At 57.5% G+C, this 69,566-nt stretch overlaps 1 protein-coding gene across 1 annotated transcript; it reads left to right on the forward strand.

Moving 5' to 3' along the window:
* The first annotated feature begins 12,157 nt into the window (after positions 1–12,157).
* On the forward strand, positions 12,158–52,452 carry LOC150020504 (interleukin-10 receptor subunit beta-like). The gene is made up of 11 exons (XM_090271423.1): positions 12,158–12,236; positions 13,698–13,812; positions 15,321–15,493; positions 17,224–17,384; positions 22,185–22,353; positions 34,390–34,513; positions 37,602–37,759; positions 42,190–42,353; positions 45,674–45,821; positions 49,191–49,351; positions 51,845–52,452. The coding sequence occupies exons 1-11, from the start codon at positions 12,209–12,211 to the stop codon at positions 52,019–52,021; spliced, it is 1,578 nt and encodes a 525-aa protein (XP_090127549.1). The 5' UTR covers positions 12,158–12,208; the 3' UTR covers positions 52,022–52,452.
* Positions 52,453–69,566: the final 17,114 nt, after the last annotated feature.

Consider the following 69,566-nt stretch of genomic DNA (forward strand, 5'->3'; position numbering starts at 1 on the left):
GACGCTCAAGCAGCCCGGGGACGTTGGCAGCGGAGCTGAGACTAGACCTGGTTCTCATCCCGTGCCTGGACCCTTCCGAAGAGTCATCTGCAGAGGCGTGGGGGTCCTGAGGGAGGGGTCAAACCTGCCACTGTGGACCACCTGCCGTGGCGGCGGAGCCCAGGACACGGGAGCACTCCCCACCGGGATCGTGCCTTCCCCACGCGCCTCCCTCCCGGCCTTCCTGCCCACGTCACGCTCGGCGGGGACGCTGCCACATGCCTCCTGCACAGGCTGTCGGGCACACATGCACCTCCCGCCGCCAGACCCCACGCTTTCCCTGCCTTCCTCTCCCCGTCACAGAGAACAGAAGGGCCCTGCCCTGACCCGGGACCAGCCCCTCCACGGTCCCGGGTCCCTCTCCGTCCCCAGCACCTTTGCTCCTGCCTGTATGTCCTCTCCGCCCCATCACCAACTCGTCACTCCCCAGTGGCTCATGCTCTACAGACCGTGAATGCGCAGATAACCTGCCATCTAAAAACACTCCCCCTTGGAAGCAGCGAGGAGATGCCCCCACCCATCTAGTCCAGCGGCTAAAATCTGACCCACAGCCAACCCTAAGCGCTGACGAGGACGTGGGGCAGCGAAGCTCCCGGTCACCGCTGGTGGGCACGTGAAGTGGCGCAGCCACCACGGAAGACAGTGGGGCAGCTTCTTACAAAACTAAAACGCACTAATGGAATGTATTGGGGTGACATTGGTCAATAAAACAATATAAGTTTCCGGGGTATAATTCTATAACACGTCATCTGTGTACTGTATTGTGTGTTCCCCACCCCACGTCGCGTCTCCTTCCACCATTATTCATCCCCCCTTTACCCTCTGCTGCCTCCCCCACCCCCTTTCCTTCTGGAAAGCACCATGCTGTTGTCTGTGTCTACGAGGCTTTTTGTTTTTTATTTTGCTTAACCCCTTGGCCTTTTCCACCCAGCCCCCCGAGGCCCCTCCTCTCTGACAGCGTCAGTGTGTTCTCTGTCTCTACAAGTGTGTTTCTATTTTAGTTGTTAGTTTATTTTGTTCACTAAATTCCACATGTAAGTGAAGCCATATGGTCCTGGTCTTTCTCTGACTGGCTTATGTCACTCAGCATAATGCTCTCCAGGTCCATCCGTGCTGTCGCAAAGGGTAAGAGGTCCTTCTTTTTCATGGCTGAGTAGTTTTCCATTGTGTGAATGTCCCACAGCTTTTTCATCCACCCATCCACTGATGGGCACTTGGGCTGCTTCCAAATCTGGGCGATTCTAAGTAGAGCTGCTATGAACATAGGGGTGCATGTATTCTTTTGCATTAATGTTTAAAATTTCCTTGGATATATTCCCAGGAGTGGAATCTCTGGGTCATAGACAGCTCCATTTTTAATTTTTGAGGGAACTCCATACTGTTTTCCACAGTGGCGGCACCAGTCTGCGTTCCCACCAGCAGTGCACTAGGGTCCCCTTTTCTCCACATCCTCGCCAGCACTTGTCATTTGTTGATTTATTGATGGTGGCCATTCTGACAGGTGGGGGGGGGGTGGTATCTCATTGTGGTTTTTATTTGCATCTCTGCTGGCTAGTGATGTTGGGCATGCTTTCATATACCTGTGGACCCTCTGTATGTCCTCTTTGGAGAAGTGTCTGTTCAGGTCCTTTGCCCATTTTTAAATTGGATTGGTTTTTGTTGTTTTTTTATCGTTGTTTTGGTGTTAAATTGTATGAATTCATTATGTCTTTTGGGTTCACTGAGAAAACCAGACTGCGCATCTACCAAGCCTGCGTACTCAGCACTCTCCTCTATGGCAGCGAGACGTGGACCACCTACGCAAGGCACGAAAGGAAACTCAACAGCTTCCACATGAGGTGCCTGCGACGCGTCCTGCATGTCGCCTGGCAGGATAAGGTCCCCAACACCGAGGTGCTGAAGCGAGCCAATATGAGCAGTTTGCATGCAGTTCTTAGCGAGAGACGCCTCAGGTGGCTCGGCCATGTCAAAAGAATGGATGCAGGCCGTATCCCCAAAGACCTCCTCTACGGCGAGCTAGCAGAAGGCAAGAGGATGACAGGGCGCCCAAAACTGCGGTTCAAAGACATCTGCAAAAAGGACATGACACAATGCTCCATCAATCTCAACACATGGGAAGTTCAAGCAGACGACCGCCTAGCCTGGAGGCTCGCGGTCAGGCAAGGTACGTCACGCGCGGAGGCTGCGCGCAACGAGGAGGCGGTCCAGAAAAGATCGAGGCGGAAGCAGCGTCAGCAGCAGCAACAACAGCCATCTGCCTTCACCTGTACCAAGTGCGGCAGGGATTGTCACTCCCGAGTCGGACTGCACAGCCATTCTCGGCGGTGCAGATAGACTCTCAAGAAGCTACGCCATCGTCTCTCGAGACGGACGGCTGCCGACGACGACGATTATGTCTTTTGGGTATTAACCCCTTATCAGATGTAACATTGGTGAACATCGTCTATTCAATAGGCTGTTTTATTGTTTTATCAATGGTTTCCTTTGCTGTGAAAAAAGCTTTTTCGTCTGACATAGTCCTATTCATTTATTTTTTTCTTCAGTTTCCCTTGCCCAAGAAGTCATATCCAAAAAAAAATTCTAAGAATAATGTCAAAGAGATTACTGCCTATGTTTTCTTCTACGAGTGTTATGGTTTTATGGTCTTACATTTAAGTCTAATTCGTTTTTAGTTTATTCTTGTGTATGGTGTAAAAAAGCAGCCCTTTAATTGTTTGTATGTATCTGTCTAGTTTTTCCAACACCATTAATTGAAGAGACTGTTTTTACCCCACTGTGTGTTTCTGTCTCCTTGGTCACATCGGCATCTGTTTATTCTGGGCTCTCAACACTGTTCCATTTATCTATGTACACGAGGGGACCCCAAAATACAAAATTACCTTCTGGAAGGCAGGCCCCTTGCAGGACAGGCTTCCCCCGCGAAGGTGAGTGTTCTTGGAACCCAACTGTTTCACTCTGCCACCTGGCGTTGTTCTGAGAGGCTGAATTTTTTTTTTGAAGATTTTCAGCACATTTGCCCATTGCATGATGGGTGATTTTCGAGTGCACCTGCCTACATCACACTGAGTGTTCAGCACTTTTTGACCAAAAATGGCAGGGCCCCCCTCCACCATGCCCCACCCTCCCTATTTACCTGATCTTGCTCCAAGGAACTTTTTGATTCCCCAGATGAAAAAAAAGCCCTCAAAGGGGAAGGCTTTGCCGACATGGAAGAGGTGAAACAAAAATTGACAGAAGCTCTAAGGGGCATGCATCCAAATCGGCGAGTTCAAAACCGTTCTGAGCTGTGGGAAAACCATCTCGGTCGGTGAACGGAGAATATTTTGAAGGTGACTGAAGTGTAAACGTGTAAGAATAAATACACGTTTTTAATAAATAAATTTTGGGTTTTGGGGGTCCCCCCTCATATCTATTTTTATGCCAGTACCATGCTGTTCTAATTACTATGGACTTGTAGTACATAGTTTGATATCAGGTAGCATGATACCTCCAACTTTGTTCTTCTATTCATCTTTCTCAAGATTGCTATGGCTATTAGGGGTCTTTTGAGGTTCCATATAAATATCTAGTTTTGTGAACAATGTCACTGGTGTTTTGACAGGGATTTCACTGAAGCCACTGATTGCCTTGGGTAGTATAGACTTTCTAACCAATGTTGATTCTTCCCATCCATTCATTGAACACACTTTTATTGAATGAATTAAATGTACCAGGCATTGTTCTAAGTGCCAGGCACTATTCTGGCCCCCGAGGGCACTGCAGAAAATGAAACAGCCAAAGTCCCTGTGGAGAGCAGGGCCAATAAAATGAAAAGAAACTGGGTTTCTTTCCAGGTGCAGCATAAAGCAAATAAAACAAGATGGAGTCACTCACGTCAACCAAGAGGGCTGTCAGTATGACACTTTGGTTCAAGAGGGAAACTACCTAAGTCACTCTAGACACACCTGGCAAGGAGACTCAAGACATCTGCCCACGTGGTCAGAGCAGACACGTCTGCAGAGCGGGACCACCGATAGATAGGCTCCAGGGGAAATTCTATGCTTGCCAGCAGGGGTATCAAGCAGAACAGCCATGTCTCACCCATAGGTGCTTGGACAAATTCCCCACTTGCCATCAGGGGCACCAAGACATTTATCAAGAGACCCAGAAGGGTGGAGTACCCCACTTTCCAGGTACAACTGAGGCAGGCTCCAGGCCACCGCTGAGGCAGCTGCGCTCCACACGCCAGAGCGCTGCCCCACGCCACGCTGACCGCCCTTGGCCTTGGCCTTGGCTGCCGGGGGCCCTGCCCTGCTGGACAGAGGACCTCGTCTGTCCTGCTGCCCACATGGCTCCAGGGATCCTTCCTGGCAAGACGCTGACGACTCCCCTGCCCAGCGTGTGTCTCCCGGCCCTGCAGACTGAGACTCTGGGACCCGCATTCATTATGATTGCTCTGTGTGTGTGTGTGTGTGTGTGTGTGTGACAATTCTCTTAGACTGTCAGAGTGTGAGCAGGACACGCTGATGCTCTGCTCTGAGTGGACCTGCATCAGTAACCGCTGAGCGAAGAGCACAGTCACTGGGTGTGACTCTGGTCAGTTCCTCGGTGCCCGGCGCTCAGCAGGCAGCGAGCCTGGCAGCTGCCCGGTGACTTACAGGAAAGGCCAGGTCACGAACATGCGCTCCTGGCAGACAGCCCGATCCCTCCCCTATGGAGGGTGTAGGGCGGAGGGGGCGCGGATGGGTGGCCAGGGGACGGCTCAGTAAATGGCAGTAAATTCCGGAACCCGTGACCCCGCCTCCCGACCCCGAAAGAGGCGGTCGCTCGGCGCGCGCACGGCGCGGGGCCCGTCCCTGCGTCTCCGGAAGGCGGCCTGAGCGTGGTGCCGGTACCCCGGCCACTGTGAGGGCTCCAGGCCACCGCGAGCCGCTCCGCCGCCTCCGCCTGCGCCCACGGGAGGAGTCGCCGGCCGCACGGCCGCCCCGGCGCGTGTCCAGCCCAGAGCGCGGAACTGCGCGCGGAAAGGCGCCCGCGGAGCCCGGCTGCGGGGCGTGGGGACGCGAGCAGCGACAGACCGCCAAGGTAACGCGTGGCCCACGGGACGGCGGGGAGGGGGCCAGGGCGGCGATCGTCCGGCAGACGCGCGGCCCCGCAGCCACTTCCCGGAATCCCGCCCCCGGAACGCCTTCCGCTCCCGCAGCCCCCGCCCGCGCGGCCCGGCGGGGCGTCCCAGGCGACTGTCCCCGCGGCGCGCGCTTGCCCTGCGCCCTCCCGCAGCGGGGATCCCGGGCACCGCGCACTGGCCGCTGCGGGGCGCGAGCCGCGCGGAGAGGGGCGCAGCGGGGCGGCCGGGGCCCGGTGTCCGCGTCCTGCCACACCCGCCGCTGGGAAGCTGGAGGGGCCGAGCAGAGGAACGGACCCCTCCGGGCCGGGCGGGGAGGAGGAACCGGGTGCGAACGGGCGCCTGCGTGTCGCCCCCGAGCTCGTCAGCCAGTTAAGCCCAGTTAAGCCCAGTTACGAGTCCGGCAAACAGCTCACGCGTGTAGCAGCGGCTTTCCGGAAAAACTCTAGCTGTCCCGCCTCCTTTTGTTTGACTATTTCTTCGATTTCTTCTCCCACCCCATCCTCCCCCTCCCCCCCGGCAAGGGGCCTTGGAAAGCAATACGAGGACCCCGAGGGTCAGCTCTGAGCGGGGAGGTGGGAGGGGTAGTCCTGGACTGGCCTGCGCGCCTCTGGGTCCCGCTCCACCGACCACGTGGCTTGTTTCTAAGTGCCCTCCCCACACACACCCAGCTGCTGTCCGGATTTAGGGAGGAAGGGGACAGGTGCGATGCCTAACCAAAATCCAAAAACAAACACCTGGGAGACGTCCCCAGCAACAGCGGTCTGCGTGGTGCCATCTGACCTGTGCTGTTCCGGGAAATGACTTGAACTTCTGAGTTCTGCAGTTCACCCGTGGTTTCTCAGTTTCAGGGCGTCGGAAACCTGCCTGGCCCCTTTATTCTCACCTGTTTCCTCTGAAGAGGCTCATGTGTTTATTTGAAAGTTAAAGAAAATCTGCCTGAATTTAGTTCCTATGATTTGACAAATAGCATTATCATTTGTCTTGAAAACAGTTAGAAGAGCCACGGCCCCAGAGATACTGTCTTAGAAACTTTAGTTAAATTCTAGATTCCATTCCTCCCGGTTGCACCCACAAAGCCGATTGGACTCATGTTCCTGTTGTGTTTATAAACCTTCAAACTCTTGACGAGCCCACGGCACGTGTACTCTCTGCCTCCGTCATTAGAGTTTCCTGAGTCTAAAACGCTGCTGAGCGGCAAGATGCACTTTCATTTCATGGGACCACGTCTGTCTGTCATGCTCCGTCATGCCCGGGGAGGAGCAGTGTGGTTTCCGAGGTGCCCAAATAGGAGGAGGACCTGGGCCTTTTACAACGTGGGAAATCCAGTGTGAGCGAGAGCAGAGCTTGACCGCCCCTGTTCCTGAGGACGCGCATCGCTTCAAGGAATGATGCCGGCTGTGGCGATTCCGGAAGAACGGGGGTGGGCGAGCAGGTTGGCTGAGGGCGGAGAAAGCAGGGAGCCAGGGAAGGATCCGGATGGGGAGCAGCTCTGAGCCTCTGCGAACGGTCTCCGCAGCCAGCGGGAAGATGCCTGCACTTAGCTTCCCCGCAGACGAGGAGCTTCCAGGCTGGACGTGGGGGAGGTATTCTTAAGCGTCGCCCTTGCTGTTGTTTTAATTCCGAGGATTTTTTAAATATTTAAAATTTGCACACACCTGACCACCAGAAACTATATTGGTGAGTCGACAGAAATCTTGCAAATGCTCCCTAGCGAGTAGGAAGGAAGGAAGTGAGCCTTAGCGCATCCAGCTTTTTCCTTTCCTGACGCTGGGGGTCAGCGGGGCTGGCTGGGTGGGAAAGGCCAGGAGCAGCATCAGGAGGGACCACCCGCAGGCCAGCGCGGCCTCTGCTCCCTCCCTGCACCCAGCTGGGACCTGCGCGCAGAGAACCCGCTGGGCCCAGGTGTTCTGACAGGTGCGCACGCCCGCGCTCCCCGGTCTCAGCCCCAGACCTTTGAACAGACTGGAACCAGGCACCCCTGTAAGAAGAGGCCAAGCTTTCACTCCGCTGTATCACAGTGACGGGTGACAACGCTGTCCGGGTACGAGCGGGCGAACAGAAAAGGTGCGGGAGAAAACGGGAATGAAAGGAAGACGTGCTTGCGAGGCGTCCTCCTGAAAAGACAGTGGACTCTTGGAAGGGAAGGCAGCTCCACACAGTGGCCTCCGGTCCCACACCGACCCGATAAAAATAAGAATTCAGCCTCGTGAGCTCAAGGATGCGAACATCTGAACACTGCGAAGGGAAGGGGATCGCAGCCTCGGGGAGTCCATGAAGGCCGTGGAAACGCAGCGACGCAGGAAATAAGAGGAAGGGGCAGAAAAGAGACTGCAGCAAATAAGTATGTTTTGACAGAGGAAAGGCTGGACCAAGGACCAGGACACCGATGGAAAGACCAAGACTGGACCAGGTAGAAAGATGCGGATGGAGAGGACCGAGACGCCGCCGCCAGGCAGCAGGACAGTGGGGCTCCCTGATGCAGAGAAGCCAGCAAAGGGCACGGGAAATGCCAGTGAAAACAGGAAAAAGAAATGTAATGGAAATGAAACAAAAACAGTCCAGCGGCCAAAAGAAAATGCCCTTTCCCAGGAAAAAGGATCCCAAAAGGAACAGAGCTTTTTAAAACTCTTCTTCCGCAGTCTCTGGGTCTCCACGTGTCATTTTTAAATTTGCTGTTGAATGTCAGTCCAAGTTAAAAGTAAAGTTTAAGTGATGGCCTGAGTTTAGCCGTCAGCTTTACATGGAGCAGAGCCAGGTCTCACTGCAGATCTGGGAGCGTTGAATTCGGGGGGGTCCTCGGATGCCACCGTGGGCAGTCACAGCACAGCCAGCCGGAGGAGGTGGGCTGAAGCCAGACGCAGGAAGAGAGGGTCCCTGGGCACACAGCCAGCCCAGGGGCACGCACTTGTGCAGACACACCCAGGCCCGTGCAGCTCCCGCAGGTCCCCGGGGCCCTCGCACTGGCGACTCCAGCCCCCATGCACCTGGATCTGGGGGAGTCCGGATGCCCCTCTGTGAGCTGCCCCACACCCCAGCCTGGAGCGGGCTCTGGGGAAGTCAAGGCTCCCTCCCCAAGGACCTGCCGTCCCAGGCCGCAGCTTACTGCCACTGTCCACATGCCTTTAAACCTCTGCTCGGGATCATGGCTCACCTGGATGTCACCCCCCCCCCCCCAGACTAGCCATCCCCGGGGGGAAGCAGGGAGGGGGCAGCTCCCACCCTCCCTGCACTCACACCGGAAGGCAAGGCTCAGCAGCCTGGGACTCTCCAACAACAGATCCCTGCAGGGGAGGAGCCAGACCAAGTGAGCAAGGCTCCAAGCCCAGGGCTCCGGGTTCCACTGCCCCACCAGACTGGACTAACCAAAGACCAGTTCCGAGATAAAGTTATTCACAATTTCACATCGCCCACCGCCGGGGGGCAGCGGGACCCTTCTGCATGCAGGGCCTGGGGGCTAGAGCTGGCCTGGCTGCAGAGATGGCGGTGACGTGAGCCCGCTCTAGGAAGACTGGTCTCTTTGTAGTCAGGGAGGGATTTAAGGGGCTTCACGAACAATTTCAGGCAGGATGCCAAGAGGAGAAATTTGATTTTCCAAGCGAGCAAGAATCTAGTTCCCAGACATCTGCTTGCCATTGAAGAGAGACTGTGAGTCACTGGGAGCAGAGGGGGAGCGGGGGAGGGGAGGACGTCAAGTTGTGTAGTTGTGTGTGTGTGTGTGTGTGTGTGTGTCTTGGCTGCCGGAGACACCGAGTTCTGCGGAGGCAGAGCAAAGGCGGAGAGGTGCTGCCGTCAGAAAGGAAAACGGGGCAGAGACCCTGGGGCGGATGTTCAGGTAGAGGGGAGTCACCCCCAGTGTGGCCCAGGCTCTGAGGGATGTCCGTGACCACTCATGTCCTCGCCAAGGCGTGGCATGGGCAATAGCTTCCCAGGGATGCTCTGGGTGGGTACGTGGGTGGAGGTGCGCGGACGCTCCAGGGTGTGTGACTCCTGCAGCGCCGGGAGGCAGTTTTGACCTGGGACCTCCTGAATGTCTAGAATACTGGGGGGCTCTTCTATCACTGCTCCCGCGACAGGCGAGAGGACTGGTCCATTTGCTTGTAGCTTGAACTCGCGTGCTCTTTTGCGGTCATTTCTTCGTTGTGATCTGGGGCTGGCTGCTGCCCCAGCGTCGGGGGCAGAAGGGCCCCAGCATCGCGGAGCCCCGGCGTTCGGGTGGCGGCAGAAGCGGTGAGGGAGGAAGAGCTCCTGTCTCGCCTCGGAGCGAGGAAGACTTTCAGACACAAAATGCAGATGCTGAGGACGAAAATCCCTGTGAACATGAAAACGTAAGACTCAGCACCTTCTGCGTGGGAAAAAGCAAAGACGGAATAGACTCCAGCCTGAGCACATCCAAGGGCACGTCCAAGGGCAGGGGGCAAGGACAGGGCGGCGACGGTGACCGGCAGAGCAGCCACTCGACAGGAAAACAGGCAGATAGCTGATGCTCAGACACCGCAGCGCTCGCTGACCGCCCCCAGGGAGAGGCCGCGGGAGGCGGAGTCCCCACGCGCTGCGGCAGCCCCCAGCCCCCAGGCGGGGCTGTGGCCTTTCCCGTCAGAATCACGGAGGCTCGGCCCTCTGCTGCCCTGTCTCTTCTGTCTGCCCTTCCAGGCCCGCCCCGCCCCCGACTTTGCTGCGGGACCCTGTCTTCGGCGGGTACCGCCGCCAGCATCCTTGTCCTCTGACTTCTGCGTGGGTGCCACCCCGTGGAGCCCCACGGGAAGGGAGGAGGACCATGCTGGGCCCCCCGCTGGCCCCTGGGCCCGTCCCTGCCCAGCCGCCTTGGGCTGGCTGAGTGGCTGAGGCCACAGCTCCTCACCCAGGATTCTCTTCTCCCCAAGTCCCGCGTGGGCACCCGCCCTCTGCCCCTCAAGCCCAGGCTGGTGACAGCCCGCACTGTCGGTGACATCACGGGCCACGCTCTCACGGTTTGCCTGCATCCTGGTCGCACGTTGGATTCCAGACCGGCTCAAAAGGCACTCCTGGCTGCTGGGCCTCTTGACTCACGCGCCTCTGGGCAGCCACCGTGCATCCGGGAAGCTTCCCCTCCCTGGGACCGCCCCGGTGCAGAGGGACGTGCGGCCGAGAGAGCTCAGGGCAGGGACGGTGAGACGCAGCCCGCACAGCCGCCCTAGGGACCGGTGGCGGAAGCAGCGCACGTCCGTCAGACAGACGGCCCGGCCGTGGCAAACAGCAGGAGCTGGGACGTTCTGTGCGGTGCCCCCGGGAGGCCTCCCAGGTGTGTGAGCGGCGGGACAGGGACAGTCTGTGCCGCCCCTCGTGCAGAGGGACGGCAGGTATAACACAGCCTCGCTTTTGCCTCCGCATAAACACACTCTGAACGACTCGCCCAAAATAATAATAATAATAATAATAATAAAAGTAGTTTCTAAAGGGAGCAAGTCTTCACTATTTACTTTTTCGTGTGTTTAAAGTTTTGGAACCAAATGCTTGTGTGACCATTCAAGGGTTAAATGTAAACCCCCTTCCTGACAAGGTCGGGGTGCTCGCGAGATCGGAGTGCTCATGAGGTCAGAGTTCTTGTGAGGTCGGGGTGCTCACGAGGTCGGGGTGCTCACGAGGTCGGGGTGCTTGCGAGGTCAGGGTGCTCGTGAGGTCGGGGTGCTCGTGAGGTCAGGGTGCTCGTGAGGTTGGGGTGCTCACGAGGTCAGAGCTCTTGTGAGGTCAGGGTGCTCGTGAGGTCGGGGTGCTCACGAGGTCGGGGTGCTCACGATGTCGGGGTGCTCATGAGGTCGGGGTGCTCAGTGCATGGGGGTAAATGTCCAGCTCCCAGGACGGGCTGGGAGTCTGGAACCGGGGCCCCCCCGCAGCCGCTCACTGCCTTGCCCGCGCCCCTTTTAACTAGACGCTTCAGTCTAGATCGGCCGATACTGGTTTCCTTTCAGATGTGAGGGGAAGCACGGACTCGGGGAGTAACCAAGATGCTTCGGAGCCACAGCGCCCGTGCGGTGAGCCTCCTTCGCTGCTCCCTCCTGGGTAAGTGCTCCTTTCTACTGCAGTGCCGTGACGGCATCATCTCTGGGAGCCCCGGGGGGAGGGCAGGGGGCAGCGAGCTGAGGCCCCCAAGCCGCCGGCCCACGTCAGGAGCCCGGTGGGACGTGGAGAGGAAGTCTGCGCTGATGGTCTGGAGTCCGTGTGGGTTTCTGACCTACTGTTAATTTTAGGGGGAAAACAAACCAAATCAACAAGAATGACTTCAGGTTCAATAATGAGGGGGCACCCCCTTCTCTATGGTTTGAAGAGTCATTTCTCTTCACACCCTCACTCGGATCCAGGATGGAATTGATTCCCTGCTCTTATTTGGCAAGAGGGCCAGCCCCTTATCTCCTGCGGACGTCACTGGACTGAAACGTCCCTCCCGGACTTTGGTTTAACACTTCCCTTGTTATTTCTTTTTTCCTTTGGTCGTATTTCTGCCTCTCCTCCCCCTTCCTGCTGCTTCCAGTCTGGTCTATCTGTGTCATCTGTTCCGTGGTTATGAGTGGGGCCTCTCCCAGGCAGGGCCAGCCAGGCACCGCAGGGTGCAATAACCCCGGGGCCCCCACCCATGACTAGGGCAGCAGACCTTCCCCAGCTCAGGGCGACATCCGCAGCCAGGCAGAAGGCCACTCCCACCACCAACACCTTTATCCCCCGCCACCCTCGGGGATCACTTTTCCTTTAAAGTTTATTAACGAGCAATGTGCCTCTTCACGTTCAGGGAACTTTTCTGGACAGATAACTGCTCCCTGGGACACGCCCGCAACCAGCCAGCCCTTGTCGGTAGGGTCAGCGCCCACATGGATCTCCTTTGGGGTCCCCTCAGGACGAAATCCAAGGACCAGCTGCTGCAAATACCCGTGACTTAGGCATGTGTGGGGTTTCTCAACACAAGGAAGACTTAATTCAAAAATTAACACGTGTGTGTCCTAGAATACCGGACTCCAGGCGGCAGTTATGAACTGAATCCAGAGAAAACATGTGTCTAACGTGCTTTTCTTCTTCCCAGTGTCCGCCGGCCTCATGTTTGGTGTTTTACAAGCTTTGCCTGGTAAGAGATGTGTCTGGGCCTGACTAGTGTTGTGTGCGGGTCAGAGGGCTGGGTGACCGTTCTGAAGTCCACAGCGTGGGAAATGGGATACTTCCGGTCCCAGATCTGTTGCCCATTTTGTTTGAATCCTTTTTCTCAAATACCTGCTCTGTAGAAGGAGACAGAATTTGCCAATTCTGATTTTCACATTTATAGCTGTTATAAGAAATGAACACTAGAGATCATCCTAAAACCCCGTAAAAGTGATCCCTTTAAGGCAGTGGTTCTCAACCTTCCTAGTGCCACAACCCTCTGATGCAGCTCCTCATGTTGTGGGGACCCCCAACCACAAAATTATTATCGTTGCTACTTCATAACTGTCATTTTGCTACTGTTATGAATCGTACTGTAAATATCTGATATGTAGGATGTATTTTCATTGTTATAAATTGAACATGATTAAAGCACAGTGATTAATCACACAAACAATACGTAATTATATGTGTGTTTTCCGATGGCCTTGGGCGACCCCTGTGAAAGGGTCGTTCGACCCCAAAGGGGCCACGACCCACGGGTTGAGAACCGCTGCTCCAGCCCTGTCATAGCAGAATGGGAGGACGCAGGCTGGGCCCAGCAACGATGGCCCCGAAACCTTTCCCGTTTAACGTGCGTTCTTCTGCCCGTCGTTCACTCCCCGGTGCCAGAGGAAGGAAGAGAACCTTTTAAACCGAACTTCTTGCCTCCATGTGTAAATCTGTGCACAAAACCTCACCCCGTGTTCCCTACGTGCCGGTCCTGTGATAGGTGATAGGCACCAGGGAACGCAGCACTGGTGGGGGGAAGCCACGGCCCACATCCTGACCACAAGAAGTGCAGCGGATCTTAAAAACGGACAGGCAGAGCCTCGGGGGCGGCCCAGCTGCCAGCGCTGGGTGCCTCCACGTCCCAGGCCGTAGAATGGGCCTGTGGCACCTCCCCCGGCATGGCATCGCTGTGACCGGGGCCCCCTCGGCACACCTTCCCTCCTGTGCCCTGGGACGGGGAATGAGTGCAGTGGGGGACTCAGAGGAGGAAAGGCTTGTGGCGGCTGCGCTGCAGAGGGGGGCCTGGGCTGGCCCCCGAGGGGCTGGGAGGCGAACTGAGAGAAGGGACGGTCGTGGGTGTTATGGGCCCCGGAGCCCCTGCCTGTCAGGCAGCGACTGGGAGAACCCCGGCTCTGCCTCCATGGTGCCAAGTGCCCCCCACGCTCGCCGGCCCGGGACGCTGTATTTGCCCATTAGTTAACTGTATCAGCCCAGTTCCCAGGTCCAGGAGAACCGCCTCCTGCCTGTGTTTCCAAGAACGCTGGGCTCGGGGGCGGGCCTCTTGGCCGGGCGGGTGGGCTCCAGACACCCGGGGCCGTGGGAGGGGGGCCCAGAGCACCCTGGGTTCCAAATCTCAGTGTCTGTTTATTTTCCCCCCTGTTCCCTCCAACATTTTCAGATGATGCTTGCATTTTTCACCTGGTGTTGAGAAATTTCCGGCCAATTTTATCGTGGGAGTTAAAAAACCGTTCCGTTGAACCAACTCTCTACAAACTATGGTACACGTACATGAGGTTAGTCGGCCATTTCGTTTTTCTCTTGCTAAATGTATCCTCTTTCTACTGTGTAGGAGTGGGGGGAGGGGCTCTTACATGTGACAGAGCTCCCCCCCACCATGGATATTGTATTCAGAGCTTTAAAAGTCCAAAGACAAAAGTCAAACCCTTTTATAATTAAATTGAATACTTTAACCATTCAGGAGTATCTTTGACAAAGCTCATGTTTATAACCAAAGCCAGCCTCTACAGCTCAAAGCCTAAGAAACAAAATACTTATTGGGAATGGCTTTCACAACTATTTCTCTTAACTCAGGGAGTCCGAAGGTTTAAAAGGGTGCCGTTTTCTGAGAACAGGAGTCCAGACGTCCAGCGACCAGCCTGGCGGGCCATGTCCCATCCCTTGGCTCAGGGAGGCAGGTGCACCTGGAAAAGCTCCTGGCCCAGAGCAGGAGAGGCCCAGGTCCCTGGCCTGGCCGGGCCGTGGCAGTGACCCTGGGCACACAGCGGGCACACAGCTTGGTCTCTGTGCTAACGCTGCCACTGGGGGGGGGCGATGCTGGGGTCAAGGACAGAGCACACAGCGCCCTCTTTGGCTCCCGTCTTCCCACATGGAACAAGCACGCTCATCAGTCTTAGGGACCAGGAGCTCCTCGGGGGTCCTTTGCTTCGGGGTTGACTTCAGTTAGAGCTGTTACTCCTCCTGACCAGCACAGAGGCCTTTTGGTCTCTCCTTGGTGCCTGCTAATGTCTTTTCTTTTCAAGTCCCCACCCAAGGACATTTTTCTCACTGCTTTCAGAGAGAGAGAAAGAGAGGAAAAAAAAAAAAACATCTATCGATTGCCTTGCACCCGGACTGGGGGTTGAACCCACAACCTTTAGGTCATGGGACGATGCTTCAACCAACTGAGCCACGTCAGCCAGGGCGGTGCTGGCTAAAATCTCGTTTCTCTCTGCGCTGGGCGGTCACTTGGGTCACCCGTGTGCCTTTCTGAAGCTGAAGAGACCAGCTGTCTGGGTTGTCCCGTGTAGCCCAGGCTGACTTAGGACTGGCCCTGGGGCCCTCAGCCGGAGAGACAGGGTCTCAGTGTTGGGGGGGGGGGGTCGCCCATGGTTGTCCTGAGGGGGCCAGGAGATCCGGGGTCTCCACAATGAGCACCAAGGTTTGCTCACTCAGTCTCCCAGCACATGTTCACTGGGCACCTGCCACACGCCAGGGGACAGCCAGGAACCAGAGTCCCCACCCTGCTGGTGCAGACATTCTGCAAGGAGGTGCAGGTGCCGGTAAACAAATCAAGATAAAATGTGGCAGGTGGTGGCAAATGGCCCGAATAGAGCTATGCAGGTAGGGGGTGGGGGGGCAGTGCACGGGGTTTCGTTGGAGAAATGAGGGGCTCGGGCCCGGCGGCATGGCACAGGGACCCCTGACCAGAGCCACAAAAGAAGGAGGATGCAGGCTACGCACGAATGGCCTCTCCTCCCCTGAGTGCCAACGTTTTCCTTCCGCTGTTTCTTTCCCACCCAAGCCCAGGGAAGAACATGACGCCCGTGGAGCATTGCTACAACATCACGCAGCCTCAGTGTGACCTCACGCACCTGTGGGTGAACATGTCCGAGATGTACATCGTGAGGCTCACCGGGTCCCGGGGCAACGCCACGCTGGTCAGCTGCTCGGACTCCATCTTCCCGGACATGGACAGTAAGTTGGGCTCCGTCGGCCGTCTTCCGGCGGCCATCAAAGTCACCATCATTTCTCCGCCGTGAAGTAGAGGGGTCTGCAGAGGAGCTTTTGCCTCGGGGCTGGGTTCACGCCCTGGCTCTGCCCCCGTGGCCCGGGCACTCTGCCTCGCTGAGCCTCTGCTTTCCGATCCAGAAAGCGGGACAGTCCCCTCTGTTTTGCAGTGACAGCTCGGGGCCCCGGGAAGGCAGACATGCAGGCACCAGGACCTGCTATGGGCGGCTTGTTTTCCAGCCTGACAGGAAGTGGGGAGCTGGGCCTCTCAGCCTGGTGTCTGAGCTCCCACAGCCCCTCGGGCCAGTGTTCTCCTTCATGCTGCAGCCACGCCCCCCCGGTCGCACCCCAACAGCCGTCTGCGTGTGGGTGTGCACCCCGGGGCCCAGGCTCCGAGAAGACTCCAGCCCAGGAGTGGCCTCCCGCATGCCCTTCCCAGGGGCCGGGGTCAGTGGCCCCCAGCCAGGTCCCTGCCCTTTTTCGGTGTTCTGATTTGCCGCCTGTGTCCCAGAGAAGGGTTTGGCTTTAGCGCCCTGGTAAAGGCTGCAGGGCGTGCTGGCGGGCGGGCGGGACGGCGGGCCTGCTTCCGTGTGTGCGGAGAGCCGCAGCTGTGGGTCCGCACGGAGAAGAAAGAGAAGCATGAGTCGCAGGTCACGGTATTCAGGCCATTAAAGAGAGGATAGTGGTGCTTTAATGAGATACCATTTTTCAAGACTCCAAATGCAAGTATTAAAAATGTGTAAATACCCAGCATATTGACACCGTGTTTCTGAAGATATTTGCAGCATGTAATAAAAACCTTAACAGATACCTCTTTTAATCCAGAATTCCTCTTCAGCCATTTGTCCTGAAGAGGGCACAGGCCAAAGCAGAGATTCAGCTCCAAGAGCACTCACTGATACACAGACTCTTTTCAGAAAAGTCGGAGTCAAAGCCGGGAATCTGTTAAATCACAGCATAACCGCTCACCGGAATAGAATTAGCCAACTTCTCTGTTAGGAGCCAGAGAAAAGCCACTTCAGACTTTGTGGGCCGCATGTGGTCTCCGTGACATAGTCCTCGTTTGGTTACAACCTTTTCAAAAGTTAAAACCATTCTCAACTGTGCAGAAGTTCAACCCACAGGCCAGTTTGCCAGCCCTTGTAGATAAATACGCGTCAGTTGTATTCATGAAATCAGTGAAAACATCCACCATGTAACAGGGTCCGGGTAACAAGGGCTGAATTGCAGCGCGGGGTATGTGTGTGTGTGTGTGTGTGTGTGTGTGTACTAGTTCAGTTTATACTTGTGTGTTTACACACATAGAGCAGAGATAAAGGGGTTGACCACATTCAGGAACAGTTATCTGCAGTGTCTGATATTTCTCCCTTTGTCATGTATTATGATTGTAATGTGGAAAGAAGTCATCTTTAGCTCTGTGTTTAGAATGGAGCCTGAAAACTGGGAACACGCTGGCTTCCCTCCCAAAATCTGTGCTCCATTTCCCGGGGTAATATTAGGCAATCCACCTCTGTTGGACCCAGTTTTTCACCAGCTGAAAAAATAAGAAATGAAATAATGCTTCTGAAAAAATAAAAAGTAAACAAAGCCCATGGCTCGGGGAGGACCGCGGGCGGCTGGGCGGCCGGACGGGGGTGAGGCCACCGCAGGAGAGCAGGCGCAGCGGCTGATGGGCCCGGGCTCTGTCTCCTCAACAGTGGATCTGGAGCCTCCGAAGTTTGAGATTGTTGGCTTCACGGACCACATCGACGTGATCCTGGAGTTCCCGGCCACCCTGTCCGAGGCGCCAGACGGGGGGGACCTGTGGCTTCACTCACCGCTGATCATCGAAGCACAGTCAGAGGGGCTCGTGAAGATCGTAAGTGGCCAGAACACGAGTGGGCACATCTGACGCTCTTCTTTTTCTTTTCTTTTTTTTTTTTTTTTAAAAACAAAGGTATTTATAATGACTTGAATAATTAGATCTAAAGGGTCTGGGTCAGGATGGTCTGATTTCGGGAAAACATTCTCCAGAGTTTATCATGGAAACCCATGGACTTAGCCCAGCAGCGCGGTCTTCTTTCAGAGAAATGGCCACGTGCAAGGGACTCACAGGAGAGAGGCATGGGGGGTTGGGGGAGACCAGGGCCTCTCAGCGTGCCAGGGCGGGCTCTTCTTTGACACGGACACGTGGGGCGCCGCCCACAGGACCCTCTGTCTCTCCTACTCCTGCCCTTGGCCCTTGAAACGAAGGGGCTCTCTCCAGCAATTCTCTCCTCTCTTGATTCCCCCGAAGGTGTTGGCTAAATGTCAGTAACCCAGGCGTTTCTGGCAGAGGGTGCAGGAAGTCGGGGGTCCTGAGGCTGGGGGGCTGAGAAACGGCAGGGAGCTGGGATGCAGTGACGGAGCCGGGAGTAGAAGGGGTAAGGTCAGGGAGGTCATGGGCCCGGATCTGGAGCGAGACGGAGGCCCCTGGAGGCCCCGAGGCTTCTGCAGGGCATCCTGGCTAGGGTGCTAAGAAGAGACCACAGGCTGATGGAGCAGGAAGAGGAGGTACCCAAAGCTAAACCTGGTGCACCCAGAAGAGAACACAAAAGTGTAGTGCCCACTGGGCACGTAGGTGCCAGCCAGCCGACCACTGGAGGGCCAGTGATGCCCCTGATCGGCGTGGGTGGCACCTAGGCGAGATGAAAGGGACGCTAAAGAAAAAACCCCGAGAGGCTTGGTGCTCGTCTCCAGCCTCTGACACGGAGCGGCGGTAAGACGGAGCGGCCATGCCTGTGGTGGAGAGCAGAGCGTCCGTCTCACGGCCCTGGAAGCCCCTGGCCGCCACAGCTGTGTCCCCGACAGGACTGGTGGGGCTTTGCAAGCTGATCTGGCTGCCCTGGTAACCTCTGCCAGGAGGCGGGCAGCTGAGAGAGCCTGCGACGTTGGCAAAGACAGCCGTGTGGAGTAGCAGCTCGTGCTTACGAATGAGACGGAGGAGCCGACGGAGGGTTGGAGCCCCAAGGGACACGGAGCATGGGACGGGGAACTAGTGCCGTTCTGAAGAGTCGGCTTCCCCCCCAGAAGGACAGTCACCTGATGCCCCGCTCGGGACCAACTGGCGCAGGCCTCAGAGAGAATCCGGATTCTGCGCGCGGTGCATTGGATTTCCGTTTATTCCGCATCTGTATGATGGACCCGTTGGCCTGCAGGCTGTGGATAAACACAGAGACGCGGGCGCTGTGGTCCCGGGGGCGCCGGAACGGTGCTGAGCACCAAACCCCCTCGGGGAGGCCCTTCGAGTCCTCTCTGATGGCGTAGAAACGGGTCCCGTGGCTCCAGGTGAGAACCTCAGAATCAGACTGAAAGGAACCAGAGAACAGGGGTTCTTCCGGGACCCACACGTGTGATCCTGATCATCTTTGTCATCTGGACGCACATTTGATGCCCGGGCCCTGGTGATAGGGCACACGCCCACCACCTGCCCGGGCGACAGCGCGGGGCTGCGCGGTCATACCTGTGTGGATGAGGTTTAAGTCACAGCCTAAACGTGCCTGGCGCACAGAAGCTCAGGAGGAAAGAGGAAGCTGGGCCTCGCTCAGCCTCGTTGCGCGGTCGCATCTGCCTTGAGGCCTTTGGAGGTAACCTGCAGATGGGTCTGGTGGCCCGGAGGGATGAGGGCGTGACCGTTGTGGTGGGGAGAGTTCTGGCATGGGTTCCAGGGAAAGACAAAGCCTTTTCTCAGGACCCTGCGCCCGCCCGGCTGCCAGGAAAACAGACTGCAAAGCCAACTCCGCCTGCCCCCACCCCCCATTTTCTGCCCTTCGACAGACCTCTCCGCGTATCTTGCAAAGACAAAATTCACAGCCAAAGGGCACCTTGTGCCAGCTTCCTCGTCCTGAGCACTCCGCTGGGCCACTGTGGAGCCCCCGACCCAGTCGTTTGTTTCTCTCCAGACAGCCCTTTGGACACCCTCGACAGCAGCTGTGGGAGTGACGGGGATGGAACTGCCTGCAAGAACTGAAGACCTACAGAAGCTTTCTACTTTCTCATTTTTCCCGTGGTCGTACGTAGCCTGCCCGGCGCTGGGTGATCATTCTGTGCACGCACATGTTACAAAGACAACCACCATGTTAATAAAATATTCCCTCTGGAACCCTGAGGAAGGAAAAAGGAGCCCGTAGGGGTAACGGCAGAGGTGCTGAGACCGGCAGAGAGGCTATCGGGATGGTAACTACTTAATATAGGACAGAGCAAATTGCAAAGTTATTACAGCTTTTTCTTTAATATCCACCTGGATTATAATCGACCCCCTAAGCCTTTGATTAGGAGAAGGAGTCACCAGCAGTGGAGGCAGAGTAAGCTGCTGTCCCTCAGGGCTGAGCCGAGTCTCAGTAAAGATCACGTCCCAGTCACACCTAGCTTACATACACCCTGGGAGCTACCACCTCTCTGTTTTCTGACTCTTTCTAAAATAAGAGACTTACCAGGCTGTTGACAAAGCTGTAAGAGGGAAGCTGCAGTTAATAAGCACCTTCTTTAATGAAAACCTGTCTTTAAATTAAATTAGGTCAAGCCCTGGCTGGTGTGGCTCAGTGGACTGAGTGCCGGCCTGCAAACCAGAGGGTCGCCGGTTCGATTCCCAGTCAGGGCACAGGCCTGGGTTGCACATCAGGTCCCCAGTTGGGGTCGTGCGAGAGGCAACCGCACATTGAACGTTTCTCTCCCTCTCTTTCTCCCTCCCTTCCCCTCTCTCTAAAAATAAGTGGAATATTTTTTAAAAATTAAATTAGGTCGAGAAAAGAAAGGAGGCTGCGGGGTTTCCAGGAGACAGACGCGTGGGCCGGGCCACTGGGCAGCAGTCAGAGGCGCTCACGCTGCTGATCATACATTGACACGTGGCGCCAGCAGCATTTTTGGACGGACTGGTGCAATGTGGTGGAAAGAGAGAAATTAGGACTTCGGCACTTCCGGCCCGAGCACCTGGGTACATGGCGATGCCATTATTTACAACGGGGACGGTTGTGGACCGAGCGGCGGGCGGCTCGCCGGCCATCGGCAGCTGGGCCGGGGACACGTTGAATCTGAGCTGCCTGAAGGTATCCAGGACGAGAGGCTGAGCAGGAGCTGAACACCCTGTGTCTGCAGTTCAGGTCCAGCCGCCAGCCAGAGAGATGCCCTGGGGCGCTGCTGGCCTCTGAGAGCTGGGAATGTCCTCAGACCGGGGAGGTCACCTGGGATGGCCCTGCAGAGGGGTGGGAGGAGTCTGAGACAGCCCTGGGGGACTCCTAAATGCGGGGATTAGCAGGTGAGGAGGAAGAGCAAAGGAGGCTGAGAATGAGTGATGTCCTCAGCCGGGAGAAGGAAGTTCCAGAAGGAGAGCGGTCTAGCGAGCCAAATGCCGTAACTGGGGCTTGGCATGGACTATATCGGCTTTAGGAACATGGGGCTCAGGGCGACCTTGATGTGGGGGTTTGGGGGGTCCTGGGTGCAAGAAAGGGAGAGGTCGGAAGCAGCTGAGGGGAGCAAACGTGTCTGGGAGGCCGTTCTCGAAAAGAAGGCGGGGGTGTCATGGCAGCTGGAGTGGGAGGCGGGGTCAGGGGAGGGGCTTCTGAAGAAGGGGAGGAGTCACAGCGTGTTCGTGTGCGGGTGGAGTGCTCCCGTGGGGGTGGCTGGAGCAACATCCCAGGGAGATGAGAGTGGGTGGTGTTCCGTGAGCACCAGAAGCCTGGCCTTGGCTGGGACCCGGGGCTGGGGGTCAGGCAGAGGCTGAGGCTCCAGGCGAACAGGTGGGGCTGGCATCTCGGACAGTTGGCTCACCGGTGTTGCTTGGTGACCCTTAAACACGGGCCCACTGCAAGGTGCCACCCCCCACCCCCACCCCGCGGCTCTTGCTGGCTTCTGTCCCTTCTTTCTTCCTTATTGTTTATTTGCCATGCATGAGCTTTTAGTCTGCTGGTTTGTCTTTCAATAATTCTCCCTCCTTTCGGATAGAAACTTGCAGAAAAATGCTATTGTAGAAGGCTGGTCTATGAGCTGCCAGAAATCCTAATTTATAAAGCTAGTGAGAATGTACTTTGAAAACTCTTAAGTCATTACACAAAAGAACCTTCGTAACCTCTTTCTGTTCCCAACATGGAACAGAACTACCCAGGGAAGGAGAGGCAAGGGGTCTTAAGGGAGAAGACAGGAACCAGACATCAGCCTCAGGTCTGCCACAGACACGCTGTGTGGCCTTGGGGAAGTTCCTTAACCACTCTGAGCCAGAGTTTGCTCATCTGGAGAATGGGAACAGTGTCTACTTTGCAGACTGTTTGGATAGACCCGTGAGTTCATATCAATAAAAGCGTGTTCTGAAACGTTAAGTAGATCCATACTTCTGATAAAACAAGGTGATCTTATTGCAAGGTGGGGCAAGTTTGCAAAGGTGACTTCTTGGAGCCCTTCACTCCTCCTTGGGCCTTTTTCGCCTCATTTGTAAGACGAGGTGTCATGGTTTAAAATGCGATGTGTGCAGTACTTTTGTGATAAACTGCTTGCCCCAAGTGACTAACAAATACTTCTTGCTGAGCCTCTGATCTTTCTCTTTTTAAGATTTGAAGACAAATCCCTAAAGATGGTATTAGTGCCTGCCTCTAAACAAAAATCTCCTCCAAGGTCTACTGATTTTGTGTTTGTTTGTTTATTTTTACAGTATATACTCAAAATAAATGGAAGCACCACTGGGAATTTCACGTATGTCCTGGACAAGTTAATTCCAAACACAACCTACTGTGTGTCTGTTTACTTTGACCCCAGGGGTCTGGACAGAATAAGAAGGTCTCCCTTGAAGTGTACCCGCCTTCAACCTGAACGGGAATCAGGTAGGACAGTTTTCAAACATGCATGTTTTGCTTTTACTCCGAGGAAAACGCTACGTAAAGAAAAGACTCGGCACGTCGGGGGGCACTGTCACTTCCCGGTGGGCGGTCTCCGCGCAGTGGCCGGTCACTTCTGTGTTGCCACGCCACGGGGACATCCAGGTACCTCCTGCAGGGGAATGGCTTTTCCTCCAGGGAGGCGGGGCCCAGTTCAGTTCGCTGCGCCCTTAGCCAGGGCATTGCCCAAGCCCAGTGCCAGGGGCGGCGGGGATGTCGTGGGCAGGTGCAGCCTCGGCGCAGCTTGGGGACCTGGCCTGACTCTCGGCAAGGCTGCCTGTAGCTCGGATGGCAGGGGCCCCGCCTGGGTGGCCGAGGTCGCCACTGATGATGCCGAAAGCCCCTGTTTAAACGGCGTCGGAACAGTAAACAGTGTGACCCCGCACCTCCCTCCCAATGGAGAACTTGGCCGTGAGAACACACAGGCTTAGGAATAGGGACTGTCACTGTTTTCTCAGAGAGTCACTCGGTCTCCAGCTGTGTGGCCTAAAGGGAAGAGTTGTGACCGTCTGCCCCAGAGAAGCCTTTCGGAATTTCCCAACCCCAGGGACAGTTTCTCTAAAGGCGTGGTTTCCCAGAGTGAAAGTGGGGTACGGTGAGGTGCGTGAGGAGGGCCCGTGCGGGACATGGCTTCCGTGCGGCTGGGTGAGCTGCTGGGCGTGACTTGGTTCCCTAGCACCCCTCGGAGTCAAGGGGCGCCCAGACCAATGTTGAAAGGTCATCTCAAACCTTCGGCGTCAGTTACCTTCACAACGTCCCTTAGATGTGGGCACCCCCAAAACTGGGCACAGATTCTTCATGCCAGTAGCTCTTCCAAAAACAAACCCTGAACGAATTTCCACGTGGATGTCCTAACAGCAGGCCTCTGGCGCCCGCCCGGGGGGGTTCCAGGAGTTGGGCAGACCCCCCAGGATAAGGGCTCAGTCCCACGAGGCTGCCCCCACGACAGCGGCCAGTCCCAAGGCCTCGGTCCCCAGGCTGCCCACCCTTCTGTCCAGCCCCGCTGCCGAGGCCCAGGCCCCAGACCGCCCTCCAGGTGCCGGAAGTCCCTGCAGCGCCCGGGGAGCTCAGGGAGGCGCTGCGCTCGGGGTTCCCAGTTCATAGAAGGGGCACAGAGGCCCGGCCAGAGGAAGAGGCTCAGGGTCTGGAAGGGCCCCAAGTGCTGGAGTCTGTTCTCTCAGAGTCGGGGTGCACTGAGATGGGTTTGGGGACCCGGAAACCTGCAGGCCTTGTTGTCCGGCATTTTGTTGGGTTCCGTATGTGTGCGCGACTGATGAACACATTGGCCATCGGTGAGGGACTCATCTCTCATCCCTCCCCCCTCCCTAGGGGTCAGTTGCCACCCCCTAGTCACACCTGGGTTTCTCTGGGACCAGCCCCCATCCCTTCAGCCGCCTCCGCAGCATAAACTCAGATGTGGCCCCAGAGGCACTTCTGCGGCTCGTTACTCAGGACATTCCAAGGACTGGAAGTTCCGTGCCGAGAACCGGGAACAGAGGCCACATGCTGGATGATGATGATGATGACGTCGTGATCTCGCAAATAAAGTTGGATAACCAACCGAATGAAGAAACTATTTTTCTACTCAAGAACACTTCCATTCTTCAAATATTTGGGTCCACCTGCGCCCCCAGGCCGCACCACCCCATTTTCCGCAGCAGCTCAGTGTCCCACGATATAAGTCAATTCCGACACAGTCCGTTGGGTTGGCCAAAAGGTTCATTTCGTTCTTTCCATAGGATGGCTCTAGTAGTGTTTAGCTGACTTTAGCTTCATTTGAAACAATGTTGTTAGGTTGTATTGTTACAGCTGTCACAGCAGCATGCATTTAAACAAAAATTTTTCAAAATGGGTGAATTTTTGTGCAGCCATTTTAATATTGAAGATGGAAGAAAATACGCAACACTTTTGGTGTATTCTTTATTATTTCAAGAAAAGCAACAATGAAACGGACACGCAAAAGGAAAGATCTGTGCCGTGTGCGGAGAAGGCGCTGTGACTCATTGAATGGGTCAGAAATGGTTTGTGAAGTGTCTTGTACTACCTACTGACATTTTGGCCAAACAATTCTTTGCTGTGAGACTGTCTTGTGCACTGGAAGGTGTTTAGCAGCAGCCCCGGCCTCTGCCCACTGGAGCCCATAGCGGGAGATCGCTGACATACTCAGTACATCCAAATCAATACAGTTGTTGGTGAAAATGAAAAATTTTCAGGTGGGCTTTTTGGCCAACCTGATACCTGGAGACGGAGACAGGCCCGCAGGTGAAAGGCTCCGTCCCACGAGACTGCCCTGCCCCCACCCTTCAAACGCCAGGCACAAGTCCACGAGTCTCCTGGGCTGCAGACCGACCGGACCGCTGAGGAATCGCAGGTTCCCAGAAGCCTCCTCGGGTTTGATAATTTGCCTGAACGGCTGACGAAACTCAGGAAACCGGTTCACTCACTAGATTTCTGGTTTCTTATAAAAAGGCACAGCTCAGGAGCAGCCAGACGGGGGAGCCGTGGGGCCGGGTGTGGGGGAAGGGCTGGGAGCTCCCAGGCCCGCTCTGCTCGGGGCCAGGCACCTGCCCGGAGTTTTGATGTGCTCAAACCTCTGAACCCAGTCATTGAGGATTTTTATGGAGGCTTCGCCATGTGGGCGTGACTGAGCCCATCCTTGGCCATGGGTGATGACTTCTCCCTCAGCACCTCCCGAGAGGTGGGACTGAAAGTTCCAGCCCTCTAGGCACAGGGCTGGGTCCCCTGGCAAGCAGCCCCCCTCCTTGGAGCTTGGCAAAGCCATTCATTTTTATCAGCTCAGGCCTGGCCAGAGGGACTTGTTGTGAGCTGTGAAAGACAGCCTTTCACCTTCTCGGCCCCATCACGGGGGACAGCCCACAGACCTCTAGGCCCGGAATTGGGCCAAAGCCCACATATATATTTCTACTAAAAAGCACAATATCACACTAACAGAACCTCAGCCGGGGGACGGTAAAGAACAAAACCCTGCCGGGCCAATGCCAAGACCTGCCTGGCTTCCCGACGCAGCTCAGGGATGGACAGCCGCCCGCCCCGCAACTAGAAGGGAGCGCCGATGACCTGTGCCAAGTGGGACATTGTCAGGGCCCAAGGGCAGGGCCCCCACAATGGAAGAGCAGGTGACTGTGGAGGCTGAGGCCCCCTGCCCCACCCCGGGGGGGTCTTCTCAGGCAGACTCCGCCTCCCTAGCCAGGGACTCTCAGACTCTCAGACTGAGGGGCTTTAAACTCGCCTCCTGGGAAGGCTGCAAGGCTGCAGTTCGGTTACTCGGTTCGGGTTTGGTGACCGTGACTTAGGAAAGGTGACTCCATTCTGGCTGTTTCTGACCATCTTCACAATCCCCGTAGACGGCAGAGGTTGGCCCTGTTTCCCAGGTGACTCAGCGGAAGAGAAGCCGAGGGGACAGCCCGTGACAGGTGCTGCTGGGCCAGAGCCCCCGGCCCCCAGGCGGCTGGAGTGCTGGCCACTGTCCTCGCTGCCCTTGCCATTCCTGCTCAGAGGTCAGCCCCCGTGGCCCGTAGGGGGCCCACGTTCCTCTTCCCTCTCCTGTATCTGTCTCGCCTGAGGCTGTGATTACATTAATATCAGGGAAGGTCTTTCTGGAGACTTAAGATTTAGTCACATTAAACGAAAACCTGGAGAGGCAAGCGAGGGTTTGTGGAGCCACATGCTGGCTGGTAAAGGACCGGCGCTGGGACATGCCGTCCAAGCCGCCAGCAGCCGGGCGAGGCGGAGGAGACGGCGTGCCTGCCACCCCGGGGCTGGCGGGCTTTCATACGGTGAGTCTGGGGAAGGCAGATGTAAGCTGTTTTGAAAGCACTTGCAGTGGCTGCAGATAAGGGAGCAGGGGGCAGGTGCGCAGTCCCCAAGGAAGAGCGCGCCCCTTCCTGGCTGCTGGTGGGCAGCCCCGTGCATGAGTGAGCAGGAGCTGGAGGTGGGCTGCTGAGCCGGCCTCTGTGCGCGGCCTCGCTGTTGCCCACGGCTGTCGGCCGGACACTGCAGTTTTCTCGTCGTCCCCCTTTCCGGCCCGTGGTCATTTCATGGAGGACAGCTCAGACTTTCTCTCTGGGCGTTATTGTCACGTAACTGCTGACTTCTTCTCAGTCCGGCTGGACTTAGGGAGTCAAGTTATTATCAGTCAGAATGTGGAAATTTTCCAGAAGGAATTTGGACAAGACTGTAAGGGGCAGCTCATACCAGGACGAAGACAGTTGGGCAGAGCCTGGATCTGGGGTCCTGGCGTGACCAGGGTCCACCTTGGGGTGACCCAGGCGTTGATTCAGGCAGACCCCCATTACCCCCTTCTTCCCGCCTGCAGTGCACACCCACATGTGGCAGCCGAGCGTTTGACACGTGGCCGGTGTTGTCACAGGGGAGAACCGGGACCCACCCCCCTGCCTCTGACACTGTTTCTGCACGTGCTGACGTGGACCGATGCTTAGCTTGGAGACGAACAGCGTGTTCATACAAGAATCCCAGGAACTCACTTCTAGAGACACACACCCTGACCTTCAGGCGTCCCAGGTCCGGGAGATTCGCTGACTTTCAGCCGTGGGTTTAGGGTGACGTGGAGCCAGGGTGACTAAACCAGGATGACGCACCTGGGCCATCACCTGCTGGATGGACGGTGCTCGCCTGCACGTGGAGGACTTTGCATCCCCCTCCCCTGGTCTCTGTCCTGTGCCCCTCCCCCTCCTCATACAACCTCTGCCTCCGCTGAGCGGGGGGAAGGGCTTTGAGATGTGAGTCCCCACCCTCCAGGTGGCCGGCACTTGGAAATAAACCCCTCTCCTTTGCACCAGCACCCGCCTCTCCAGTCCTGGCTTCCGCAGCGCTGGGCAGCCCAACCTGCGTTTCGGTCACCGTGGGACTCAGAAGCGGAGGGGTGTTTTCAGTTTTGACCAATTGAATTTAAGCAGTCACGTATGGCCGGGGGCTACTGTATTGGACAGTGCTGTCAGAGGACGTAATTATAAAAACTAAACCTCTCGGGTTTTTTTTTAAGAATTTTTTTTTTGTTTATTTATTTGAGAGAGAGGGGAAAGGAGAAAGAGGGGGAGAGAAACATCACCGTGTGGTTGCCTCTCACTCACGCCCCCAACCGGGGACCTGACGTGCAACCTAGTCATGTGCCCTGACTGGGAATCGAACCAGCGACACTTGGCTCACAGGCTGACTAAACCTCTCATTTTTATCATTTTTTCATAAATGGATACTTGGATGACTTTCTGTTTTTATTTTTGTATCCAGCAGTTTATCCAGCCACTGCTCCTTTTACGTCTCCTTCACCACCAGAGCCACGGGCCTGTATTCCCGCCTGCGATCGTCTGTCGGATTTATGTTGACATAAAGCCACCTAATTTTTCATCCACAGAGTCATCAGAATCTGCCCAAATCGGAGGACTGGTAACTGTGCTCCTGATAGCAGCCGTCTTCGGAACCACCCTGGTGACGCTGAGGCGGGTCGGGTACATCTGCTTACGAAACGTGCTGCCCAAGGTGTTGGTACGTCGTCTCTCTTTAATTTCTGTCTTTAGTTTTTGTTTTCACTTAAGAGTTTTTATTCTCTACTTGAATATTCGCCCAGCCGAAAACCCCATTTCCTAAAAACGCCAAGGTGTTTCAGCACCCCGGCTTCTTCTCCGTCCTGTGAACAGGTGTCCCGCACCTTCTAGCTGCTTCTCTACTTGATCTGCGTGTTATTTTCAGTGCTCCCTGCGTGTCCCGTGGGCGTGCGTGTGTCCTCTCCCCCTTCACCAGCTCCCCGCTGTGCAGTGTTGGGGTTGATTTCTTTCTCTTTATTTCCTTTCTTTTCTTTTTTCTTTTCTTTTTCTTTTTTCTATTTTTTTTTGGCCGTTAAGAATCACGCAGTGGACGTTTTCATACAGCTCCCCTTTCCATTTCGGATGACCTCAGTGGAACACATCCACAAGGTGGATTTCTCTGCCAAAAAGACAAGTCACTTATGGCAGCAGAGGTGACAGGTCATGGGGAGGGCACATCGCTCCAGAGCTCGGGTGACACCGAGTCATCACTTCCACTGCTGCTTTCTGTCCAGTTGGCGTGGGTGTCTCAGTCACCAGCACTCGCTCTCCTCTGTGTGACGTTCGCTGCCCGTGAGTCTCGTGTCTGCTCCATGCTGCCCGAGGCTCAGCGATCCTCTTCGGCCTGAGCGCGCCCCGTGCTTCTGACACCGCCTTGAGTCTTGTCCCTCGTCTGTCATTGTCCCCACCCCACTGCTGGCTTTCTGTAGTTGTTGTGCCATTTTTCATTCAGAAATATCTTATTTTTTTAACAGCCGCCTATTTAAATATTCCTCCACAGTTGATAAAACTGGACTTTTTTTCTTTTTTCCCTTATCGTTTTTGCTGGTTGGGGGTGGGTTGGAGGACCGTTTGTCGGGTTGGTGTGTGTGCTTTTCAAGGTTTTATCTACCACGGGCATTGGAACTTGGCCCGTGGCTGTGCCTTACATCGCAGGGGCCAGGTTCCACCCGCCCTGTAATGTGAAAGGCGAGGCCACTAATGTCTCAGAAGGCAGCATGGGAGATCCTTTGTGGCTTTGGGATACGGAAGGTTCTCAGACACAAAGAGCAAAAACCATAAAGGAGGAACGTGGATACATTTTCGTACCTTCAAACGAAGAATTTCCTTTTTTCAAATGTAAATGGTAAAACCACAGACTGGAGGAAAATATATGTAACAAATAATGGACACATGATTAGCATTCAGATTGCATAAGAGCTCCTATGAATCAAGAAGAAAGAGGAACACCCCAATAGAAGACTCCCCCAGTCCCGGGCCGGGTCTGGATAGAGCAGGGAGGAGCCAGTTTGCGGGGTGCAGCGACCCAGGCAGGCTGTAGGCGGGCAGAGGCCCGGAGGATGCTGACCGCAGTTCCGGGCCTGGGCAGGGAATCTCCTGACCACCCTCCATGTGGCCGGCCCCGCCAGCACCGCCTGGAGACCGGGTGAGACTCAGCCTCTCCTCGGGCTCCTGAGCTCGCCCACCTGTGTGCCCGGGAGACTTTTCTTCCAAGGGCTGGGAGAGAGTGCGCCCCAGCCTCCGTTGTCCCGGACCCTTTGGGGGTCCACCCAGGAGGCTTTGACCCCCGTGCCGGTGGTTCCCCACAGTCTCTCCTCACCCGCAGTTCTCAGCGCCCTCCAGAAGGTCTTGGCCATCCGGAATGGCAGTCCGTCCAGCCTGCACACACGGAGCAGGAAGGGCGGAGCCGCGGGCCACCTGCCTGGTTTGAAAGCCAGGTTCCTGGGTTGTTTGTGAGCCTTGGGCCGGCTTCTTAGCCTGCTGCCTCTTCTCTTGCCTGCGGAGCGGAGCCGAGATGAGGAAGCTGCTTCCTAGAGCGGCCGCTCGTGAGGGTGACATGAGCGTGTGACCGGCAGCAGACACCCTGGAGCTGCTAGCTGTGCTCATGGCCACGCCCGCCCTTGGCACTGCGCGGGCCGTCCCGTTGCGTGTTGTGATGCCGGGAGATGAAGGGCAGACGCTCACCACTGACCGACTCTCTCTCTCCCCTCCTCCCTCCCTGTCTCTGAAAGCACTTCCAGAGCCGCACAGCCTGGGCGTTTCCTGAGCCGCCGCCCGTGGAAGCCGTGGCCCCGGTGGAGGTCATTCATGTCCACAGGAAGAAGAAAGTGTGGAATTACACCTACGGCGACGAAAGCGACAGTGACGGCGAGGCGGTGCCCTGGGCCCCCCCGGCGGGTTACACCATGCACGGGCTGGTCGGCGGGCCTCTGTGTCCGGAGTCCAGCCCCTCGGCCGCCCTGCAGGACGACAGCGACCCCGACGCCCGGGATGACGCGCTGCCGGAGCCCGAGGCCGAGTGCGCCCGTGTGACGGCGCCGGAGCCCCGGCCCCGGCCCCCCGAATACCCCAGCAGGGCCCCCGAGGGGCAGGGGGCTCCGCTGGCGGACCCCTTGCTCCAGGACGACGACAGCTCCAAGGGCCCTGCGGACAGGATTTTCTTCAACGTGAACTTGAACTCCGTGTCCGTGAGGGCCCTGGACGACAGCGACACGGAGGACCCCCCGGAGGCCTCTATTCAAGAAGAGACTGTTGACCCGGAAGAGCCTGACGAAACGGGGACAAGCCTTCTGGTGGCCAGTGGACAAGGCGCCCAGCTGTCCCTCCCCGGCCCCCCTGGGTGGGGCATGGGGCCTGAAGACACTCCTTCTGACAGAAGTGACACTTCCGAGTCGGACGCGGATGTTGGCGTTGGGGATGGTTATTTAATGAGATGAACCCCCAAACACTGAAGCAACCGACAGCTACCTCTCTCTCCCGTGCCCTGGACCCTCTCGCTGCTCCTGCAGTTGGCAGGTGTTCTCTGGGGGCACAGTGACGTCACCGTGCAATTCTCAGGATGGCGGAAGGGGCGGCGGGAAATCTAATGTCCTAGTGTCATTGTGTGCATTTTTTACATGTTCAAAGTGACAGGCTTTTGAAGGGAAAATGCTCGCCCAGTGGTCGTGCGTTGATAACACTTGTGCCTCCATTTCCCAAAGGAGCAAGGTTCCCTGGGGCTTTCAGGGGTGGCTGGCCCCGGGCCCGGGAAGCCATTAAACGGGCCGATGGTGGGCGTGGGAGCAGAGAGGAAGGCAGCAGTGTTCACAGCGGGGCTGGCGCTCGGTTGTGTCTCCCCAAGCTCTGGGCCAGGTGGAGAAAGAGGCGGGAGGGCAGGCCACCGGAGGGGACTCCCAGAAAGCAGAACATGTTCCCAGGTGCCGTGAGGATGGTCCAGCCAGTGTGACAGTGGGAGACTGTGATGATGGGGAACTGGGACCCTCCCCCACCCCCACCCGTGCCTCTGACACTGTTTCTGCACGTGCTGACATTGACTAATGCGTAGCTTGGAGACGAACAGCGTGTTTGTACAGGAATCCCAGGAACTCACTTCTAGAGACACACACCCTGACCTTCAGGCGTCCCCGGTCCGGGAGATTCGCTGACCTTCAGCCGTGGGTTTAGGGTGACATGGAGCCAGGGCGACGCACCTGGGCCATCACCTGCTGGATGGACGGTGCTCGCCTGCACGTGGAGGACTTTGCATCCCCCTCCCCTGGTCTCTGTCCTGTGCCCCTCCCCCTCCTCATACAACCTCTGCCTCCGCTGAGCAGGGGGAAGGGCTTTGAGATGTGAGTCCCCATCCTCCAGGTGGCCGGCACCTGGAAATAAACCCCTCTCCTTTACACCAGCACCTGCCTCTCGATCACTGGCTTTGGTGGTGGCGGGGCAGCCGGACCTGCCCCGAGATGTGGGCTCCTCCCAGAGGACATGTCCTGTCACCTACGCTCTGGGATCAGACACAGCCCTCCTTAGTCTGCAGGAGGAAGACAGACTCACACAGCATCAGCCAGGGGACAGAGGAAGCAAACATTTGCATGCAGGAGGGGATCTCCATGCCCTATTAAGATTTTTTAAAAAGCAAGTGAAATGACAAATGTAGACGTGCTTCCAGGTCCTCAGGAGAAGTAGGCCTCACGTTCCTAGAGGTCGTCTTGAAGAATTTAAAGGCGCTGTGTGTGCTGACCCCCAATCCCCTGCATGTGTGTCGGCCGGGGGGGGGGGGGGGGGTGTTCCAGAATATCGATAGCAAAAGCGCAGGCCTGGGCCCCTTCCTCCGAGTCCCTGCCACTGTGTGGCCGGCCCTGCGCCCTCGGCTTAGCGCCTCGGAGCCTGTTTCTTCACTCAGGAGAGGAGCAGGCTGGACGGAGGAGTCTCCAAGACGCTCTGGTGCTGGGAGAAATGTGGGCAATACATGGGACTAAAGACCCCAGGGAAGGCCCTGTGGCGAGGCCCCCAGGGTGAAGGAAGGGTACAGGACCCTCGCTGGGGCCCCTCGTCCCAGGAGCAGGGCGCTCATACCTTTTTCTGGATCCATTCAAAGGAGGGGAAACAAAAAGTACATGAGTCCCCGTTCAAGGATTTTGAGTCGGTCGTTTTCATAATCTCTCTAAGGTGACTCAGAGGGGAGGTCCGTGAGAGGGGAAGTGTTCGCATGATGAAATTCTGTAGGAAAGGGGCTCACCGTACACGTAGTCCACTTCTCTGCCCCCCAAATGCACGGCATTCCTTGAAAGATTGCCAGAGCGACCTCTGACGGCAGCGTGGGCGCGTGCGTGTTTTCACACGCCGGCTAAGGGCTGGAGGCTCGGGGCGGACTGCAGGGACACTTGCTGGTACAAGCGCGGGTGTTTGGGGAGCTGCTTCTGTGGAGAGCGGGGATCGGGGCGCGGATCGGGCAGCCCTCCTGGCTGCGCGGGACTGCGGGCCAGGCGCGCACGTGGAGTGTCCCAGCGCCGCGCACGGGCGTCCCCCGCCCCTGCTTCTCCCTCGGGGGTGGAGGGGGCCCAGCCGCCCCGCTGCGCAACTTAAAAAGGGGACATTCTCGGCAGTCCTGTGACAGACACGAAACATTGCCGCGTAAATGACTCGGGTCTTTGTCGTCTGTCCCTGGAACGGAAGGGGGTAAACTGGATTTGCTAATGGGGTGCTTTGAAGTCAGCTGATGTGCGGGGAGGGGACCCCGGGGACCTGCCGGTTCCCCGGAGGAAACGGGGAACCCAGCGCTGGCTGGTGCCGGCGACGACTCCGCCGCCACCGGCCAGGGGCCCCCCGGGTGCGCCCCCCGTGTGAGCTCGAGGGCTCCTTTCCCCGCCTGCGCTGCGGGACACTCACTGTCCGCGGTCGCCACTCACTCGGAGGCCGGAGCGACGTCCCCTTTCACCTGCGCGCGCCCGGCCCCGCCCGGGACGCAGGCCTCCAGCGCGGGGACGCGCGGGGGACGGAACGGGGCGGGGGCGAAGGTGGGGCGCCCGGGGCCCCGCCCCGCCGGTTCCCGGAAGCAGCCGTGGCGCTGGGCCAGTGGAGATGTCCCGGCACGAAGGGGACACCGGGGCGTGTGCCCGCTGCCCCCAGCGCCCTCGGGGCTCCTGCGCGGCCGTGGCGCGCAGCCTCCAGAGCTGGCTGGGCGGCTGCCTCCTGATGTCAGGTGAGGCCCTGCGATGAGAGGTCCGGGCCGCGCGGTCCTCGGGGCGCGGGCTCGACCTCCCCAGGCCTGGCCACCCGCGCGCCAGGGAGCCCGGGTCGGGGGGCGGCGGCGACGGGCAGCGATGGCCCCGAAGGCCATCCCTGAGCGGACCCGTGGGCACCCCGGAAGGAGCCTGTGTCCCACAGGCCGCCAGGGCCTCCCGCTCAGTGCTCGGCGCCGCAGCCTCTGAATTCTGACGCCCCAACTCCTGTTGTGTGCCCAGGGGAGCCTTTCCTGCCGCTGTGACAGGACAGGAAGCCTGTCCACCCCGGGACACTAGAACTGCAGGGGAGAATACCGTCTATTTTATCATGAATGGTGCCACCCGGGAGCACAGAAGCTCATGCTCAGAAGCCCCAGCTCCCCCGATGGCGAGTGAATGGCAGACCCCAGAGGATAAAGTCACAAGACACTGGGGGTTAGGGGTTCAGAGTCTGCGGGGAGCTGGCTGTTGGAGGTGAGGCGAGGGTGACAAGTCATCTTTTCAGGTCTTGGGACAGCTCTGCGGCCTGTCCTCTAGCCCACATCTGTCTACAGTGCCTCAGACCCCTTCATCCCGCTGCCCATGTCACCATTCACTGTCACCTCCGATGCCCCAGAGCTAAGGCGGCTAAAATGGGACTGCCCCCCGCTCTCCCATCCCGCCTCCGGTCAGCATCAGGTGCCCCAGCCAGGAATGCGGGTCAGGTTCTACTTCTCCACAGCAAAGGTGTGCGAGAGCCCAGAGGCGCACCTCTGGGGATGTGTCTGCATGCCGTCTGCCCACCCCGCACACCCTGGACACCTTCCCGCCCACCCACATGCCCACGTGAGGCCGCGGAGCCGTGGGGGAACCCGAGTCTTGGATGCGGTCGTTTTCTTGGGTGAAGCTCTTTGAGGAAAAAAGTTGCCAACTTTCTCCCTTTATTTTTGTAGCATTAGGAATGGTACCTCCTCCTGGAAACGTCAGAATGAACTCAGTGAATTTCAAGAACATTCTAGAATGGGAGTCTCCTGCTTTCCCCCAAGGGAATCTGACTTTCACAGCTCAGTACTTGAGGTGAGTCTGGGGTGTCCTTGGCAGGAAGGGGCCCGAGGATGCTGGCCTGGGCTGGGCCAGAGGCTGGGCCACAGGAGAAAATGTGACTGCTGTTGCCCTTGTGACCGGGACAGCCCACGGCGGCCTCCCTGCTGGCCTTCTTCTCCTTTCTGTCTGAGCAGCGCTTGTGAAACCTCCGTTCTCTGAAAGCAGATGAGTAAATGTCTTGTTACTTTGCCTTATGATGGCTCGTGGTTGGAAGGCCGCAGGGACAGTGGGAGAGAGAGACATTTTCCTGTACGGACGTGGCTGTCATCAGAGGCAGTGGCAGCCTCCTACAAAGCAGACAGTCGGTTTGTCGCCTGGGTGTTTTTTAAGAGAAACTTGTCACTGACACCATAGCAGGTACCAGAGGAGCGTTGCTGGAAGCCAGCCACACGCAGGTGGAGACCAACCAAGAAAACGGGGGGCCGAGTCCGAAGGGCCTCGCTACCACCCACCCTCCCACCGCGCGGAAGGCGGGCCCCCGCCGTGGGTGCAGGGAGTTTGCGCAGGGGTGCTCAGCACTTCCTGCCTGCGTCCTGAAGAGGAACCTAAGACGGCTTCTGCCCAGCAGAAGCTCTGTTCTCTGAACACATCAGAGACTGATGAAGGGAGGAAAGATGAATGTCAAAGGCACCTATCGCCGTGGTGCTCGGGCCTCCCGGCCCCTGCCCTGCCTCGGGGCGTCCCTCTGCTCCCGCCCTCCCTGAGCAGCCTGCCGCGGGCGCTGTGGGCCGGGCTGTAGGTGACACACCTCGGCCAGGTGCAGACAGCAGCAGGCCACCTGCTTCCAGTGTGACTGCCACACGAAGACACAGTTCCTTCAGTAGAGCAGGAAGAAATGTGGGTCCCAGAGCCCCTGAACCCCGCCCGCTCCTCACAGCGGGCCCAGGCCTGCTCAGTCCGAGGAGAAGTGGGGAGATGGGGGAGATGGTCCTCGCTTCAGTCCGAGCTCATGTCAGGCTAACAGAACCTCTCACAATGTCAAGTACAGGACCAAGCGCTTGCGCGCAGCCTGCATCCAGACTCACCCATTTGGGGCTGAACACATCCCCCTCCCACATCACGCCCTCGGCCCCTTACTAGTCCTCTGGTGTTTCCTAAGAGCAGGGACAGCCTTCTGCGGCCCCACAGCTATCCGTCCTCATCGCGGCCTCTCGGCCACTCTCCAGTCCCCACACCCCTTCCGGCCGCCTGCCCACGGGCCGAAGCGGCCTCGCTCCGGGGCTGGTTTTTCTGCAGCCGTGCGTTTCCCGCACCGGTTGCTTTTTATGATGTCCCCTCTGTCCTCTGCCCTCCGTTCCCGTGGCTCCAGAGACTTCGCCGTGGAAAGCTGACATCCTACCCCCAGTCCCTCCCCCGGGCTGTATCCTGGGTGTTCTGTTCCCTGCCCTTGTAGCCAAGTGTTGGTGTGGAGCCGAGATTTTCACAGGCTTTGCGGGAACCGAGAGGCAGGGCCACTACCAAAACACGTGCCGAGTGCGTCCTTGGGGAAGACATTGTTCCAGAAAACTCTGGTTAGTCTCCCGTGGCTCGGCCAAAGCTTTCTTTAGAATTTGGCCTGAGTGGTTGCCCGGCCCCGGCTCTCTTAGGTGTATGCCCGAGGAGGGGCACCTCCTCTTCCGTGTATATATTTATTTGTTTACCTATTTATTTATTTTAATCCTCACCCGAGGACATGCGTATTGATTTTAGAGGGGAAGGGAGGGAGAGAGAGAGGGAGAGAACCATTGATGTGAGAGAGAAACATTGACTGGTTGCCTCTCGTACACACCCCGACTGGGGAGCAAACCCTCAACCCAGGCCTGTGCCCTGACCGGGAATCGAACCTGCGACCTTTCGGTTTACAGGACGGCGCTCAGACCCACCGAGCCACCCTGGCCAGGGCTGTATTTGTGAATTTAATATGGAAACACCTAAAAAACATTAGATGTAAATATGGGGAATGGTCATCTTACCACCTTAATGGGGAGGAAAAAGCTTTGAAGGTGATGACGGACCCAGGAAAGGGCAGGCGGGCAGAGCAGCCTCGGAGATGCTCCGCGTCCCGCCCGGCGGATGCGTCGGTTCAGGTGACAGAGGCGGCTCCCTGGGAGAAAGCCCTGAGTGAGCCAGCCAGCCCCCCCCCCGCCCCCACGTCTCTCAGGAGCTTGTTCCAGGTGTCACTCCGGACGGGGCCAGGCGTGCGGGTGCCCGGACCACGGGCTCTCAGTCGGGCCAACCTGAGTGTGGTCGGACAGGCGTCTTAAGTCGTCACGCCTGTGCACACCTGTCACGTCGGTGAGACGGCATCGATGACACACACAGCGCCACGCCTGGCACCGAGCGCCCGACAAGTGTTTCTATCAGCGCCTCCTTGTCATTGCGGACACAGCCACACGGGTCGGGGCTCTGCGACAGGCAGCTGTGCAGAGGAGCCAGTCAGACAGGGTCCCCGCTCTTGGCAAGATCAGAGCCTGGCTCACCACACCTCTTGAGGCTGGGGGGCGGTCAAGTCACGCGCACCTGCTGGGTGTCCCCGACACCCCTTCCCTTCTGCCACTCCGCCCCCCTGCCACCTCCCTTCAGCAGCTGGTGTCAGGGCTGGGGACCTGAGGTCAACGAGTGCTCCCCGTTTTTCCAGAGTGACTGCAACAATAGTCACGTATGGGACGTTATTTGAAGTCCTTGAAGCCGACTTACGCCGGCTAAACTGGGTGTGTCAGCATCGCACAAACCGAGTGCCCCGGCCTCAGAAAGCCATGGAGCACGCTGTCTTCGTCCCGGCTGTTGTCCGCCTGCCCCCTTCCGAGGACAGGAAAGGCTGAGAATTTAGGTTGTGAGGACGGACACCTCTTCACATTTGCCCCAAGTTGTCTAGCCCTGGAATGGACTCTTTGCGAGCTATCTCAGGGATTAGAAGGTCCCGTGGAGCAGTTTGTAAAATGCTGGTAAGGGACGCGTTCTAGTCACGAAACGGGTGAGGAAGACTTTGCTTGGTTTTCCCCGGCCGCCCCCGGGGCAGCCGGGGCCGAGGTGCCAGAGCCAGGAGTGGCCCCTCTCATGGGCTCCTCGGCCCGTTTTGTAGTTACAGGGGATTCCAGGACGTGTGCCCCAGCACCGCCCTGACGGAGTGCGACTTCTCCAGCCTGTCCAAGTACGGCGACCACACGCTGCGAGTCCGGGCGGAGAGCGCAGACCAGCACTCGGACTGGGTGACCCTCACCTTCTCTCCCGTGGACGACAGTAAGTCGCTTTGTCTTCTGTGTCCTGGGGCGGTCACCCCCGTGCCCCAGGCTTTTCCCCGCTGGCTGGCCCATCAGCGAGAACTCCCTGAGTGCCCACGGAGGGGAGGCCGGGCTTGTCCCGGGGGCGGGTGCAGAGAATACGTCACCAACAGGGCTGTGGCCTTGAAGAAGGCCATGGGGGAGACAGGAAGGACAGGCACCCAGTCAATAAGGTGACTGAATGTAAACATGTGGCTTCCGTGCCTGGGGGCGGTGGGGAGCGTGAGTGGGGCCAGGGCTGCATGAGGAGATCTGGAACGATCCACGCACCGTCCTGGCCACTTACTTGCGGGGAGGCCTTCTGGGAAACGCGTTCTTCGGTGACTTCGTGGTGCAGACATCACAGATGCACTTCCGCAAACCTGGACGCGGGGCCTGCTGCACGCCCGGGCTGTGTGGTCCAGCCCGTGGCTCCCGGGCTGCCAGCCCGCGCCGTGTGGGACTCCCAGATACGGCAGGCGTTTGTAACACGCAGCGTTTGTAACACAGTAGCATTTGTAACACATAGCATTTATAACACGGCAGGTGTTTGTAACACGTAGTGTCTGTAACACGTAGCGTCTGTAACACGTAGAGTTTGTAACACATAGCGTTTGTCACACATAGCGTTTGTCACACGTAGCATTTGTAACACGCAGCGTTTGTAACACATAGCGTTTGTAACACGCAGCGTCTAACACGTAACGTCTGTAACACGGTAGCATCTGTAACACGGTGGCGTCTGTCACACGGTAGCGTCTGTAACACGTAGTGTCTGTAACACGGTAGCGTCTGTAACACACAGCATCCGTAACACGATAGCGTCTGTCACACGGTAGCATCTGTAACACGCAGCGTCTGTAACACAGAGCATCTGTAACACGGTAGTGTCTGTAACACGCAGCATCTATAACACGTAGCTTCTGTAACACGGTAGCGTCTGTAACACGGTGGCGTCTGTCACACGGTAGCATCTGTAACATGTAGCGTCTGTCACACGGTAGCGTCTGTAACATGTAGTGTCTGTAACACGGTAGCGTCTGTAACACGTAGCGTCTGTAACACGGTAGCGTCTGTAACACAGTAGCATCTGTAACATGCAGCATCTGTAACACGGTAGCGTCTGTAACACGCAGCGTCCGTAACACGGTAGCGTCTGTCACACGGTAGCATCTGTAACACGCAGCGTCTGTAAAACAGAGCATCTGTAACACGGTAGTGTCTGTAACATACAGCATCTATAACACGTAGCTTCTGTAACACGGTAGCGTCTGTAACACGGTGGCGTCTGTCACACGGCAGCGTCTGTAACACGTAGCGTCTGTAACACGGTAGCGTCTGTCACACGGTAGCATCTGTAACATGCAGCGTCTGTAACACGGTAGCGTCTGTCACACAGTAGCGTCTGTAACATGCAGCATCTATAACACGTAGCTTCTGTAACACGGTAGCGTCTGTAACACGGTGGCGTCTGTCACACGGTAGCATCTGTAACACGTAGCGTCTGTAACACGCAGCGTCTGTAACACGGTAGTGTCCGTCACACGGCAGCGTCTGTAGCACGCAGCGTCTGTAACACGGTAGCGTCTGTAACACGGTGGCGTCTCACATGGTAGCGTCTGTAACACGGTAGCGTCTGTAACACGCAGCGTCTGTAACACGGTAGCGTCTGTCACACGGTAGCGTCTGTAACACGCAGCGTCTGTAACGGTAGCGTCTGTCACACAGTAGCATCTGTAACACGCAGCGTTTGTGGATCTAAGCGTAGAGAGCGTACAGGAAAAAGCTCAGCACGAAAGACGCCGATGGCGCCCTTCCTGAGAGTTGCTGTGGGCGAGGAGAGGGGAAGGCCTGGAGCCTCACACACACGCCACACGGGGGCTACACTGGGACGTAAAGCCTGAGGTTAAATCCAGCCCAAGAGGAAAGGATGCCAGAGGCGGCAAGGTGTGTGAGCTGCCTCTGGCGTGGCGTGGTGTGGCGTGGCATGGCGTGGCATGGCGTGGCTACGGTTTCACCACAAACACGTTCTCTTTATAAGGAGGAAGAGTACACTCTAAAACAATGACAAAAGGTACAGCGTAATACATACATAATCCAGGAACACGATAGTTTATTATCGTCACCAAATGTTAGGCGCCCTGCCCAGGCCAGTGTGGCTCCGTTGGGTGGAGCAGGGCACATGCCTAGGCTGCAGGCTCAGACCCCAGTCAGGCATGTTGGAGAGGCGATGGATGTGGCTCTCTCTCTTCGATGTTTCCCTCCCTCTAGGCTCTCTCCCTCCCCTCCCCTTTCTAAAATCAGTAAATATGTTCTCCGTTGAGGATAAATAATAATAATGATAAAAACATTAGGTATTGTACACAGTGATGTGCCATGGGCTTTATGTTTATTCTACTGGAAGCGTGGGGCTTTTGTCACCCGGCATGACCACGGCCCGTCAGTAATGTGCCGCTCTGTGGCATTGCCATTCCGAGGGCCTCACCAGAAGGTGGGAGCGTTCAGCTGCATTATAATCTTAGGGGACCACCATTGCACACACGGTCTGTCCCTGACCCACACGCCATTACGCAGTACATGACTGTCGTACATTTTCTGGGAGGACGTCGGTTTGGAATTACGACTTAGAGAACTGTGGCACAGCCAGAGAACGAAGGTGTCCCAGGCAGGTGTGGAGACACAAGGGCCACGGCCAGCTTTTGCCCAGAGTGGAGGAGGAGGGGTGGACACAGCCCGCGGCAGGGGTGTCGGGTCAGGCTGGCTGGCTGGCCAGCATCAAAAAGAAATGTTCCTGAGTTAGATCTGGAGGGTCAGGGGGACCCACCTGGGGTCATGAGATGAGCATAACTAGGGCATCAGGCGTTGAAGAGGAATTAAACCACTAGGTAGCCGTGGCGAGAGGTTACAGGAACCTCATGAACAAAACACGGGCGCGGCCGTCCGAGGAGTCGGGAGAACCATCAGGAGCGCTGTCTCCGTGCGGCTCCCCGACTCCGGGCCCGGGGCGCCCACAGCTTCCCCCGCTCTCGGGCAGGAAGCAGCAAGGCTGTCCTTCTGCCCTTTCCCAGCTCCGGCCCAGGCTTGGGCAAAAAACTCTCACTTCTGGAGTCAGAAATGACCCAAGTTACATTATCTTTTCTAAAGGTACCTTGATTAAAACTAAGAAACAAAGTACCCAACGGTCACATCTCCAACACATGGGACAGGTTTCTCTGCTCCTGTAACTGACTTACCAGGCCCTGACTGGTTACAGATCCTCGTTTAGAGAATCTGGTTTCGGAAATACCCTTTAAAAACTGGTACTGAATAGATCAGCGCTTGCCCAGGGTCCCACGGGTCCGGGGTGACGGAGCAAGGATGCAGACGCAGGCTCCCGCAGCCCAGCTCCGAGCGGCACGTACCCTGTGCTGGACGTTTGCCTCTTGGGGTTCCTATGGTAGGAAATGCCGCAAGACGGCCTGGGGAGCCTCCTGAGAACACGTGCTGTGGGGAAATAGCTACCGGGTTTTTTACCTGGATTTTGGCTGCCGGCGGGTTGGAAGGGGGGTAGAAGGCTAGAAACAGGCCCGTTAACAGCCGCCTGAGAGGAACACAGAGGGTAACTGCAGCGGCCCGGCGGCCCAGCGCCATGCATGATGCATTCCGCAGTTAGTGCTGCACACCTACTGTGTGCCAGGCGCATTGTTAGTGCCGAAGCCACAGCAGAGAGCGAGACAAATTCCCTGCCCTGGTGGAGCTTACATTCTACTGGGGAAGACAGGTAGCAAACAGATAGGTGTGCCTTTTATGATAGGTCGTGACTGTGGCCCTCACGAGAATAAAGCAGGCGCCCGGGGAAGAAGTGACGGGAGCGGCTGTTTCCACTGGGTGGTCAGAGACAACCTCTCTGAGCAGGTGGCATCTGAGCGGAGACCCGAGCGAGGTCAAGGGCCAGCCACGTGAATATTTGGTAGAAGAACATTTGGGAGGGAACAGCTTCAGACTTTACTGGAAAAGGTATATGGTTCACGACGTATGTTAAACACTAAAAATAATGGAAATGCTCTCTGTAGCTTTGAACCCAGCAAAGGAACTGAAGAAAGTTCAACCTAATACAAAGAAAGAAGAGGGATAAGCAAAAAACAAAGAAACAAACACAAAAAACAGTCTTTACAGAAAACACAAAATAATGTACTAGGAATACTTTTAAATATATCAGAAATCGCAATCAACAGAGGGACCAAAATGACTACTAAAAGCAAAGGTTCTCAGGTTATTTTTTAAAGAAGCGAAGTCTGTCCTCCTTAACCCCGTCCACCAATGGCAGAGCAGCAGAGTTCTTCAGGGGACCAACTGCTCTGCAGTTACGAAAACTAGATGGGGGCTTTTTAAGGTGTGGCCTTTGACCGTCCCTTCTGCTCCCACCCCCAGCTGTGATCGGCCCCCCCGAACTGCAGGTGGAGGCCCTTGCGGATTCTCTGCACGTGCGCTTCGCGGCCCCCAGGGTGGAGAAGGAGCACGAGACCTGGACCATGAGGAGCTTGTACAAGTGGGTGTATGACGTGCGCTACTGGAAGAACGGCTCGGATGAGCGGGTGAGCACAGCGCGGCGCCCGCGTTTCAGACGGAGGCCCCCCGTTCTCCGCTCGGGGCCGGTCCGCGGCTGTGACAGTGGAGGGAGGAGGCTGGGAGGCCGCGGAGTCAGGGTCCTGCAAGGTGGTGGCACCTGAAGGCCCAGGGGACCTAGGGCCTGGTGCTCCCGCCAGAAGTTCCCAGCCTGAAGGTCGATCAGGGCGCCTGACTTGCGCTTCCCAGGCCCCGCGGGGCTGCGTACAGCAGACTTCCGGGCACTGGTTGCGCCAGAGCAGGTCTGCCGTTCCCCGAAGGGAAGCTGCGTGGTCGGGCAGCGCTGACTCGGCGCGTGGCTGGGTGAGCTGGGAGCCGGCGGGTGCTGAGGGGAACGGCCACACCTCCCGGGCAGCAGCCCTGGGCCCCACACACGCCCCAGGAGGGCCAGGTCCATGGCCAGGCAGCCCCGCCCCAGGTGCTGGATGGGCAGTGCCCCATCTTACCTGTGGGAGTCGCTTTCCCCCACTGCCGTCCTCCTTTTCAGGGGACAGCTCCTTTAAACACACGGGCTGGGAGTGGACAGACCTGCCAGCGTGTTGCCCCGGCCCCAGGGCCACGTACTTGACCTCAGCTGCCTCCTGTCCGCAACGTGGGCTGATGGCCCTCTTCACTAGTGAAGTGGGCGGGCAGCCTGCTCCATAGGCTTGCTGGGAAATGCGATGACTTAGTGAAAAACAAAACGTGCCCCATTGCCTAATGTGTACAGTCAGAGGGCGAAGTCCCCTCTCCTTCCTCATGCGAACGTGTGACGGCTGTTTCCATTCATCCTGGGACAAGTTTTATTCTTCTCCTTAGCGCCTCTGAGCTGAATGTCATCTGTGGCCCTGAGCTCACTTACGTCTCTGTTATCTCCTCTACATTCATGTTGATTTTATCACTTAATTCTCCAGCATTTGGGAGCCAAGGGTCACCCACATGTATTGTCTTAGGAACGACGTAGTTAAATCTCTATGGACATACTGCACAGCCCCCACAAAAACCTCAGGTTCCCGTAGTCCCCCAGAAAATGCCCCATTACGTGATGCGAGTATCTGCCTCCTTCACAGGATAGACGGCGTGGCCCGTAGTTCAGACCCAGGAAAGGTGGGTCTAGGGCACAGTACAGAATAACACGTTTTACGGCCCCACATCAACACGTGCGGGTGTCTCTGCTGAGCTCCCACGTGCGGGGTGTGCCCTGCGGTGCGCTCCGAGTAAGGACTGCAGTCCCCAGTCCCCGTGCTGAGGGCCCCCAGGGTGTCTTCAGCTTCTCTTCTTCCACACACCCCCAGGACAGGCACCTGGATACACGTCGGTCCTGTCACTGAGCCTTTGGGGTGCTGTGCTCTGTGCCGGAAGGCCGCCTGCCCCCCGGTCCCTCCCTCAGGGTGCCTGCAACGTCACCATGACCGGTTTCTATGGGCTGTCGACGGAAGATGTGGGTCCCGCATCCCAGATTCCTGTGTTGGAACACAGTCCCCGATAGGATGGTCCTAGGAGGTGGGCCTTTGGCAAGGGCTGGGGGTGGGGGGCGGTCAGGTCATGAAGGCAGAGCCCCCTGCTTGGGGTTCCTCCCTTTATAAAAGAGACCCCAGAGCGCGCCTCACAGAGGGCCCAGCAAGGAAGTGCAGCTGTGAGGCAGGAGGCAGAACCCGGAGGAGTGCTTGCTGCTCGCAGGCCGCCCAGGCCGTGGGCTCTGCTGTGGCCGCCGGCGGGGACGAGGACGGTGTGGCTCTCCCTGAGGATGAATGTCCCCGCTTCCCGGGGCTGCCTGCCAGAGGAGGTCCTTAAACTAACGGCGGAAGCGGCTCCCGGAGACGCTGTTGCTTCCCGATGGGAGAAAGCGAGGAGCTCAGGCCAGGAGCTGCCCGGGAGGGAAGGCAGGACGGAAAGGGCCGTGAAGGCACCCACGCGGCCTCTGCCCTGCCGGCACCTCCGGGCACCTCTGCAGCTGGTCTGGGAAAAGAGGGCGCTGGGAGGCGTGAGCCGTTTGGATTTCTAGACGTGAAAGCCAGGAGTTTGGGGAGTTCTTTTTGTTTTTAGTTATTAGAAGTCACACCACACCCTTCATGTACCCGGTTGGTATAATGCAGTTCTTGCCCTCGGTGACTGTCGCTTCTCCTGCAATAAAGGGGTATCGATAACAGGTCGACAGACCCAGTCCCACAGAAAAAGAACCAATTGCTAAAGTAAGAAAAAGTCTGTGTTCACTTTCTGTGGAACTTCCTATTCCTACAACAGATTTTACATAGGACTCTTCCACAAGGAAATTACAACCATGTGGAAATACAAGGGGTATGTACTCCTAATTCCCTTTATTTTGCTGGAAACGTTTGGATTCTCAAATTCAGGACTATATCATCAATCATGATATCTTATATTCAGATTAACCAGGAAGATCAGGGATGCCCCTCCCCCACCTCCCATCCCCCGCCCCCAGCAGGTGTGGTGTGTGCCTGCCCTCCAGGTGAGCTGGGCGGCTGAGGAGGGCTGCCAGGCGCCCAGATGGAGAAGAGAGTCAGAGGAGACCCCAGCAGCCTGGGTCAGAAACAGCCCTTGGCTTAGAAAGAAAACCACACCAAGTGTTACTGTAGGTGGCAGGTGTGTGAGTCAGCCTGGGCCTTTGGAACAAAATGTCACAAATTGCGCAACTGAAAGACAGAATGTCGCCTCAAGGTTCTGGAGGCCGGGCCACCGAGATCAGCGTGTGGGCAGGGCTGGGCCCTGAGGCGGGGAGGGAGCCTCTGTCCGGGGCCTCCTGCCGGGCCCCGGGCTGCTGGCGACCTTTGGCTCCTTGGCCTGTGGGAGCATCGCCCTGACCTCTGCCCTCTGCCCTCGTCTTCACCTGGTGTCTCCCTGTGTGAGCGTCTGCATCCAAGTTCTTTTTCTAAGGACACAGTCACGTTGGCTTAGGTGCCCACCCTAAAGATGTCATTTTAACCTGACTATCTCTGTAACGACCCTCTCTCTGTTCAATAGGTCACGCTCTAAGGTACAAGGGGTTAGGACCTGAACTTGCGGGGTGGGGGAGGGTGGGATTCTGCAAAGTGGTTTCTCTTTATAAAAGGAAGTGGATGGTCTGCATGTCCTTCAGGTTAGAGAGTGGGAGGCGGGAGCTGTTTGTGAGGGCCACAGCCAGTCCCCGCCCGCCCCTTAGGCTGGGGCCCCTGAAACAGCCTGGGAGGTGGGGTGGGCCCTTCGCCTCCCTATTCTGGGCCTGAAGTAAAGGGTATAACTGGGAAGTGTGCGGAGGAACTGATGATGTCCCTTCACAGCGGAGGCACTTTCTGATTTTTGTCTTTGCTAGTACCCACTTACTTCCCAGTATGACTTTGAGGTTCTCCGAAATCTGGAGCCGTGGACGACGTACTGTGTTCAGGTCCGAGGGTTTCTTCCCGATCGGAACAAAACCGGGGAATGGAGCAGACCCGTCTGCAAGAAAACGCTCGGTGCCGGTGAGTCCCGAGCTGCGCGGTCTGCAGCTCCCCTCTGAGAACTTTAAACAGCTCCACGGGCCCTGCCGCCTGCGAGGGTTGGAAGGCTCCCCCTGTCCAGCTGAGACCCCCCAGTCCCTGGCTGATGGGCCTCATGCTGGGCAGGAGACACCCCGCTGAGAGGCAGCACATTCCCTCTTAGACAGAAGGGATGGATCGACAGACGCCTTCCGCCGGAGCGCTGAGGTCGGCCTCCGTGTGCCCACCTGCTCTCTGCTCAGGCTCCCTGAACCAGGCTCATCTGCCCCTCAAGCCCCCCAGCACAGGCTGCCGCTCCCCAATTCCTACAAACACATGACGGGAAGGGGAGCGTTCCAAAACCCTGTTCTGAGCAGGCCATGGTGCTTGGAAGATGTTTGTTTGTTGGAGGCCATGGTAAAATGTGGTGCCGGGACCCCAGCACCGTGAGCAGCAGGGTGCCACACCCACTCTGCCCTAAGAAAAGCGGGGGGTCAGGGGAGCCGATGACCTGGCCGCTGAGCTTATTTACATGCAGACCCAGGACGGCTGCAGCTAAGGTCGGGTGTCTGCCCACAAACAGGCCTTTACTGTGTAAAGACCTTGCCGGAGGCTCAGCTGGCTGAGGCCGCTGGAGAATGAAGGGGCAGGTCCCCTCCTGGCCGTTCTCCTTTGCTGAGGCCCTTCCTCCGGGGAGCGACGCCCTGAGCTGGGGCGATAGGAGCACCAGGAAAGCAACAGACAGTCCCCTCCAGAGAGGGACCCTGCGCCTCCCCTTTTCGTCGCCCCGGCCACGGTGCAGAGCGGAGAAAACGGTGATGCTGGGTGCACCCCGATTCATCCTCTCGGCTTATGGAGCCCTTCCCGAACGCTGGTCTCTGTCACCGAGCTTACTTCTCACCCGCCTCCTGATTGGCTGGGGGCTCTTTGACTGGCGCTTGCTGCTCACGCCCCTCTGAGCCGGCTGGGCTGCTCCATCAGCTGCTCCATTGGATTGTCCCCAGTGTCATTATGAAAGGCTTTGGCAAGTATCAGCCGAGATCGACACCCTGTGTCACGGGCAGTTTGCCCACCTGGGTTCTGTGTTTTGAGATATTTCTCAAGAGCCCCTTGGTCAGGCGCGCTGGGCCAGGATGGTATTTGCTCCTGAGATAAGCTGCCCCGCAGAGCAGAATTGTTAGCATAGTCGATCCTTTCAACACCTTTTTGGAGGATTAGCAAAACCAGCCCATAATATGCAAACAAGAAGAGGAAGCCACTTGGAGCAAATTCTTTTTATTTTTTTTTTAAGTGTGTTTTGCTGTTGTCATTGTTTAAGGTTTTATTTATTTATCTTTAGAGAGAGGGGAAGGGAGGGAAAAAAGAGAGGGAGAGAAACATCCATGTGTGGTTGCCTCTCACACGCCCCCAACTGGGGACCTGACGTGCAACCTAATCACGTGCCCTGACTGGGAATCGAACCGGTGACCTTTCAGTTCACAGGCCGGCGCTCAGTCCACTGAGCCACAGGAGCCAGGGCTTGGCCCTCGTTTCTTTTTGGTGCCCTGATGTTATTATTTTCAATTATCATCCTTATCTCCTTTAAGGGTATGTAAGTGACCACTTAATTATCCCTTCTGGAATGTTTGTATTTTTTTCTAGAGATCAGCTTATGGGCCTGTAGGTCCCTGAATCTTTTTGTTTGTTTGTTTGTTTGTTTGTTTCCTCTTCTTTTGCGAGCACACAAACGATTTGCCTGAACCCAGGAATCTTGCACCTGGTGACCCACAGCGTGGTCAGAGCGCCCTGCTGTCACCGGAGCCGGTTTCTAGGGACTACAAAGCCTCATGGGAAGGGAAAAGTCTTGCTGTCCCTCTAGGGTGGGGGAGTGAGGCAGAGGTGCCGCACTCACCCTGGGCTCGGTGGGAAGTCGCTCCGCCCAGCAGAGGCTTCGTGGCCACGGCGGAACAAACTTACCCAGGACATTTTATTATGTCCGATGAAATAACTTTTACCCAGGACATTTCATTATGTCTGAGGGAAGGAAGGTGGCTGCCTCTCTAGTGGAGAACAGCGATTAGACCTTCTCCCCTCACGCCTTTTATTGAGGAGGATACACATGAGAGATACAAGGTCAAGACTCACGAGTCATCAGTAGTTCGGAGGCGTTAGGGTTACAGCTGACAGGAACAGATCACATGTACGAGTACAGGGGCCAAAGTGACCCGTCTGTGTCAGTCAGGGTCTGTCAAACCTCTTGGCGCCACATGGCATTAGGTGAAGGTTTCGTACGTTCCTAAGACTGTCCGTGTTATACTACAGATAGAGAAAGCAGAGCAAGATCTAAAGCGTAATAAGCATTCTTTAAATCCGTTCCCATGGAAACCCTTAAAGACAGGCGCGACCAGAATGCTGGCGTGCTCAGGCCGGGGCTACAGTTCCCTAAACCACGAGGAGCGGTTCCCCACGGAGGAGCCTCTGGTCGCCTTCCTTTGTCCCGCGGCAGAACCAGGGGAGCCAGCACCTCGGTGACCGGGCGGCCCCTGGACAGATACTGTCAGAGGCAAGGCCGGACGTTCATTAAAGCGGTAGAAACGGATCTGTCCAGTGAGCCTTTCGGGCGGGGCATCGCTGACGGGCATCTGGAAGGAAGAAGGAGGGAGCGGGAGGGACGGATCGTAACAGGCGGTGGTGACAGGGCAGTTCGGTGTCAGAGCAGGGAGGCCATCTGTAACGCTGACACGTTCATCCTGTCAGGCTGCTGCCCTCCCACGGGGACAGGGGTGGGGACAGGCCCTGGGATGATGACACTGTCAAGGGCTGGCTCTCGGTCCCCAAGCAAGACACTCCTGGGTGTGGGAGGCACCCACCCTCGAAAGGGGCAGAGGACGGAGTCCCAGCTTTTTATAGTAAACGCGTCCAGAAAGGAAGACCAGGTGTTGGCAGGACAAATGGGGCGTGCCTTCAGCGGCCTTGACTTTGCCCAGATGGGCACTGCAGGGGTGCTGGACGGCCCCACAGGGCGGCCTCCAGCCACCGGAAGCCAGCAGGGGTGTGGGTGGCGGCCCTGGCCAGGGCGCTCGGAGTGGCAGACACGGCGCTGCGCTGCGGGTGCGGGGAGACGCTGTGGCCCAGGGGAAGTGGCATGTCCCAGCGGGGGCCGTGGTCAGAGCTCCTGCTTACTCTCCCCGGTGTGTGTCAGGCATCGAGCCAGAACCCAGGCCGGGAAGGAGATTGGAAGGGGGAGGCTTGTCCAAAATGCTGGGTCCTCCCACGCCTGTCGGGGTGAGCGGTGGGCCCTTTTCTCAGGGGCTGCCATGCCCGGGGTGGGGAGAACAGTGCTGAGGTCGCCACCTGGTCGCCAGGGAGGTGACACGCGTGTCCTCCCTGCAGAGACAGCCCCCTCCTGGGTCGTGGTGGCCGCTGTGCTGGTGGCGGCGGTGTGCGCAGCCTGCCTGCTGCTCCTGGGCTTCTCCGCCCTGCTGTGGTACCTCTACAAGCAGGCAAAGTACACCTTCGCCCCCGGGAACATGCTCCCACAGCACCTGAAGGAGGTAGGTACCCGGGAGCCAGGCGTGGGGGGCAGCCGCGACCGCGTGGCGTTGTCCCTCCCAGTGAGGGCTGCCTCGGTCAGGCCAGCGTGTTCTGGAGAAAGACGCGCGTCTGCATCTGCGTGCCGGGCCGCTCCCCGGGGCTGTGCTCGCCGGCCCGAGGGGAGGGGCAGAGGTGCGTCCCCCCAGCCTGACCCCGTGCCCTTTCCCTCTCCCCCACCTCAAGCTCCAGGTCGTGAGGAGCTGGGGTGACAGTGGCTCTGGGACAGGAAGACAGCGCCCAGAGAGGGGAACGTGAGACAGACCGCAGGGCGCAGGTGAGAGCAGGGACAGGTGTGTTTTCAGCTCAGGGACACCTGAGAGGGACAGAAATGGCGGGACGTGTCTCCCGGGCATCAGGACAGCTGTTCTCAGAGGTTTAGGAAGAAGAGAGGGTGTGTCTGGGCAGAGACTGGACGACTTCAAGGCCCTGAGAAGTGATGTTCCGGACAAACGCGGGCAGTTCAGGGCGACCGCAGGCCAGGCCCAGCCCATGAGGCCCACCTTCGCTCTCGTACCCCAGGACACAGCGCAGACGGACATGTGCATTCGGGGGGCTTAGTGGGGACCACCCTGAGAATAGCACCTCTACGGGTGGAGGAGAGCGGGGTGGTGGGGGCAGCGGTGAGCTGGAGAGCAGTCCCAGCAGAGGCCCCGCCAGTGCCGGGGCTTTGGAGCTGGGGTGGCTCTTTGGAGGCGTACCAAGCTGAGGCCGGAGGCCCTGGGGGCCACACTCCGCGGGGGCTGGGTGCAGGCCTCGCCCACCCAGGAAGGGCTACAAGCAAGGGGACCTCTGGGCGAGGCACCAGCTCCCAGCACCTGGGCGGGGGGTGAGTGCCTCCCTCCTGAGGGAGGTCGGGGCACCTCTCTGTCCACCAGAGGGTCCCTGGTACCACAAGGTCCCTGGCGCAGCCCCCCAGCTTCAGCCTTTTCCCGGGAGGTTACAGGGGGGAGGCCAGCAGTTCAAGCTCACGCCACGGCCACCGGTCCCAGGAGCCCGGGTCACACCCCTGGTCTCGCGGGGCCGCTGTCCCCTTCCACAGACCCCTTGCCCAAACCCAGACGCCACCCTGCCGGTTCTTCCTTCTCAGCCGTGGTCCTTCGCCGTGGAGAGGAAGACTGGCAGGGCCTGCTCCACGGGACGCCTAACGCTCCACTGCGTGGCCAGTCCCCGCCCTCTGAAGTGTGTGCGTCCCACCAGGGCCTTGTCACTTCCTGCTTCTCTGTCCTGTTACGTTGGGACATGAGGCTGGTGTCAGGCCCTGTCCCCACGCTGGCAGGGCAGCCGCCACCGGCCGCCGGGGAGGACTCGCACCCCAGCCGAGATGCTGCTGCCCAGGGCGGGCGGGCCCTGGAGCCGACGGCGCTGGGAGCCCCTCAGGTCCCATGTTTGTGGGAGCAGGGAATGAGCACCCGTACCGTGAGGGGGATCAGCGACACATGACCCCAGGTACGGGTGTCAGAGCAGCTGGAACCTTCTAGTAAGAATGCCAGCGAGGCTGTGGCCCTGCAGTGAGCCAGGAGGTTCTAACGGGGAGAGGTGAGAACCCGCATTTGCAGCAGAAAAGACAAACAGGAGCGGCCCTTTCCTGTGGGCAGCGGTGCGTTGTGCCTGCAGACCCAGGAGAAGGAGAGCTGTCCCCGTTTCTGCTTCTGCCTTCGCCACCGGGGAGACTGGTCAGGCAGGAGAGGGGGCCTGGGCGCATCCCTGCTGCCGCCGTATGATGGGCAGGCAGTCCGTGATCACTTAGAAAACTAGGGGCAAATCTGTTCCTGTTTTCTAAGTGAGGTCAAAGCGCGTAACGTACACGTCACCATAGCGACCATCTTCACGGCACAGCCCAGGGGCACAGCTGCATTCACACTGTCGCACCGCTGTCAGCACCACGCATTTCCAGAACGTTCTCATCTTCCCAAGCTGCACCTCTGACCGCAATAGACACTCACTCCTCGCCGCCCCCGCCCAGTCCCTGGCGATTGCCTCTCTCTGCTTTCTGTCCCCATGAAGGGGACGGCTCTGGGGCTCACTGTCTGTCCTTGATGGCTGGCTAATTTCACTCAGCGGAACTTCCGTCCGCGTGACAGCAGCTGCCAGAACGTCCTTCCTTGTTAAGGCTGAGTGAGAGCCCACTGTGTGCACAGAGCACTCCCGTGGGTCAGTCCCTCCACGGACGGGGCCGCGTGTGGTTTTCAGCGGCCTGTGGGGACGGACGTGGCGTGAGCACAGGTGTGCACGTACCTCTGGGAGAACCAGCCTTCAGGTCTTCTGGGTGGCCCCCCGGGAATGGAATTGCTGGGTCCTGTGGTCACTCCATTTTTTATTCTTTGAGGATCTCATACAGTTCTTGTCGCATTTTTAAAGCAGCGTTTTCCAGCCAGGAGTTCCGTGCAAAACCTCTGTAGGCCCAGGACAGGAATTGGGGAGATTTATCTATTCATTCTCCTCTTTCCCCGTAGTTCCTGACGCAGCCTCATCACGACAAGCTCCTGGTTGCCTCCTTCCCGCTCTCGGAGGAGAAGGAAGCGTTTGACAAGCTGAGTATCGTCGCGGAGGTCCCTGCACGCGGCCGGCAGGACCCTGGGGACGACTGCAGCCTCAGGCCGCCGTCGGGGCAGGCCCTGCCCACCCGCTAGTCTCTGAGGAGGGGGACACCCCGCTTCTCACGGCCGCCTCCGAGGGCGATCAGAGCGACCGAGGGCCGCGGCGCCAAGCCAGCCCCAGCCCGAACTGTCGGGCGCCAGGACCACGCCGTCCGGCCGGAGGACGCCATCCCGGGAACCAGCTCCGTGATGAAGGCCTCGAAGACCGAAACATAGCTGCCCCGGAGGCTGTCGGTTTCGGCCTCGCAGGCTTGTCACCGGAAGGAACGAGGTTTGGTTGTGAGACAGAAACACGCTCCCAATGAGGAGGAAACATGCTGTCAAGTCCGGCGGGATGGCCGCCAGGCACCCCAAGCAGCGGTGCTGGGCAGGGCCGGCTACGCGTTCTCAGGGCTTTTCTCTCCCACCCGCTGGCGCCCGTGCGGCGCTGGGGCTCTGACATTAAAGTGTCTTCTCTCTCCGGACACGCGTGCTGCTGCGCCTGCTGAGCATTCGCCCGCGGTGTCCTCAGCCCCGGCCGCCGTCAGCCGGGAGCCCAGGCAGGGGCCACGGCCCGCGGGCACCGGGCAGCTCCGCGTGGGGGAAGGTCAGGGAACAGAAGGGCCTGGGCTTTGAACTCCACTGCAGACCGTTACCAGCCTGTGACCTCTCGGTTCCTCCCCGGGACAGACAGACAGACGTGGGGACAGAAAGACCCAAGGGTTAGCATCTCCATTAAAGTGCCCACCCCAGTCCCCGCACGTGGCCCTCGCTCCCTAAGGCCACGCTTTCCTCAAACCTGATCTCACGGGCGTGACCTGAACTCCCGAATGTAACCAACGTCCCTGTCCCCCCGCCAGGTGGCTCAGAGGCCCCCAAACAGCAAAAACACTTTTTGACATAACTTGACATTTTTTAAATGAAGCCTCATGGGGGGAAGATCAGAAGTTGGTGCACCTTCTGTGCGTTCATTTCACAGTTCAGTATTTTTAATTATTTTCAATAACACTGAGGGCGTGGCCACTACATTTCTGGTTCCCGTGTCCCTCCCCCTGGCTGGGGCCGGTCCGCAGGCCGGGGAGCAGTGGGTCCTGTCCCTCCCCCAGCCCCTCCTCCCTGTGAGTGACGGGGCGCGCTGGCAGAAGCAGAGATGGCCCGTCCGCCGCCCTGCGCCCGCCGCGGACCTCGGCATTCCCTGTGCTCACCTCGTGCCCACGCCCCCTTCCTGTCCGAGGAGGGTCCCCCTTGGCCGTGTGACCTCCCCCCTCACGGCCCCACACCCTCTGCGGAGCTGTAGGCACAGAGCCCGGGCTCCCGCCCAGCGTTGGGTTAGAGGCTGCAGAGACGGCAATGCAGACGGAGGTTCCCGCAGAAGCGTCTGTAGCCGGGGGGCCAGCGCCCGCGGCTGCAAGGCCCCCTCCCGCCCTCCCAGGGAGGCTGAGCTCCGCACGTCACGCTGAGAAACTCCCGCACTTGCATCAGCCTGCCGGTTTCCAGAGTTTGCAGCTAAAACCCTGAGCAGGCCTGCGAGCACCGGGAGCAGGACAGGAACGGCACGTCTGTGTGGTGTCCGGGCTGGGGAGCCGACCGAGCGCCTTCCGTCCGGGGCCCAGGTGAAGCCTGAGGCCGGCTGGCTGGAGGCTGGGGGCGAACAGCCAGAACGGGAGACACCGGAGGGATGGACGTGGGTACTGGGGGCTGGGAGCTGACCGCCGAGCCCTGCGTGGCCCCGCTGGGGGAGACGCCGGGACTTTGTGTTGCAGGGGTGCAGCCAGAGGCGGATTTAACGGCGGGCACCCGGGGCCCCGACTTCTGAAGGGCCCCGCAAAACCTTAACTTTACACTTTTTTCTAATGGCGCCAAGTTTGGTTTCATAGGTGCAATTTTAATCACATTCACGTTGTAAACTTGCGGGGCCCTTCAGAAGTTGGGGCCCAGGGCGTGCGCCCGTGTTCCCGCCGTTAAATCCGCCTCGGCAGAGGCATATTGGGGACCAAGGACTCTGCTCGCTCCACTCTGCCCACACACGCCCCAACTCAGATGGGTGTTTGTTTAGTTCTGAAAACAGGCCCTCCCACAAATTCACCGTCCTCCTAAGAGCGCCTCTCTAATGATGGCTTTGGCACGTGTCTCTGGCACGATCAATGGCAGGGGACACGTCCGTCACTTGGCCACAAGCCACAGGCGATCTCCGCGAGAGGGAGGCCACTGTTCACTGTCCACATCCAGCAGTGTGGCTGAGTAGGCCACCTCCCTGACCCTCCAAGGAAATTGGCTCTGTCAACTAACATGCTGGGTGTAACGTCTAGAAAACAAGGTCCCAGTGTGTCCTAGTCAGGAAGGAAGGAATACTCAGGGGCCCAAACCTAGACAAGCCGGTCAAGGGTCCCCTTTCCCCTTGAGGGCATTTGACAAACCCTGTAGATTTCGCCACTCCCAAGGGCTCAGGGGACAGGAGACCAAGCTCAGGACTCGCCCAGGGCAGAGTCTAAAGAAGACCTGCCCCTAAATCTGCAACCCCAGATGGACCGCCTTCTGTGGGCGGCTCAGCCAGGAACCAATGACCCCCTCCCGCCCCTGTGTTCGTTTCCTGGGGCTGCGGCAACAACAGGGCACAGGTGGGTGACTTCAGACAGCAGAAGCATGTCCTCCCGCAGCCCAGGCAGGGGAGGCCCAAAATCAGTGTCACTGGGCCACGTCTGGGGGTCCAAGAGGCCAGAGGTGCCGGGAGACAGTGGCTCCTGTCTCCTCCAAGAGCCTCACCCCTCGGCAGCGGGGCATCGCTCCGACCTCTGCCCCGGCTCCTCATTGCTGTCCCCTCTGTGTGTCCAGTGTGCCTCTGCCTCTCTCTGATGAGGACACTTGTGGCTTCATTTCAGCCCCCCCGCCAACAATCCAGGACAGTCTCCCATCTCGGGACCCTGAATTTCATCCCACCTGCAAAGACCCTTTGCTCAAATAAGGCCACGCTTCCAGGTGCCTGGCCCCTCGGGGGTCACCTTCAGCCCGCTACACGTCCCGACCAGGGACCAGAAGGGAACCTTTTTGGTTTTGGTTTGGTTTTCCGAGTAGAGTGGCAAAACAGATCTTTCCTGAGAATCCATCTCAAAGAGCAGGTTTGCAGCCCCAGATCCCACTACCTGGGTGGGCAGATAGGACGTCAGAGTCAGTTCGCTGTCGGGAATCACAGAAGCGGGCGCAGGAGCCAGCAGCAGCCACCAGCCGCCGTGCCAGACCCGCAGAGGCTTCAGTGGCTGGTGGAGGCAGAGGGTCCAGGGCGCGGGAGCACCGCCAAACGCACGCAGAGAGCGCTGCTCACGCCTGCAGAGCAGAGGCGGCCTTGCTCGCCGCTGCGGTGGTAGCGCAGGAGGCCCAGGCCTCAGCGGCTCTGAGAGCAAAGCTTGCGTCTCCCTCACGTCACAAGGGGCTGGAGGTTTGCGGCACTTCCGTCCTAATCGCAGGGACTTCTTCATTCGAGCGTCCAGGCTGAAGGACGGGCCAAGTGGGGGAGACGTACAACCCCCACGTGAGTTCTGGAAGCTTCTGCTTGGACCTGGAGCAAGTCAGTTCTGCTTTTTCGGCACAGACACGGGCAAGTCCAATGTCAGTAGAGTGGGGTGTGCACTCCCCTCCCAGGGGAAGTGCAGCAGCGTAGCCATGGGAGCAGGGGCGCGATTCTCTCACGAGGAAGGGCGGGAATAACCGGGAGCAACACTTACAATAATCACTGCACTGCCCACTAACTAGGACATGGCCGAACGCTTTTGGAGGCGGGGCAAATAGACCTAGAAATGAAAAGTAGAACCACTGAAATTTAAAAGTCAGACGATGAGCTTCACGGCAGATTAGGCACAGCTACGGAGAGAAAAAGGAAACCGGGGAGAAGCAGGAGGGCAGTAGTCAGGGCTCTCCAGAGAAACAGAAGCAATCAGGTGTGTGTGTGTGTGTGTGTGTGTGTGTGTGTGTGCGTAGAGAGAGAATATCTCATTTTAAGGAACCAGCTCACACAGTTGCGGAGGCCGACAAGTCCCGAATCTGTAGGGAAACTGATAGGCAGGAGTGGATATTTCAGCGAGTGCAGAGCAGCGTCATGGCAACCTCGTGTCTTCCTCTGGAGACCTCCGTGTTCCTTCTCTTTGGGCCTTCAACTGATTAAGGCCCAGCCACGTCGCGGAGGGCTCCCGTGACAGCATCTTTGGCAACGAAGTATTGTTTCATTAAAGCGCATACATTTCCCAGTAGGTACAACGCTATTGCACACTCAGCAGGCGGCAGCACAATGGGAACGTGACTCAGACGTGCAGTGGAAAACCAGACGCCCCGCGCGGCGCTGTCAGCCGCGGCATTTGCTTTATCGCCGTGGTCCGGGGCGGAGCCCACACTAGTTCGGAGCTACGCCTGCATTTGAACGTTTGAAAAGATGGCGGCTGATGAAAGGAACCGGTGTACAACTTCAGGAATCCCAGCACACCCCAAGCTGACCAAGTCAGAAGAAATCACACCAGAGCGAAACTTCGGGACACCCAACCCGGAGAAGGCAGGTGACCTTCCAAGGAAGAACGGTTACATCTGCGGACAACGCGTCACCGTAACAGATGCCAAAAAGTGAAAAGTCGCCTTCCAAGTACATCAAACGCCTTCGTCAACTTAGAATTGAATATCCTGCAAAACAAAAATCTTTCAGGAAAACGGATATCAAAGGAAGACTCAGACAAACAAGAGGCAAGAGCTTTTGACTTCAAAAGACCTTTACTCTAGAAAGAGCTAAAGAACGTGTTTTGTTCAGAAGGAAACCACTCCCAGATGGAAGATATGAGGCGTAAGAAGAACTATAGGGAGAAAACATGAGTAAATCCAAATAAATAGCAATTGTACAAAACAACAATTATCCATTCTGGGTTTCAAAAACAGCAACTCCAAGTCAGAGGCAGGCGCAGTGGAAGATTAAGTGTCTTAAAGTCCCTGTTGTGCTTCGGAGAAGAGTAAAAACTTATTTGAGACGTGGGCAAGTTAAAGATGTTAGAATTTCAAGAATAACTTCATCACCAGAGAAGTGGTTCTCAGTTGGCGAGTGGGACCATGTGTCCCCCAGGGGATATTTGACAATGTCTGGAAACACTTTTGGTGGTTCTGCCCGGAGGGGCGCCGCTGGCATCTCGGGAGTAGAAGGCCGGGACGCGGCAAAGCCCCCCAGACGCACAGGGCAGCACCGCACGCGCAGCTGAGGGTCGTGCGGCCGCAGGCGGCAGCGCCACAGAGGCCAGGAAGGAAAGGCGGAAAGAGAAACCTTCCTCAGCCAAGACTGACGCGGACAAGACAGGAGAAAGGGAGCCTGTTTTTTAAGGCAGAACTCATAGAAAACATAAAGTAATGGGAGAGAAATGAGTCCAAACGTAAATGGACTAAATGATCCAGCAAAAGGCAAGATTGTCAGACTGTGCTTCTTTGAATAATAGTCAGTCATGAGCTGGTTTTAGAAAACACACAGAAAACATAAAAATAGAAGTCAAAAGAGGACAAAAAATGTACCACGCACATGCTAACCAAGACAGTTGATTTTACTGTAGTACTGTCATACAAATTAGACTTTAAGGCAAAAAGCATTACTAGAAAAGATCATGATATAATCATAAAAAGTTTCCGTTCACGGGGAAGAGAGATGAGCTCTAAAACGCGTGCGGGCTTAGCAATACGGCTTCCCAACAGAGGGACCCCGCAGAGCCGCAGGGAACGGGACACGCTCACCCTCACCTACTTTAGTGACAAGAGCCGCATCTGCGTGGCGCTGGCAGTGAGCCAGCCACTGTGCTGCACACGCCGATGATCCTTTTGTCGTGGAGTCTCAGAGGTGACCGATGTAGGATGTCCCATCACATCAGTGTTTGAACCACTGGGAGAGAAAAGAGTGTGTCGCTTAAGCTCTGCCTCACTGTAGGTTGTTAGACACAGCTGAACTTCAGAGGTGCCAAAGTGTGTGTGGGGGTGTGTGTATACATGTATGTGGCATGTGTGGTGTGTGTAGTCATGTGGAGGCATGTGTGTATGTGTGCATATATGTATGTGTGTAGGTGTGTGGTGGGCCTAGGCATGTGTGTAGGTGTGTGTGTAGGCACATGTGTGTATAGCATGTGTAGACATGTGTGATCGCATGTAGTCATGTGTGGGCATGTGTATAGGTGGGTGTGAGTGTGTGCAGGTGTGTTCAGGTGTGTGGGTGTGTAAGTGTGTGCAGGTATGTGTGTAGGCATGTGTGCGGGTGTGTGTAGTCATGTGTGCAGGTGTGTGGTGGTATGTGTGGCGTGTAGGCCTGTGTGTACAGGTATGTGTAGGTGTGTGTGTAGGCATGTGTGTGGGCATGTGTGTAGATTTGTGCAGGTATGTCTGGGTGTGTATGCAGGTGTGTACAGGTGTGTGTGGGGAGAGGGGGGAAGCAGGTGTGGTGAAAGTTAATAGTGATTCTGGATGAAGAGTATCTAGACAATCAACTTTTCTACAGATTTAAGTTTTCAAAATCAAAAGTTGGGGAAAATCGTAATGAATATACCGATGCTTCCAAACAGTCGCCATTCCAACATGCATGCAATTTCCATGTGGCTCAGACACAGAATGTTCTCCAAACCAGCTGGCAAGGGGCCTCCGTCTCAGGAAAAAACCCGTCCGGGCGTTTCACATTGACTTTGCTGCTGAAGCTCAGGAAGTGTTTTGCCCCAGTGTCTCTCTGTCTGACAGGTGACATTTCCACGGCAGCCTGACCGGGAGGGTGCTGTGGGGGGACACCCACCTGAAGGGACACCTCCCGTGCTGGCAGAGGCCCCCAGACAGCAGAGAAAGGCCGTGTCCCTCACCCTTGTACATAGAGCGCCCACCCGGCTGATGCGGGCAATGGGTGACTTGTCCCTGCGCAGCCTTCGAGGGGCTTCTGGGAGAGGTGGGGGGACAGTGGGACCCATGGCAGTCCCAGCAGGATGCTGGCAGGGCACTGGGACCCACTCCCTGCCACTCGCCCCCTTACTGGGTCAGCTCAGGAGCCCCGATCCCGTTACTCCCCAGATTTGTTCAAGCCTCTTTTTCACATCCTGGAACTGTCTGAAGTGTCTTCCTCTCAAATAGACAGGAACCTTCTTTTCTTTCTCTTTAATCACATCGACAAAGGTGATAAGAAGTGCTTCTGGTGTGCAGACTTTATAAGAAGTCCTTGACATTTATTATCTTACTGATTCTCTGCGGATGGACCTTCTGCTGGAACATCTGAAGCCGCGGAGCAGGGAGAGCCCGAGCCAGAGGTTGTGGCCTGGGCCCAGCTGGTGTGGATAGACTCCGTGGCTTTGTCACGTCTCTGCAGCCCGGTGCAGCGAGAAGGATGTGGGCGGCCAGCTGCTGAGGCTGCAAACTCTGGAGGGAAGAGCCCCACTTGTGAGCGAACGGCCAGAGCTCTGGGACCAGAGGGGATTCGGCAGGTCATCTCGGGAGCCTCCGTGGCCACGGAAGCAGAAACATGGGTCCCGTCGGTTTGCAAGGCCCCGTGAGGGAAGCCAGGGACCAGCTGCCCCCTGTCCATCCACAGCCCTCTCCCCTCTCTGCCCTCGCCCTCCCCTGCCCCCCAGCCTTGTGGGGAAGGAGCTCACCAGGCTGCCTCAGGGGGCTCCTGCCCTGCCCCCCCAGGCTGGATTGGCCTCTGGGCGCCCCGTTCCTCCCCTCGTGACTGGTTCTCAGCCCTGGCTGCCCACGCAGCCACCTGGGAGCTTTAGAGATGACAGTGCCCAGACCTCACCCCGACCCCTTAACTCCCGCTCTCTGGGGCAGGATTTGGGCACCGCTGGTTTTGAAAGCTCCCCGGGTGGAGAGCAGACACGCAGCTGTGAGCACCAGCCCCCCGGCCTCCCCGCCAGCATCCTGTCCCCTAGCCTTCTCAGGGGTCACTCCTTTCAGTCCAGCCAAGACGGCCCGCCTGCTGTTACTGTCGGCAGTTAACTAATTACCAATAAAGAAAGGGGAGCAATGGGAGTTAGACATGGAGCCTAATACACTGGGGGGCATGAGCCTGTTTGCTTCCCCGGGAAGCTACAGCTTCACACTCCTCGGGACCCCAGCATCGCTCCGCCAAGGGGGTTAACTCTCCCCCCTTCCCCCTGAGCACAGGCCTGTCAGGCTGACCAGGGAGTGTGGACCTGTCACAGCCACAAAAGCCTGGGAAGTTGATTTGTTCTTTTGAAAAAGCTCCTGCTTATAATCCCCAGGGAACAAAGAAGCTCTCCCTCTCTCTCTCTCTCACCCCAGACATTCGCGCGTTCTCTCTCGCCCGGGAGCATGTGACCACGTGGGTCTAGCAGCTACCTGGTCCCCCGTCAGCTGCCTGCAAGCCCCCAAAGGACTGAGCTTTAATATGAAGCAGAAACTCTGGACCCTGGCTTTGCTTTGGCCTTGCTGAGGACACAGCTGGACTTTTTCCATGGCAGAAAGGAAGAACATGGGAAATTGGAAACTCGGGAGCAGCTTCTATTTCCACTTAAGTAATCTCTGGTGTGTGGGTCCTTGGAATGCTTTCCTCGTGATCCCGTGGGGGAGCCTGGTGCCCACTGATGAGAACCCGTGAGGCGGAGCTGCCTCCCACGCCCCGCTCGGTGGGAAACTGCTCTGTCCAGCAGGTTTCACAGTCACGGCAGAACAAGTTATCCAGGACACTGTATTATGTCTGGTTATTTTTGCTCACTTATCCCAGGTGCACCAAGAATTTACTAGCTGAAGCCCCTTTGCTAGCTCACCCTGGCTGTTATCTCTATCCCAGGTGCACTAAGTGTTTATCAGCTGAAGCCCCCTCTAAATTAGAAAGTGTGTATGTGTAGTTTCTCCCGCCCACTGCTATTATCGGGCAGCTCCAAGGACATGAGTCTAGTTTTTTGCCTTTAAAAACCTTTTAGTCTGTAAGGCGGGGCGGCTCTCCATTCTTCTGCTTCTGAAGGTGAGAAGACCCGTCCCTGGCCAGGTAAATAAACGCCATCAATTTGTTTCTAAATTGCCTTGTGTCCTCTTTGCTCGTAAATGCTCCATAACATTAAAGACACTCCGGGGGCAGGGGCCAGTCAGGGTCACGGCCGGGGCTACAATTCCCCAAACCACAAGGAGCGGTTCCCCACAACCCTGTCACCCTGTGCCTCTGCAGGGGGGCAGTGCCTACTCCGGTGGCGGTGGCGGTGGCGGTGACACCGTCTCCAGAACACGCTTGCATGGCCAATGCCTTTCGCCCCCAGCGCTGCTGCAGGCTGCTGAGCGGCCCACTCTCCCCGCTCACCTGGGAAGCCGTCCCCACGACCAGCCGGGACGCGGCCCCGTCCTCCAACTCAGCCCCTGACACAGTCCCGGTGCTAAGAAATATCTGTGGAACTCACGGATAACAAGAAGTGGTGAACGGAAGCCTTCTCGAACACACGGCGATCACACGTGCAGGTGAGAGCGCTAACCCTGTCTCGGTGAGCTTCCCAGGCCCGTGCAGCACGTGGCAGAGAGGTAAAACCAGGGAGGGTTACGCTCTGGGAGCTACTCCAGCCGCCTGCAGAGCGAGTTGGAATTGTGTCCCAGCTTCAAATGCGCATCACAAGTCCCGCAGCGGAATTTTACAGCGTCTCAGTTTTCCCCACGTTTAACACGTGGGGTTTTTCTGTGTTGGTTTTGTTTTGTGTTTTTGCTCCGGCAGGTGAGGAAGCACCCCTCAGCGGCAGACCTGATTTCCACAACAAAAGCTGCTGTGCGCCTCGTATGGACTGGACGTGACCGAGGCTAGCTCCGTCCCTCTGCCCCGGGTTTCATTTCAGTTTTTAGGTGTCGTGCTGTGACCTTGGACCAACCTTGCTGCCTTTAACAAGCACCTCAGATCTGATGATTATCTGTGTTCCTTAAAATGTAGCATGAATGTTTCTGTGAGCCACGGCCAGAACAGCTTTTGTGAGAGCCCTGATGATAAACAACCATCTGTCACAGGAGGTCTGGTCCCGGGGCTGCCGCGTTCCGGGTCCCTTTGTCTTGTCAGTCATTAGTGCCACTACACTGTACAAGAGACACTGTCACAGGGGACAGTTTGCCCAGAGCTGCTGGGCTGTCCGCTCTGCTTGGACCCGATCTTCCCCCACGGAAACAACCCTACGATAAATCCTGTCCTAGTCTATGGAGTGGACATTTCCTCTTTCCGCCTGCAGACACTTCCTCCCTGTGGTGACCGGGACACCTCTGCCCCTCCGGCAGACACTCGCCGGAGGGTGAGGAAGGAAGAAGGGATAAGGGCGGACCAAATACTGCGGAGTAGAAGTTTTTCCCATCAATATTTTCCCTTCCTTTTTCTGACTTGCCCCACGGTCTAGGGAGAACGCATAGCTAGAAAATGTTTCTTTTTAGGCGACAAGAAATGGCGTTTGCTCGTTTCTGTAAACAGTCACCCGGAGGAAGCATCTCTGGCTGAGGGCCCACGGGCCCCCAGGAAGCGGCAGAAGAGCGACGGGGCGACACCAGCGTAAGAACAGGGGGAGCCCCGCGGGCCCCCTCCACACCAGCACCCTGTTGTTCAGCAGTTTCAGCGCTTCAAATGAAGCAAAGCAAAACCAGCTTCACGGACGTGCCATTCAGGGACCATACCGTTCGCCCGTTTGAAGCACAGAATCCAAAAGGCGTGTCCGTCTGGTCACAGAGTGGCGCCGTCCCCATGGCCACCTCCTTGCAGAAGACCCGTCACCCCCGAAGAGGCCCCTGCCCGCTCGCAATCAGTCCCCGTTCCTCCGCCCCCTCCCAGCCCCTGGCCAACCGCTGGTCCGCGGGTTGTGCCCATGACCGTCTGGGCCGGGTGTTTCGTGGACAGAAAATGGTATGAACCAAGGGTCTCTGCGACCGGCTTCTCTCCTGGCTGGAGCGATGCCTCGTGTGCCCGGGTCGCAAGGCACTGTCCCTCGGATGGAGAGACCACGCTTGGTTTGTCCACTCGGCGGGTGGCAGACACTCGGGTAGCTTCCCCTTCCCGACTGCTGGGGATGACGCCGCTACACGCATTTGTGTGCCGGTTTTTGTGTAGACGTGTGTTCTCCGTTCTCCTGGGCAGGTCCACCAGGGGCCGAATCGCTGGGCCCCGCCGGCCTGCTTCCCAAAGAGTTCTGCCCCTTTAAACAGCATTTCCACGGCCTCGGTCCCGCGGGTGGTTCTCGGAGCGACAGCGCCTCCTTCTTGTCTTGTCCTGCCCTCGGCACTCGGGACGGCAAAGGTGCGCACAGGTGCCTGCGGAGGAGCTGCCGACTTCAGGGGCTGACTTCCCCACAGCCCCTCTGCCTCAGCCCGCCGTGACCTCGGCGCTCACCGGGAGATGAAGAAACGTTTGCCGATGCAGCTCCACGTGCCCTTACCCCCCGCCCCAAGCCAGCTCCTGGCCCCCCCGCCCTCCGTCTCCTCCCTCTCGTTTCTGCTGCCGGCCCCCTGGCTGCCCCGAGCTGTCAGCGGCCTCACTGGGGTCTCCACCCGCACCGGGCGCTGGGGGTGGGGGTGGGGGACAGGGATAGAGTGTGGGTTAGAGGGTCCGCCAGGCTGGGAGGTGGGAAGGGAAGGAGAGGACCCCCGAGAACTGCACCCAGTGCATTCAGGACACTCACAGTCTGGATTCGCCTCGAAAAGGGCAGCGGACAAACGCTCAGGGGGTGCTGGGTAAATCTCCCTCTGGGGTTTTTTCCAGACCACAAGAGAAGGCTCACTTAGAAAGCCACAGAGGAAGGAGAAGTGAGCCCTAGAAGAAATGGGCTCAGAAAACAAGTTCCCGAGGCAACAGGAGGGTCCTTGGAGCTCAGGAGGGGATAGGGGCACGGAGGCTCGGGGGAGGGGGTGGGGGCGAGAGAGGGGCCCACATGCTCCGTAGAGAGACCCGCTTCCCTTCTGCTTTTCCAGCCAGAAGTCTGCAGCTCCAGCAACTCTCCCGAAGACTAGAATTATTCTCTAGGCTGCTGAAGAAACTTGGAAAGAGTCTGGAGGTTTTGCTGGACAGAAATGATAAAGGTGTTTTTCAAGGGTCTGAAGGTTTACGAGCCTGAGACACAACTAAACAAAAAGCAGGAGAAGCCCAGAAGTGTTCCGAGGAACAGAAGTTAAGAGCGCTTACGGTAAAAAGCGCATCGTAGCCCTAGACTTCGTCCAGGCCGGTCATCAGTCAGAGGTCAGGTGGCCTGGAGACGGTCGCCTGGAATGGTCTAGAGCAGCGATTTTCAGCCATCTTCACCTCGTGGGGCCCATGAAATGATGTACTTTTCATGGCACACCAAAAATGATATACTTTTTGCAGATCTGGCAAAAAAATAAAAACAGGCATGGTTCTGATTCACGCACACCAGATGCCTACTGCTGCATTGGGTGTTGTTGAAGGGAAAAGAGGTTGAAGCCAAGGGCAGCCCCCCGGCCCGGCCCTGCTGCCACCACGGCTCAGCCGGAAAGCAGGGACAGGGCTGGTGACAACTGCTGTTATTATCACTGGGAGAGGCCAGCAGGCTGAGGAGGCGCGGGTTAAAGCCCTAACAGCCCCCCTCCCTACCGTGACCTTTCAGAAGCCCGTTTGTACAGGGGAATGTGGGGATTTGGGGGGGGGCATTCCTAGGGGGAGCGCAGACGCGCAGAGGAGCTGTTTCTCTCGGGAGTAAGGGGAGCTGATGGGGAGTCGCACAGCCTCTCCCCGAGCTCGCTCCCTTTGTTCTCCCTGTTGGCCTTTGACCTTGGCCCTCCCCTCCTCCCCGGACACCCGTGGTTCCTGGCCAGGGAGGCTGCGTGTGCTCTGGTCAGGGAGGGGAGGGGTGACCGCGCGCTCAAGTGTCCTTGCGTCGGGGAGATAAGGCTCGCAGCCCCCAGCTGCCCGGGAGTCGCTCAGGGTGTCTGGCCTTGTTTAACTTCCTCGTCTGCGTTGCCCCATTCCACCCGCCCAGGAATGTTCTAGCTCCTGACTCTGCTGTCTCGGGGTCGGTGACCCTGACTAAGTAGTCAGGAACTGCATGTTTTACAGATCCTGGCGGCACGCCAGGCAAAAACCACTGGTCTGGAGAACGGGTGTCAGATGGCGCGGCTTCGGGAGGTCACTGGAGGCTTGCCTAGAGGTCGGCCAGGCCTTGCCGGGAGCTTTCTAGAGTCTAGGTCCCCGGGCTGGTTAAAACATGAATAGAATCGATTCTTCCTGCCTCACCCCACTCGGGGTCAGCAGCCCAGCAGGTTGGCTGGAATGGCTTGATTTTCTGTCCTCACTCTTCCTCAGGGCCACGGCCAATGGCGTCTCTGTGCTGTGCGCCAGACTGGGTCATTTCACAACCTGGGGAACTTCACCTGCTGCTGGCTCCTGGGCGCGTCCTTCGCCCTCCCTCCCGGGCGCGTCCTTCGCCCTCCCTCCCCTGGCCCTGCTCTGGCAGCCCTGCCCGATTCCTCTGGGAGTCCAGGGCTGACCCCACCGTCCAGTCTGTGGGTCTGTCACCACGGAGGGGAGAGCGTGTCTTTGATCACCCCACCTGTTCTTTCCTGCCTGATTAGTCTCTTTGATGGCCAAGGCCAAAGCAAAAATAGCCAGAGAATGGTTCTCCCCGTACAAAGCACCGCCTGCCCAGAGGAAAGGGCCGCCCGGCTTTGTTTTTCCTGCTGCGAATGTGGTTTCTCACACTCTTAGCTCCTTCTGGGGCTACCGGCTCTGCGGGCATATTGCTAGAAGGTTCCAGCTGCTCAGAAACAAGGCTTAGGGCCTCCTCCTGTTTCCTCTGCCCTGGGGACAGGCAGCCTTAATCTGTCCTAAGACTTTTGGAGATGACTTTGCTACAGTCTGAGATTTCGGCCCCTCTCAAACTGCAGTGGGGGACATTCACTCAGACTCTGACGAGATGCCCTTAGGAGGGGTTTCTCCCGGAACTGAGGTTCCCATGAGGGAGGGCTGAAAAGGGGACAGCAGGAATTGAAGATGATCCCTGGCCAGGTGGCTCAGTGGGTGGGAGCATCGTCCCGTACACAGAAAGGTTGCAGGTTCGATCCCTGGTTGGGGTGCGTGCAGGAGGCAACCAATCCATTGATTTTTCCCTCTCTCTCTCTCTCTCTCTCCCCCTCTTCCTCCCTCCCCTTTTCTCTCTCTCTCTCTCTAAAATCAATAAGAACATGTCCTCGGGTGAGGATAAAAAAGAAAAAAGAATTAAAGATGATCAGGAGAACGCATTCGATGTCCAACTCAGCCTGCGGTGACCGTAACCGTGCGTGACCATGCGTGACCAGACTCCTAGGAACTACGTGACCTGCGCCTGCGTCTCCAAGTCCAGCATTTGGGCCCCAGGACCAGCTGCCGAACCCCCCCCCCGGCCTTGCTATCCGCTCACCTTGATTTCTAAAGAAACCCCAAGTGCCGAGCGGGGCCCCAGGGCAAAAGGCGTGAAGGGGTCCTTTGTGTGGTCCCTACAGCTCCTCTGTCTGTTTTAAACTCTTGGTTACAAAATGAAAAATTTGGAACAGACAGGAAGAGAGACACTGAGCGGGCAGGGCCTGCGTCACACATGAACAGTGGCAGGCCATGGCGCAGTGCGCTGCGGAAAGGTGGCAGGGCGGGGGTGTGCGGAAGCAACGGGAGCTAGGACGGCAGGTGCCGGCGTGGGGGCCGGGGGGCTGAACCTTCCCCAAGCTGTCATGGGGGAGACCGGTGAGCCCGCGGGACAGCGCAGGTGGGTGCACGGAGGCCGACCTCAGCGCCCCAGCGGAAGGCGTCCGTTCGTCTGTCCCTTCACCCTAAGAGGAAACGTACTGCCTCTCAAGGGGTGTCTCCTGCCCAGCATGAGGCCCAGTCAGGGCTGACCTGGGCGGGGGTCTCAGCTGGACAGGGGGCATCTGTGGAGCCTTCCGACCCTCGCAGGAGGTGGGGCCCGTGAAGCTATTTAAAATGCCCGGAGGGGAGCTGGAGACCCCGCAGCTCAGACCCTCCAGTGCTGAGGGTTTGCACGCAGACGGGCCCGCTCCAGTCCCCGGGTTGGCTCTGATCAGGACGAAGCCTCAGAGCTATCATGAGAAGGGGTGTGAAACCCAGGAGGATGAACAGGTGCAAACCACGGGCAGCTGTACTGGGCTGAATGGTGTGTCTCCCCCACCTCCCCCCAGAACTCGAAAAGGGTGCCTTGGCAGGCGTGATTAGCTCATTGAAGATGCGGTCATGTGGGATTTAGGTGGATGCCCAAATGCCGACGGGCGTTGACACCAAACCCAGATCGACTGCCTGCCGCTCCGGAGCCAACGCCCGGGAGGCCTGATGGAAGGAAAGCAGGTTTAATTCGAGAGCTGGCGGCCCAAGGAGGTGGGGACTCCGGTCACAAAGGCCATCTTTCCGTCCCAGTGCAGGCAGGGTTTTCATGAGTGGGGGAGGGGAAGGCAGAACCAAGGAGAGCGGAGAGGCTGTGGGCACTCAGGAGGGTGCTGGGTGCTCCCCGGGCGTCAGCACAGCCCCCGCCGATGACCATCATGGGGCCGCAGCAGTACGGTCTGGTTTCCCCAGAAGGGGAGCGAGCACCCTGGGGCGGGAAGGTGCGCCCCCAGAACCCTTAGGCCGGCAGGCGCTTCCCAGTAGCTCCGTGTGAACGTAGAAGTCATCACCGACAGAAACAACGGTGAAAGAACGGCCAGGTGGGTTCGGAGCCCAGGGTCCTTGTCAGGAGAGACGCAGGCACTCGGGGGGCTGGGGCCGGGGGAACGGCCGTGGGAGGGAGCGTGTCCGAGCCAGGACCGCAGGCGTCCTCAGAAACGGGGCGGCAGGGAGAGTCCTCCTGGGACCGCTGGCTTTCAGGCCTCTCGTGTCCCCTGAACTGTGGGAGAACACTTTCTGTTCTTTAAACCACCCAGCGGGGCGCCGTTTGCCAAGGCGGTCACAGGAAATGACGCGGTGGAAGGCTCCAGTGGCAATACAATGTGTTCTCTGTGCTTAGAATGGAAGGCAGGGAGCAAGGGGTCCCCCAGGGGGCTTTCCGGGAGGACCCGTGAGGACTGTCTCATATCCTGAACTCTCCTGAGTTCAGATAAAGCTCCGGCAAATGCACTGCCTTGAAAAACAAAAGGAAAAAGAAGTCTACTTTATGCAACAGAAACCCAAGGGGCTTTCCCCTTGAGTCAAGGTCACGTGTATCTCCCAGCTGCCGCGCCCTCCGGCCTCACTGCTGCCTAGACCAAGCAAACCCCAAGCAGTGCCTTGTTTCTGGGGTGGGGGTGGGGGGTGGGGAGGGAAAATGGTGCCCCCACTTCATAAACCAGTCTGGCAGTTCCTTAACAGGTTAGACAGGGTTACCCTAAGACCCAGCAATTCCATATTTAGGTGTGTACCCAAGAAAAATGAAAACATCGGTCCATACAAAAACGCGTGCATAAGTGCTCGCAGGAAGGACTATGACGAATAACAGCCGAAAAGTAGAAATGACCCGAATGCCCACCCACGGGCGCGGTAACCAATAAAACACGGTCTGTGCGCACAATGGAGCACTGCTGGGCGACAACAGAAGGACTGCCAGGCGGTCAGCACAGACGAGCCGAAAGCGTGACACTACGCGGAGGAGGCCAGTCACAAAGGACACGTATGTCATCCCGTGTCTACGGCATATCCAGAAGAGGCAAGTCCACAGAGGCAGAAGGCAGGGGTGTGCTGGCCCGAGCGGGGATGTTGAGGAAAGTGAAGGACAGCTGCCAAAGGCCCAGGGTTTCCCGGGGTGCGCTGCAGTGCTCTAGAATGAGTGGGGATGGCCACCCAGCTCTGCGGGGACACTGAAGACCATTCGATTGAACAGTTCAAGTGAAAAACAGGCTGTATGCCCACAGGGGTGAGCGGACCCCAAGAGAGAGCGGGGCCCACGAGGCTCTGCCTAAAGGTGGCTCGCACTTTTCAAAAAAAAAAAAAAAAATGAGTAGACTATTTGTAGAGCAGTTTTAGGTTCACAGCAGAATTGAGCAGGACTCCTGAGCATGCCCACACATCTGCCCCCCAACACACAGCCGCCCCCACAGGCGTCACCCCACAGCGCCTGGGCCACTTGTTACAACGGGGGAACCCACACTCGCCCATCGCTAGCGACCAGAGCCCACAGTTGCAGGAGGTTCCGCCCGTGACAAGTGTAAGACGGCAGGTGTCCCCCACTGTCACTCACACAGAGAAGGCTCGCTGCCCTAACAGCCCCCCGCCGCCGGCCCCATAACCCCCGATCCCGTCACTCTCCGTAGCTGGCCTTCCCGAGCACAGCGCGCAGGGGCACTCCCACCGTGGGCCGTCTTCTCAGACAGGCTTCTTCCACTCGGTGACGCCACTGAAGCCCCTTGCTGTCCTTTTACCGCGTCTGAGCTCGTTCTCAGCCCCGCATGATACTCCGTCGCGTGGAGGTGTCCACGGCGGACGTAGTCGCTTGCCTGCGGACGGGCGTTTTCCTGCTTCAGGATGTTAGAAACAAGGACATAGTGACTCCCAAACCAGTGAAAAGTCATTAGTAACAAAGGGCAAATGTAATTAAAGGGTCTTAAGGGCAAATGTAATTAGAGGGTCTCTGAGAAGGGAGTTGACAGCACTGGCCTATCTACAAACCACAGAAGGGGCATTTAGATAACCGTGTTA

Source organism: Furipterus horrens, unplaced genomic scaffold (assembly GCF_987537825.1).
Source record: "Furipterus horrens unplaced genomic scaffold, mFurHor1.1.pri manual_scaffold_1, whole genome shotgun sequence".
NCBI lineage: Eukaryota > Metazoa > Chordata > Mammalia > Chiroptera > Furipteridae > Furipterus > Furipterus horrens.

Excerpts from the sequence above, each read along its gene's own strand:
- LOC150020504 (XM_090271423.1), top strand. The coding sequence starts at position 12,209 with ATGTTTGGTGTTTTACAAGCTTTGCCTG. Across the intron at positions 13,813-15,320 it reads CTATGGTACACGTACATGAG|CCCAGGGAAGAACATGACGC; the intron begins GTTAGTCGGCCA and ends TTCCCACCCAAG. Across the intron at positions 17,385-22,184 it reads CAGAGGGGCTCGTGAAGATC|TATATACTCAAAATAAATGG; the intron begins GTAAGTGGCCAG and ends TTATTTTTACAG.